The 72089-nt window shown below is 37.6% G+C and overlaps 1 protein-coding gene and 1 pseudogene across 1 annotated transcript; one reads left to right on the top strand and one right to left on the bottom strand.

Moving 5' to 3' along the window:
* Positions 1-2707: 2707 nt before the first annotated feature.
* On the bottom strand, positions 2708-3169 carry LOC107528532 (ubiquitin-conjugating enzyme E2 N pseudogene; annotated as a pseudogene).
* Positions 3170-12101: 8932 nt separating this feature from the next.
* On the top strand, positions 12102-55767 carry TES (testin LIM domain protein). Its single transcript, XM_016201634.2, has 7 exons — positions 12102-12281; positions 33987-34072; positions 45391-45643; positions 46480-46815; positions 47785-48000; positions 48394-48552; positions 54508-55767. The coding sequence occupies exons 1-7, from the start codon at positions 12255-12257 to the stop codon at positions 54694-54696; spliced, it is 1266 nt and encodes a 421-aa protein (XP_016057120.1). The 5' UTR covers positions 12102-12254; the 3' UTR covers positions 54697-55767.
* The last annotated feature ends 16322 nt before the right edge of the window (positions 55768-72089 follow it).

Below are 72089 nucleotides of genomic sequence, written 5' to 3'. Positions count from 1 at the left end.
ATATTCTAGGACTCTCCCACTATATGTCAAATGTGTGTGAGGGACAGGTAGTATGTTTCTTTATCTCAGAATTTTTCAACTCAAAGAGCTGTAATCAATTAACTACACCTAAGCAGCATTATCCACACCTGGACTTGATTTAGATGACAGATACTAGACTGTGAACTGAGGAGGCTTAAAGATCTTATAAGGTGAAATAATTATATTTGACATGTAGAAGGGATGTAAAATTTTGGTACAATAGTGAATATAGTAGAATATCATATTTTCTAAAGAAGATTGCAACAATGTCTCCCATCCTATATACCTACTCTTCTTAAATTCTGATTTTTAACACTCCTCTCCTCAAGATGGGGTCTGTCTTCTCCCCTTAAACTTGAGCAGATCCTTGTGATTATCTAAAACAATAGAGCATTATGCTATGCATTTTAATGATCACTGTCTCAGAACACTTGCTTTTGCAACCCAGTCAGTATGCTGTAAAGAAGCCCAAGCAGCTCAGAGAGGCCATGCTAGAGAGCAACTGAGGCCTCCCACCTGCAAACGTCATTGAGGTCCCATCCAGCAGTCAGCACCAACATGACTGTCATGTGAAGCCATCTTGCATTATTCCAGTTCAGCCATCTCAACTCATGTTGTATGCAGCAGGGACAAAGGATATTTGCCTTTTGTGCTCAAACTGCAGATTTGTGAGTAAATGGTTTTTTTATTGTTGTTTAAAGTCACTAAGTTTTGAGGTGGTTTGTTACACAACAATAAATAATGGATTTCTGGAATCACTTAAAGTAAAGGTTCTCAACTGGGGACAATTTTGCTCTATGGAAGACAAACTGCAGATACTCTTGGTTGTCACAACTGGGACAGGGTGCTACTGGCATTTAGCAAGTCAAGACTAGGAATGCTGTTGAACATCCTACAATATGCAGAACAGCCCCTAAAACGAATTATCTGGCTCAATATGTCATTGATACCGTGGTTGAGAAATACTGATTTAAAGTTTCCCTGAAAAAAAATGACAAGCGTATGGTCACCTTAAGTCTCAAACCTAACAAGTGGCCTACAGTTCATTTCCTTATGTTATCTCAAATATTCCAGTCCTTCAAAAGGTGCTTTTATGATAGCACAACTCTCCAGAAGAAAAATCTCAAACAATGCCTTTTTTGGCATTCACCTCAGGGACGATGAATAAGGAAGAGCCTCTCAAAAGGAACAATCCAGTGCATCTAAAATGGAAGATGAAGGAACTAGTGTTTGCTGTGGAACAATGGGCACTGACTGTTCTGTCTTTCAAAGTAGGAGTTTTATTGTGTTATGTTGCTTTTGTTCCTCCACTGTAGTGGGTTGACTAGTGTTCCTCCCAAATTCACATTTACTAAAACCTCAGAATATGACCTTATTTGGAAATAGGGATTTTGCAGATATAACCAGTTAAGATGAAGTCATATTGGATTATGGGTGGTCTCTAAACCCAATGAGTGGTGTCTTCATGAGTGAAAGGAAAGAAAAATTCAGACACACACATGTGAAGAAGAGTCCACAGGAAGGGCATATGAGAACTGTATTTCCTGAGTCCTACCTTGATAAAACTTTGCCTGTGCCCTTTATTCTTGAAAGTCACTTCATACAAAATCCTTGGCTCACATTAGCTTTCTTGAATATCTTTAATATGTTACTTTTCTTTATTCTGATCTAAAGGATTACTGTAGAAAAAGTCTGATGATAATGTATATTTCTTCCCCTTTCAAGTCATATCCCTCCCTGAAGTTGGAGGGATACACAAAGGATGTTTTTCAAAGTCCAGTAATTTTACTAGAATATGTCCTGTGTTGGTTATTTTGAGTCAATATTCTCAGGTATACAGTGTGTCCTTTCAATATGTAGTTTCATATAATTTACTTTTAATTCAAGAACGTTTTCTTGAATCATAGTTTTTAGTATTTATTTGTACCTTTGGATTGTTTTTTGTCTTTGGGGACTCATATGTTTGCTCTTTTTATCGTATTTTCTTTTTCTTTTTTTAAAATAACAAAAAATATTTTACTAAAACATAAGGTTTATAGAAGTTTTCAGACAAGCTATACAAAATGGCTACAAGCTTTTTCTTGAAGGGAGGATTTTACATTTGACAGTAAAGTCACAATGCTATTAGTAAGGGCTGTGATGTTTGTTTAATGTTCCCATTTTGGTTCAATCAAGCTTGTCCATCTACAGCATCTACATAAAGTTAGACTTGGCTAGAGAGCATATTCTAAAGGACCGGTTAGCTCCTTTTATCCAATGCAATTGTATCATCATAAAAAGAGGGAAATGAGCCAATAAAGTTAAAATAAAACTACCTTCTCCCCCCAAAAAATAATAAAATAAAGAAAAGCACCCACAGCCCTGCAGCTAACTCTGACAACTATCTTCATTCACAGTGCTTTATATTTAAACCATGATGGGGGGAAATGAATAAAAGTAGAGAGGGCCAATTGCTTTTAAACATTTCACAACAATCCCGATGATATTTCTAGCCTCTGCTCATGCTTTATAACAGTGAATCAGGACAAGACATAGATTTGCTAACATGCATTTAATCACCAAAGGACTGGAGATGTGTGGCCCTTTATTCCTGTAATGCTTCTAAAACTGTGTTCATTAAGAGCAAACAACAAAGAAAGAAGTCTCAGCAGAAGAGAAGTGAAGCATACTTGATGATCATATCAATTTAAATATTATTCATGGCGTATAGCCTAGTCCATGTCTACTTGTTTTTATGGCTTGGGCTTTGTTGGTCTTCTACTGCTCTGCTACATCATTTGCTAATTGATTGCCTGGATTGGGAACACTTAGCACAGCGTGGATCAAGAGCAGAACTGTCCAAATCTGCAGTGCTGGGGACCACTTATCTTTCAGAATATCTGAACATATTCTTCCCAACTTGTCTACATTAAGATAATAAATTTTGGTCATGAAATGTACTTTAGGTGCTGCCATCAGGTATTTTTTTTTTTTGAAGGAATAGTTCAAGTTTAAAAGTCCCTCCCTCAAAAGGGGAATCCTGGGGGCCAGCAATGACCACATGAAAATAACAGGCATTGCTCTCCTCTGGTTGTACTTTAATGCTGGGAATAAGTTCTGCCAGCAAACGCTGGGTTTCCTTGATAATTCTGCTGGGCAGACTGGCCATCTTGTCAGATCCCAAGTACAGCCTCTGGTCTAGTCTCTGACTCTGCTAGCCTCATGCATAAATCTTATGCTATTTTCAATGTTAGTTTCTTTGTCTATAATACTTTATACTTCTTTCTTCATTTCTTTTTGATTTTATAGAAAAATTTTCTGCCCTAGCCATTTTTGCTCAGAGGTTAGAGTGTTAGCCCACAGACTGGAGGGTCCTGGATTTGATGCCAGCTAAGGGCATGTACCTTGGTTGCAGGCTCATCTCCAGCCCAGGTCAGGGCTCGAGTGGGAGGAAACCAACTGTGTCTCTCTCACATCGATGTTTCTCTTTCCCCCCATCCCTGCCCCCTCTCTCTCCTTTCTCTTTCCCTTCCACTCTCTCTGAAAAGAAATGGAAAAAATATCCTTGGGTGAGGATTAAAAAAAATTTTTTTCTTCCTTTTTACCTTACATTGTTCTTAAGGATTATTGATTTTTACCTTTGTACCCCTTTTAGTTTAGCCTCTATTTATGTGATACTGTTTTCTTCATTTCTAATTCTTTCCTGGGGTCTATCACCTCACTTCTGAGTTTTTATCTGTTTTGTATGGTTCTTTCCTGACATGTATTAACTTTTTAATGTCTTTTAGCACGTTTTAAAATAATAGTTTATAGTTTTGTTCTGTTTTGTGGGCACATCTTTCTGATGTTCCTTCAGTATTTGTAACAGAGTTATTCTGCTCTATTTTCTCTTTTTTCTTATGATAATTTTGTATTGAATTTTACCTTGATAATTTACTGTTGCCCATTTTTATGTGATATTAATTTCCTGAACTTTTACAATGATGCAGGGTTCAGAAAATCATGTCCAAATTCAGAGAGTTCCATCTTCCCTTGTTTTTATGAAGTGTTAAAAAATATAGTGTATTTGGGGATTTCCTGACTCTCTTCCCTCTCTGGCTGTTAAGCACTTGAAATATGGTTACTGTGACTGAGAAGCTAAATTTTAAATTTTAATTAATATTATTTATTTAATTAATTAACATTTAAATAACCACATGTGATGACTGGCTACCATATTAGAGAATGTTCTTCTACCCTTTTACTTTCCATCCCCTTTTCTGCCCCATCCTACTCAACTTTTTATTTCCCTCCACACACTTTCTTATTGTGGGACCCTCTCCTAGAAGGGAGTCCAGGAGCATCAGTTTTGAGATATTACAATGATGAGATTGCTTTAGCCTCTTCAATTTTAACTACTGTTTCAGTTTCTTTCAGAAGATTGGCCTGCAGTGTTTTATTTTACTTATTTACTCTTTTATTGATTTGAGAGAGAGAGGAAGGAAAAGAGAGAGAGAGAGAGAGAAACACTGATTCATTGTTCCATCCATCCATGCATTCATTGGTTGCTTCTTATATTTGCCCAGACTACAGGTTAAACTCACAACCTTGGGATATCAGGATGATGCTCTAACCAATTGAGCTACCCAGCCAGGGCAGGACTGCAGTGTTTTAAAATGAATAACTGGAGAACATCTTGAGTTCTCCTGCCCATCAGATACTGCCCCACTGCTTTCCTTCCTTCCCCCAAATTATTGTTTATACATGTCTTGCTGTCATTACCCCATCTTCCTAAAATGCTTTGAATAATATATTTTTAAATGTTTTTTTCCATTAAGAAATATGCCATGCTCATCATAGCACATGTTTTTAAAGAAAGGAAAGAATTTTTATGGATTCACCAATCAAAGGCAAACCACTGCTGACATTTTAGTGTATTTTCTTTTTAATTTACCTTTATTGTTGAAAATATTATAGATGTCCCTTTTTTCCCCCCATTGATCCCCTCCACCCTCCATCCACCCCACTCCCAAGCCTCCCCCATAACAATGTCTGTGTCCATGGGTTATGCTTATAGACATACAAGTTTTTGATTAATCTCTACCCCCCCACTCCCCCCCCCCTTCCCTCTGAGATCCCTCAGTCTCTTCCATGCTTCTATGCCTCTGGATCTATTTTTTGCATCAGTTTATTTTGTTTATTATATTCCACATATGAGTGAGATCATGTGGTATTTGTCTTTCTCTGACTGGATTATTTCATTAAGCGTAATACTCTCCAGTTCCCTCCATGCTATCCCAAAGGATAAAAGATCCTTATTTTTTACAGCTGCATAGTATTGTAGCGGAAAAGACTCAGGCCGTACACCGGAGGAGGCGAAAGGAGACCTTTATTAACACATGCGGTCCCAGAGGAGGCAGTCTCCAAATTCTGGGCCCCGAACAAAGGGCTTGGGTCAGCTTTATAGGGTCAGAGGTCGGGCCTGCTTGTGGCATGAAAATAGTGGGCGGGGTTCCAGAGGTTAGATAAGGTTACATATACATTCAGGCAGGTAATCTGATAACTGAAATGGGGAATCTTCCTAAAATGGTGGCGGTTCCTGCCTCAGTATGCCATGGTGCAAATGTACCACAGCTTTTTTATCCACTCATCTACTGATGTGCACTTGAGAAGAATGTATATTCTGCAGTCTTGGGGTGGAATGTTCTGTAAATGTCAATTAAATCCTGATTTAGTGTGACATTTAGGTTCATTGTTTCCTTGCTGATTTTTTGTCTGGAAGACCTATTCAATGAAATCAGTGGGGTGTTAAAAGTACCCTAGTATGAATATCTTGCTGTTGATTTCTCTCTTAAATTCCTCTAGAAGGTTTTTTATAAATTTTGGTGCTTCTGTATTGCATGCATATATGTTTATCAGGGTTACATTCTTTTGTTGGATCGATCCCTTTAGTATTATGTAGTGACCTTTCTTGTCTCTTGTTATGGTCTTCAATTTGAAGTCTATTTTGTCCAATATGAGTATTGCTATCCCAGCTTTTTTTCTTTTTTTTTCATTTGCATAAAAATTTTTTTTTCCATCCCTTCACTCTCATCCTGTGTCTTTTGTTCTGAGGTGGGTCTCTTGTAGACAGCATATATTTGGATCATGTTTTCTTATCCATTCAGCCACCCTACTTCTTTTTATTGGAGCTTTTAATCCATTTATATTTAAGGTTATTAATGATAGATACTTATACTATTGCCATTTTAATCCTTTATGCCTATGTTTCTCTTTCTCTGTTTCTACTTCTAATTACAGCAGTTTCTTTAACATTTCCTACAACGCTGGTTTGGGGTGATAAACTCCTTTAGCCTTGCTGGATAGAGTATTCTTGGTCTCAAATCCTTGTTTTCCATTACCTTGAATACTTCATGCCATTCCCTTTTGGCCTGTAGAGTTTCTGTTGAGAAGTCAGCTGACATCTTTATGGGAGCTCCTTTGTAGGTAACAGACTGCTTTTCTCTAGCTGCCTTTAATATTCTCTCTTTGTCTTGGAGTCTTGGCATTTTAATTATGATGTGTCTGGGTGTAGGCCTCTTTGGATTCTTCTTGCTTGAGACTCTCTGTGCCTCCTGAACTTGTGTGACTTTTTCCTTGACCAGGTGAGGGAAGTTTTTTGCCATTATTTCTTCAAGCAGGTTCTCTAACCCTTGCTTACTTTTGACCTCCTCTGGCACTCCTATAATACGAATATCGTTACATTTCATGCTGTCCCACGGCTCCCTTTGAATGTCCTGTTTTTTAATTGTTTTTTTGTTTTTGGGTCTCTGATTGAGTGATTTTTTTTCTACTCTGTCTTCTAATTCACTGATCTGATTCTCAGCTTCCTCTAATCTGCTGTTTATTCCTTCCAATGTATTCTTTATTTCTGCTATGTCATTCTTCATTTCTGACTGGTCATTTTTCATAGTTCCCATATATTGTTTCATGCTGTTGAGCATCCTTACAATCAGTATTCTAAACTCTATATCTGAGAGATTGCTTATTTCCATTTCACTTAACTCTTTCTCTGAAGACTTCTCTCAGTCTTCCATATGGGGCTTATTTTTTGGTCTCCCCATTGTGGCTGCCTATTTGGATTTATTTCTATGTATTAGGTAGATCTGCTAGGACTCTCAGTCTTTTTAGAGGGTCTCTGGTGGAGGTCATTGTCATATACAGTTTGTGACTGGCCATGAGTGCCCTGTTTAGAACTATCAACCACCCTCTGCTTGAGGTCTCTGCTGGATCTGGGTGCAGTTGGATAGCACCAAGGTGCACATCAAAGTCTGCTTTTCCAAGACCTGGGTCCAGAAGCCGACCAGGCAAAGACTCAAAGCACTCTAAGGTATTGCTCTGCAAGCAGGCTGAATAATCTGATTCTCTTAATGAGCCTCAGGCTGTAGAAACTACTCTGGGTAGGGTGAGTGATTTTCTAGCAGGGTGGGGCAAATGCTTCCCCCTCAGGCAAAAGCTGCTTGGAAGGTAAATGTCTGCCTATGCAGTATGGGAGAATGACTCAGCACTGAAATCCAGATGGGTGACCTCTGATCTCGATCTCCAGAGCCCAATACCCTAGGTTCTCCTCAAACAGCTCCAGTTCACTCTCCCCTCCCTCTGTTGGAGCCTAAGGTGAGTGGCTGCACATGAAACTTTGTGCATTGTGTCTTTAATAGGGTGCCAGCATTTCCAGCCACCTCTCCCTCAAAGATAGAAACCAGGCTGCTTTTCACAGCCAGATGTTATATGGGCAGCTTCCTCAGTTCTGGTGCTCTTGGCTGGGAAGCCCAGCCTGGGGATTATACCCCAGAGTCCTCAGTGGGAACCCCTCATGGCTGAGATATCCCTCTGGTCCTTCAGCTGTTGCCTTTGGGAGCCCAGCCAGCCCTCTTGTGCCTTTGCACTTCCTACCAGTTCTCTATACCATCTCCAGTTTTCCTCCTTGGTTATGAGGGTGCTTTCCAGCTTAGTTGGTTGTAGTTGATTAGTCAGGATGGTTTTCCTGTATTTTAGTTGTAATTCCAGTTTGGTCCTGCGAGAGTGTCAGTGTAGCTTCCACTGAGTCTGCCGCCATCCTAGCCTATTTTTCTCATGTTCTTTTTCTGTGCATAGTATTTTGCAATGGTGAGCATTATGTGTGTACATTCTATATTCTATTTTCTTCCCATAACATTAAAATTGTTTACTATTACAAACATTTTCAAGTATTATTGTTCAGAACCTATCATAAATCTATCATATGCATTATTTACTTAGCCAATCCCTAATGTTTGGTCCATTAAAAAATATTTTAAAGATTATAGTTTGCTCTGAGATATATTGGTGTATCCTTATAGAACAATGTGTAATCCTATACAAGTTGCTAATGAACAATAATAGCTATATTAGTACCATAGGAGTGCCACAAACAGGTAGGTATTAATAAATGATTAACATCTTTAAAGAGGACTCCTGGGACCACATTAATAATTGAGACAGGTGTAGTCATTTTTATCTTGCAAATTTACTTCATCTAGTGTAGAAAACTTTCCCATTGGTGTTTCCTTTTCCCAGTGCTTTTAGTATGTATTAATAAATGATTAACATCTTTAAAGAGGACTCCTGGGACCACATTAATAATTGAGACAGGTGTAGTCATTTTTATCTTGCAAATTTACTTCATCTAGTGTAGAAAACTTTCCCATTGGTGTTTCCTTTTCCCAGTGCTTTTAGTATGTTTACTGGATCTGTGTTTATATGCACATATGTATTTGTGTATATGTATGTGCCTGTGTATTTGTAATCAATCATCTGCATCTCTAGCCCAGATCTTTCTTCTGACTACCAGGCTCAGATCCACTTGTTCTTACAAAATCAACATATACTACACTAAACCCATTAATCATTCTTAACCTTTCTTCTTTTCTGTTTCTTACCTTAAGGAGTGAGGTACATCCACCCTATCAGGCACCCAGAAGAGATGCCTGAAAGTTATTTTAGACTTCTTATCTTCTCTCCCTTCAAAATCAGTCAATCAATTCCAATATTTTCTATCTCTTTAATATCACTGGTTACTCCTCTTAACTTTCCATACCCATTGCTACTCCCTTATTTTGGCCATTATCCTATTTCAGGTGGGATATAACTAAGATTTCCCAAATTTACCAATGATTTCCTTTGTGTTAAATCCAATGGGCATTTGATCTTTCTCTACAATATGACATTGTTGACAAACTGCTTCTTGAATTTCCTGTCTTGGTCATTGGGACTCCACTCCAGTATTTTTTTTCTTACCCTCTGACTAGCCTCATCTCTTTTCTGTGCTTCTCTTGCTCAGTTTTGCTCAGTTGTAGTCACTGATATTCTGTTATTTTGCAGTCTCCCATGCTAATCTTATTCCACCCATGATTTTTAATTATTTAACTATGTGGGATGTTGACTCCTAAATCACAATTCCAGTCCAGGTCTTATCAATAAGACTTATATTAGATACTTCACTTCAGTATCCCAACCTAAAACCCCATATATTTAAAACTGTACTTTTTATCTCCACCATCCCCCAAAGAAAGCAAAACTAAACAAAATCCTGCCCCTTATCCTATATTTTCTCTTTTCCTGAACCTTCTACATAGGTGATCTAGCCAGAAACATGTGTGCCATCTATTCATTCCTCTGTCATCAACACATCTAGTCACCAAAGTAGTGCCGATTCTAACTAATTTATAGCTAGCTTAACATTTTAGTAGCTCAATAGGCACTTATAGTCCTAGCCTCCTAACTTAGCACTTATCCACCTCAATTTTATTTTCTATATAATTGGTACAATAATGAGTCCAGATAGAAATCACTGAATATAAACTTCCATCCTTGCCAGTGATACACATACAAAGTGATGCTGTAGAGTGGGCAGGGAGGAGAGAAAGGGGAGAATTTAATGGTCAAAATAAACTTTTAATGGTTAAAAATTTCTCAGCGTCATCTCTGAAATCCCAACTAAACCAAAAATTTATATTATGCTCTAGCTGGTGTGGATCAGTGGTTAAAGTGTTGGCCCACGGACTGAAGGGTCCTGAGTTCCATTCCAGCCAATGGCACATACTGTCATAGGCTTGATCCTGGCTGCATGCTGGAGGCAACCAATCAATATGTCTCTCTCATATCAGTGCTTCTCTCTCTCCCCCTTCCACTCTCTTTGAAAAAGCAATGGAAAAAATATCCTCGGGTAAGGATTAAAAAAAAATTATTTATGTTAGATTTGTTTGATGCCTTGTTTAAACAGCTTTACTGGACATTTTCCATCTGTTAATCTCCCCGAAAGAGACTGAATTGCCTTGTCATAAACCTCATGTCATTGGATCTTACACTAGGTAAATATTTTAGAGGACCAAAGTTTTAGGATGGTTTGGTAAATTGGAATGGGGAAGTTTTACTTCAACTGAGTGATTATCCATTTTGATCATTGCACTTTTAGTTTATTAATAGGATGAGGAAAACATGCACATTATAAATCAATGTTCTGTTGAATAATGTTGACAAATAGGTAAGTAAGCAAAGGGTTGAAAGTGTTGACTAAAATAAATTTTGAATGTTTTCAGTTTTCCAGAGGCAAAGGGGAAAGACATCTGGACCCAAACATTTACTTTATTTGGGACTTTTTAATTTAATTTAATTAATTACTTTATTTTTATTTTCATCTGAGGACATTTTCATTGATTTTAGAGAGAGAGGAAAGGAGAAAGAGAGAGAAGCATCTGTTGCCTCTTGTATGTTCCCTGACAGGGGATAGAACCCACAACCTTTTTGGTGCTCAACCAACTGAACCACCTGGCTGGGCACGACTTTTTCATTTTAAAAGTAGGTTCCAGATTAGGAAATAACCTGCTGTTGACCCATTACATTTTTTTTTTTTTTTTTTTTTTTGCCATAACACCAAACTGAAAAATAAGAAACACCTGGACTTTCCTCTTTTGCTTAGTAAAAATGGTGTGATTACATTCCCAAACATCCTGGATACTTTGCTTTAAGACTTATAACCACTAACTCTGCCCCAAGAGACTCAGAAATTGGGTAAGAGCTCTGCATCTCCGGTATCCTCAGTTTCCTGTAAAAAGAGAAAGCCAGACTCAATCTCTAGGATCCCTTCCAGATCCACCAATCTGATGGTATTTATTTCAATTGTTCCTGAATGAGGCCATGAAATGGATCCTGTGTTGGTGCCCCAGCACTGCTTGCCAACCTATGAAACTGCTTCATCAAAGCATGAGACCCACGAGCAGCCTCACGCCACTTACCGTAGCAGGGACAAAGCACAAGCCTCCACTTCCAAAGGAAAGATGCAGCCTGTCTGTGAAGTGATTCACACCACCTCACTTTGGAACAATGGAATGCTCAGAAAACACATAACAATCTTCATTGATGTTAAGACTATGAGATGATGTTCCTTTTTTTTTTAAACCATGCTCCCAGGGTTCCCACTTAGAACCCTAAGTCTCTCTCACTCCAACCTAGAATCAAATCCAAAGTCCTTATGTTTACTTACTTATTGAATTTATTGGGGTGACATTGGTTAATAAAATTATATAGGTTTCAGGTGTACAATTCTGTAATAGGTTCCTTTTCAGTGCTGGGGACTGAAGAAAAGCATTTGCGCAAAGGCTATCTTCACAACTGAATAATGAAATTAGAGTGCAATGCCCATCAAAGGGATCCCTAACAATCTCCGCAGTATCTTTTCTTTCTCCTAGCCCTGAAAATAAACCAGGAAGCTAGCAGTGGGATAAGTACTCCTCAGGATACAGGTCGAAGGCCAACACAAGTACAAGCTACCGGAACGGAAAGGGCTCTTCCTTCTCTTCAGCGGGAGGCAGGCTTTACGAGTGCGTGCGCAGACCATCGCTCCCGCACAGACCCGGTACCCGCCGGGCGACCCCGCTCCTGGGGCCCCGCCACGTACGCAGTCCCGCCCCTCACCTTGACGGCGGCGCACTCTGGCCCAGAAGGTGCCTGCGGCGCTCGGTGATTGGCGGCTGCCCTGCGCTGCCCTGCTACCATTGGCTGCCCGGGACTCTTTGTTCCAGGTCCCCGCCTCAGGATGGCTGCAGCTGACTGGGCGGCGGAAGTTTGACGGTGCCGGGCGAGTGGCTGCTGCACCGGCGCCCACGTCCCTGCAGATCACCTCCCGCCTCTCACCCCCAGTGCCCGCGGCGTAGCCGGAGGACTGGAGAACCTGTGCGTGAGAACCTGGACTGGAGAAGGGACGCCTCTGGTACCCAAACATGGATCTGGAAGCCAAAGTCAAAAAGGTAGGCGGCGGCGGGCTGCGGCCGCTTCACCTGGCCGTCGGCGGTAGGTGGGGCTCAAGGGCTTCCTGGCTCTAGCCAGCTCCCCGACCGGTGCCCCGGGCACTGGTGCCCGCCCCTGGGGGTAGACGGGATACCCGACGTCCCGGTTAACTCCTGAAACCCGGGACCGACGGAGTCGGGCACGCGAGAATGGGCCGGCGCGGGGCCTGTCTCTGGTCTAACTACGTCCGACGGTTGGAAGTATTTGAAACTTCCCTCAAGATGTTTCAGCTGCGCCTCGCCTCCCAAAAATAAATGGATGAGGTTAGGAACAGTTCGGGCGAGACTGTGACGCCAATTCTTCGGTCCCCGTAAGTTCAACACTATTAAGACTAAGACTCGTGGCTTAGGGTGCTGGTGTGGCTGACAGCTCAGGCCGCCGCCTCTCCCAGCCTGGCTGCCCTGGGGTCGCCTGAGTGAGTGCTGGTTTAATGCCCTTCATTCGCACCCGGGGCTGATGCTTAAGTGAAAAGTGATGGGTTTTTTTTCTCTCATACATTTCTTTATTGCCAAAGCACTGCCACCCTCTTAGGAAGTTATCTCTCAAAAGAAAACGTTCTTCCTCTTTGGCAGCTAACCCCAAGTGGCGACTGTCTCCAGTGCTTTTAGCGCCCGGTGACTTTTCCCGCCTGACTGCCCTGGGCGACGCGACCCAAGGCACTCCCTGAGCTGCTCCCTCTTTACGTGAGCCTCTCGGTTCCTGGAGAAAGGGGTGGGGACCAGACTGTGACTCAAAAGGAATGCTGATGTCACATTCCACTGATGTCACATCCCCGTGTAATGTTCTGTGTGTAAGGTCTGTTTCTAAGTAACTGCTCGTGTTTACTTTGCGGTAAATTTAAGCTAGCTGCCCCTTATCAAACAGAGAAGGAAGTTTTGCAGAAAGAGAATAGAATCTAATTTTCTTCTCTTGCTTACTATGCTTGCCAGTATTGCTGTTATTTTATCTTCTAAAGACAAAATTTCTGACTTGAGCATTAATTCTGTTCATGCCCAAATTTGGATTTTTGAAAATGCATGAAAATCCAAATATTAGGTTAGGAAGCTGTTGAAAAAACAAAAACTTGCAGTGAGAAAACAGTTCATCCTTTATCGGAACCAGCATTCAAAGGGAATCTAAGGACAGGAGAAGATAATGTAAATTTTAGGAGTAGCATGATTGCATCCTGGTCTTTTCCCACTTGGTTTCTTAATTCTTTTATTGAGACTAATATTTTTTTGTTCATCTTGCTTGCCACTAAGCAAGCATTTTGGTTGCTGCTTAGTTAGCCTTCTGTTGATGAACACTTTTTTAAATGGGTAATAGTTACTTAATTTAGTAGTTGTCTAAAATTTGGGGGGTCTTCCATGCTTATAAATATTGATTCAAAAACTGCTTTTAGACATCAACATTCTTTGGTGAGGGGGTGAGAGGGAGGGATGAATAGGTGAAGCAGAGAATTTTTATTAGGTCAGTGAAATTATTTTGTATGATACTATAATGATGGATACATGTCATTATATATTTGTCAAAATGCATAGAATAAATAACACCAAGAATGAACCCTAATAAAAACTATGGACTTTGGGGGATAATGATGTGTCAATGTAGATTCATCAGTTGTACCAAATATACCATTTTCATGTGGGGTATTGATACTGGGGAAAGCTGTGTATGGTACGGATATATGGGAACTTTGTGCTTTCTGCTCAGTTTTGCTATGAATCTAACACTACTCTGAAAAATTAAGTCTACTTAAAAAAAAGTTAACATCTAAAAGTGATTTTGAAAGTATTTGAATATGGTAATGGAAGATTTGACTTTGGGTGGTGGGCACACAGTGCATATACAGATGATGTATTATAGAATTGTACACTGAAACCAGTGTCACCCAATAATATTAATCTAAAAAAAGAAAAAAGTATTTGAGACAAAGAAGAAGTAATTCTGAGGGAGAAAGTCCAAAGTTAAAAATTAACTTTGTGCTTGCAAGGGAAAATGCAGACATTATTTATAAACAATTTCCTTAGTTTTAAAATATGGATTATGATAAATAGTACCCTTGATATATGGTGTAATTATTCTCCTTCATCTCTTCTTTACTTTAAAAGGTTATCTTTTCAGCCAAGAATATTATCCTTCTCTCTAATTTTCCTCCTTTCCTCCTCCAAGAAAAAGGATATCATAAATTTAAAACTTTTACAGATAATCCCATGAAAATAACAAATCCCAGTTTCACTACCTTGTCCTCAACCAGTCAATTGGAAACTGCTAAGATACCCCAAAGATTTCCAGTTTGACTGCTAACCATGCCTTCTCTGTGGCTTTGTAGGACCCTTGAAATAATTGATGTTCTATGAATGCCACAAAGTTTTCCAGTCCAGAGAGTCAGGATCCCAGGAATACATGTTATAGTCTTCGCCATAATCTAAAAACAAGCAAACAAAAGCCCCTTTCATTCCCTTTAGAAATTGTCTTCTAACACACCAGAAGAAGGAATCATTACAAGATTATCTGATCTACTGGCAAAGCCTTCTCACCCTATTTTGGTACCTAGATAGTGTTCAGGTCTGCTTCTTTTTGATTTGAGTGTACAAGAGCAATAATAGTTTGAATGCAGCTTTTAAAAAACCAGGTCAGAAGCTGGAGCAAAGACACAAGCAACTACTTAAATAAAACTAAATTTGACTTCTATTTTAAGATATGTGGCATTTTCCCTTCTAAAACCCTTATACTGTTGATTTCATAAGGAATTTTCCCCAGGCAGATGAAAGATATTATTTCTTTTTTCTTTTATTGTTATTATTTTTTTATTTTTAGTTTACCTTTATTGTTGAAAGTATTATAGGTATCCCTTTTTTTTCCCCCCCATTGACCCTCTCCACCTTGCTCCCACCCCTCCCCACGCCTTCACCCCATAATTGTCTGTGTCCATGGGTTGTGCATATCTGCATATAAGTTCTTTGATTAATCTCTTCCCACCCTCCACCCCCTCCCCTCTTCCCTCTGAGATATGACCGTCTCTTGCATGCTTCAGTGTTATGAGTCTATTTAGTTTGTCAGATCTTTTTGTTCATTAGCTTCTTCTTAAAGAAGATCCTTCAGCATTTCATGTAATACTGGTTTGGTGGTGATGAACTCCTTTAGCTTTTTCTTATCTATGAAGCTCTTTATCTGATCTGCAGTTCTAAATGATAGTTTTGCTGGGTAGAGTAATCTTGGTAATAGATTCTTGCTTTTCATTACTTTGAATATTTCTTGCCACTCCCTTCTGGCCTGCAAAGTGCGTTTTGAGAAATCAGCTGACAGTCCTATGGGTGCTCCCTTGTAGGTAACTAACTGCTTTTCTCTTGCTGCTTTTAAGATTCTCTCTTTGTCTTTAACATTTGGCATTTTAATTGTGATGTGTCTTGGTGTGGACCTCTTTAGGTTCCTCTTGTTTGGGACTCTCTGTGCTTCCTGGACTTGTAAGTCTATTTCTTTCACCAGGTAGAGGAAGTTTTCTGTCATTTTTTCAAGTAGATTTTCAATTTCTTGCTCTCTTTCTTCTCCTTCTGGTACCCCCATAATACGAATGTTGGGCTACTTGAAATTGTCCCAGAGACTCCTTACACTATCTTCATATTTCTGGATTTTTTTTCTTTTTGCTCTTCTGGTTGGGTATTTTTTTTCTTCCTCATATTCCAAATTGCTGATTTGATTCTCAGAATCCTCTACTCTACTGTTGATTCCCTGTAAATTATTCCTTTCAGTTAGTGTTTTCTTCCTTTCTGACTGGTCCTTTATTATGTCATTGATGATCTCACTAGTTTCCTTAATAGTCTTATTAATATCCTTGAGCATCCTTATAACCTTTATTTTGAACTCTGTATCTAGTAGCTTGTTTGACTCCATTTCATTTAGTTCTTTTTCTGGAGATTTCTTCTGTTCTTTGTTTTGTGACATATTTCTTTGCCTCCACATTTTGGCTGCTTCCAGGTGTTTGTTTCTATGTATCAGATAGAGCTGCTATATATCTTGGAATTAGTGGAGTGACTTTGTGTAGTAGGTGTCCTGTAAGGTCCAGTGGCTCAGCCTCCCCAGTCACCCGAGCTGGGCCTTCTAGATGCTCCCCTGTGTGGGCGGTGTGCACTGTCCTGTTGCAGTTGAGCCTTGGTTGCTGTTGGCATCACTGGGAAGAATTTTCCCCCATGCCAATTGGCTGTGAGGACCAGCTGCAACTACAGCCAAAGAGTTGCTGAGCTGGAGACACCCCTATGGAGCAGGATTTATTTCAGTGGAGCTTTGGTGTTCACCAAGTGCGCCCCTTGAGTGTGTCACTTGTGGATGTGGTAGGGTTGTAATCCAGTGTAGTCGAGTCTGACCACCAGGTGCACTGTCTCTGGGGCCTCCTGGGAGGTGCAAAGTCAGCCTGTGCCAGTGCCTTGCCCAGGGCCACCCAGCATGAGCTACACAGCAAACCGTAGTTGGCTGCTACTTGGAGGTGACTAGGAGAGGCCAAGCTGTGAACCAATTGCAGGCTTTTGGTAGTGCTAGTCCTGGGGCCCCTTATCAAGATCTATGGGACATGCTGCTGCTTGTTTGAGAGATTTTAGGGAAGTCCTAAGCATGAGGCTAGAGAGGCCACTTGCATAGAAAAGCCACTGGAAATGGCTTGGATGAGCCTGCAAGTAGGGAGGGGCAAGGTCTTCAGGAATCACCAGGGTGGGGGAAAGGTGTGAGTTAGGTGCTGGATATTCAAATATGGTGCCTGCCTGCCAGCTCTGTTGGGGGAGGGCTCATCAAAGGAGCAATGGCCTCTGCCAACTCTTCTGTCTAGGAGAAAGTTGCCCCTTCAGCTCTGATTCCAGGCAAGTTAGTTCCTCTGTGAATGTCCCTGGTTCCTTTCAAGCTGCTGCCCAGCGCTGGAGCTCATAGGGAGTTTATCTGAGTAAGTCCATGTGTTGGCCCTTTAAGAGGAGCTGCCTGGGACTCCTGCAGCCTCCTAGTCCCTCAGCCACAGTCTCCGCTGGTTTTTATAGCACAAAACGGTGAGGACTTCTCTCGGCACTGGAAGCTGGGTTGGTGGGCCTGTTGCGGGCTTGCTACCCTTCACTCCTCTGGGAAACCTCTACTGCTGAGATATCCCTCCTGGTTTTAAACTGTAGCACTGGGTGTGGGACTCTGGCCATGTCTCTGTGATTCAGCCCTGATCCGCCCCCTGTCTCTGCCCCTCCTACTGGTCTCAATGCTTCTTCAGTTCCCTCATTGTAGGACTTCTGTGCAGCTAGATTTCAGGAGGTTCTGAATGATGGTTTTCTGTATTTTAGTTGTAATTTTGATGTGGTTGTGGGAGGGTACCGCTTTTACTTACCTGCCATCTTCTTGTCTCATCTGTTATTTCTTTTCTCCATTAACATTTTGTATAAGCAGAATTAAAGAGGGTTGTCTGTATTCCACAACAACCTAGGTGGATGATCAACTTATAGGATCCTTGGTTTCCACATCATTTGCTCAATTTGGATTAATTATCATCACAAAAACAAGGGTTTTTTTATAATTAGATTTTACTATGTTTTGTTTTGGTTGAAATAAGTGAGCTGTTGCTAGGATGTGGGAGCTAGTTTGGTTATACAGAGTTTTTGTTTTAATAATATTTTAGAATAGAATTTGACTTTTACATCTTTGCACTGTCTTATGAATTATGCATCTAGATCTCTTCCTTATGTCTCAGTCTCTTCATTATAATTGACTTTGTGTAAGCAGAGCCTATGTCTACTTGGCAAAATACAGTGGCCTTTGAAAAGCAGAAACAGTCTCATTTTGGGGTGAATGGTAAATCATGGCCCACAGACAACTGTTTTCCTCTTTCATTTCTGTGTTACTCTCCCATGAGAATCACTTTTTTTCTTTTAAAACCATACCAGAGAGAAAGAGAACCATACCAGGGGGAAACAGAACTCCAGTAATTTCCATACACTGCCTGGAATTGCTGGTTGAAAATCGCTGCTCTAGGTTATATTTTTCTTTTTATCTAGATTGCAAGCTTATTGAGAAATGGATTCATGTACTATTTATACTTGCAGTTATTTTTGCTGTTCAAAGCAATCTTATGAAGTAGACTTTAGCCTCATTTTAAGGATAAAGAAATTGAGGCTTAGATAGGTTAATCTGAAACTGGCAGAACCTAACTATGATCTTGAACCATAGTCTTGAGAATCCATGCTCCTTCCATCATGCCACCTAGCCCATAAGTCTTCTTATATTCCTGCCTTTCTCACTAAATATATGGTGAATGAATTATCCTAATATAAAATGAGAAATAACATAAGTACATTTTAACATCTTTATTTGTTTAAAGGAATTATATTGGAGGAAGTGGTTTCTGTCCCAATAAAATTACCACCTGCTGGTGGTTGTTTTTTTTTAATATTTCATTTATACTTTATTCATGTTGTATGTGTGCCCTTTTGTGTAAGTTGCCATTAACCTTCTTTGGACACTAGAGGGCATTGCATCAAGGTTGATTATCAGCTTTAGAATCCTGGGTTCACTCCTTAGACCTGGCACTTACTAGTAGTGTGAATTTGGCAAAGCTACTTAAACACTCTAAACTGCAGGATCCTTCTCTGAAAATGGGTTACAGCTATCTATCTTACCAGGGGTATAAGGATAATGGAGATGAATGTTTTAAAGCACGAAGAATAGTTTCTGCACATAGATCATTATCAAGAAATCAAGTAGAGGGAGGAAAATCCTTCATAGGTCTTCAAACTATTTAATAGGCATCTGAATATATTATCAAGCATTTTATGACAATGTTTTCAGGAAACTATTGATACTTGGTGCTTTGTTGGGCACAAAGAAATGATCATTTAAACTTTAGTTGGATATATTATCTTAATGTTGGATATATTAAATTATTGGATTTAATTTTTTTCCTTTTTATAATCTGCAAGTTTTTTTATTTTAATATTTTATGATAAAAGTAAACATTTATAAGTAATCATTTTCTGTACTTATTTGAGTACATACCAAAACTATATTAATTAGGTTCTCTAGAGAGGGGGCATTTGATTTAATATTACCAGGTATTCTGGTCTAGTATAGGGAACAGGTATGTTTTCCTGAACAGAATCTTCCTCAAAGTTTTTGTGGTAAATTGCAAAAATGGCCACAATTTTTTACAGCACTTCCCTTTCAGAAATGAAGTCTATTTTCCAACCCTTTAAATCTGGGCTGTCAGTAGACTGTGATGGAAGTAATGTTATGTGTACTCCAGGTTTGGACCTCAGGGGACCTTTTTGCTTCTAACTACTTTCTTGGAACCGTGCTGCTATTATGTGAAGTAGCCTAGCCCAGCCTGCTGGGGAATGACAGACCACATGGAACAGAGGAAACATCTCAGCTGAGGCTCCTCTAGACTAGCTGTCCCAAGGCGACTACAGATACAGTGAGTCCAGCTGAACCCAGAAGCATGAGTGGAATATCATGGTCAGAAACTACATGGTCAGAATAAACAGTTGTAACAAGCCGCTATGTTTAAGGGTGATTTTTTTTTTTTTTTTTAAGGCAACAGATCATAACTTACACCCCCTCTACTACTACTAGGGTGCAAGTCTTCTTAGCCTCCCACAGTGAGCTATGGAAAGGATTTTCCCACTCTGAATTACTCTCATAGCCCTCTGTACATATGAAAGAATGGGCACTGTAGTTTCCTTGATATCATTGGTTATTTGAGAATGCCCCCTCTTTCTAACCTAGTCAAAACTAATTTTGATTTGCTTGTTTTTCCATCATGATAAATGAAAATTAAATTAATATACAACTGAAATTTGATCCTAATTGTAAAAAGTGGTATAGGCATGTTTTGAAAGTTGTCTATTTCCCCTAAATCATTAGACAAATCTAAAATTATGTCTTATGTACCTTTTATACTGGAAAGTCTTTAGGCTATCGTCTAAATGTAGAACATAAGCATGTGAAATCAAACCACTTCTCTAATAGAAAAATCAAAAGATTGGTCAAAAATTAGTTAAGGTTGTTATGTTTACACACCACAACATGTAAACAATTCATTTTTTGCAGAGTAAGGGATGGTGTGAAAAGGCTAGGCAGGAGAGTTGCATCTCTTCCTTCCTAGTCTCCATTTACTCAAGAACCCTATTTGTGCTATACAATTTTGTTTTTGTTGTAAATGCTCCTGGTTGCCAATCCTGGGCAAAAGTGGAAAATGAGATTTTCTTTTGTCATGCCCCCCTCCCCTGATCCTTGTTTTCTCTGCCTTCTCTTCACTGAGCTTTACTCTCTAAGTCTCTGGGACCCTCCTATACCCCCTGGGTAGCCTCCTTGAACGGATCTCTCAACCAGTGCCCCAAGCCTTTCCCTTCATTCTCTGCTCTGTGAAGAACACACCTCTACAGTAAAACCTCGATATAAAGGACTGATATGGGCGAGAGGGTGTCCATTAAAGCTGAAAGTCCATTATATAGTAAAGTAGGTGTTTATAAATGCGTATGTTAAAAAGTTAACAAATTAGCTTACCTGTCTTATGTAGACATGTTTGTGTAATTAAGCATGTGTGAAAAGTTTAATTTCACAGAAAAGTTTTCTATATGTATTACTGTAACTTTAAATTTATACTGAATAGGTCTAGTAAATGTGCGCATTCACCAGTCACTCGAGGGAAAAAATGCACATGCATTTCTGCAGAAAGTCACTACACGAGACAACAGAACCAATTACTGCATGTGATGCGGTATGATCACGTGCTAATCATTTGTGGAGCATTGTTTACAAGCGGTGACTCTTGGATTTAAGTACATAGACTATAGTTGTAGATATGTAACATTTATGTCAGCAAATTACTACAGTATTTTTTCCAACATGTGGCCTATTTGCTAAAATTTGTTAAAGATAACAGTGAATTAATAACAAAAAAAATGACCAGTTAATCTCATTATAAGCAAATCTTGGTTTAAAAGCATTTTAAAATTAACATTAATTTTCACATATGACATATGGACCAGAAGTTTTGTCCGTTTAATCCGAGGTCCACAAAATTGAGGGTATACTGTACTGTGTTCTTTTCTGGCATGTGCTCTGATTTGATAGGGAATTAGTGCAATAAGTCAAATAATTGTACAGTCATGCTCCCTTTGCCCTCACCCATCTGTTACAACAGGTTACTCCTAAAGAAATAACACTACAGCCCTTAGGTCTGGCAAAAATGATGGCAATATTCAAGTTTTGGGATACACAGAATCTTAATACAGGCCTCTTAATATTCAGCTATGAGATTTTCTCTTTAGAGCCAGTTAGAGGTAGTGACACAAGACCAAATTAGGATTGTTTTTCATGATTTAAATTCTTTTAAAGGATTCCTACAGATGCCTTTTGGTATCAGGTTTTTAAAATCCCTTTTATAGCTAATAATTGAAGGCTTGTGTATGAAAGCATGTGCCATTACAGAGTCCTTCTTTGGAATCAGATCGTATCCAGTCCTAATTAAGAAGCAATTTCAGCAGCAGTCATAGCCTGTTAATTCTGACGTGTTTTTTTTTTTTTCATAGCCTGCACTGTCTTTCTCAAAGTCACAGATTCAGGAGGAGGCCTTTTTTGAGTAGAGTCCACAGGAAGGGTAGTCTGTTCAACATTTCAGGCAACTTCCTTTGCAGTAGTATAAAAATAATTGGGTAGTGAAAACGGACATTGGGTCCTTGCTGCCTGTCACCACTTGAGCCAATTAAGCAGAGACAGGGTTGAATTATATATAAGTGTTTATTCCAATATTGCTGGCAATCTAAGAGAACAGTAATGGTCATCCACGAAAATCTGCTCTGCTGCCCCTGCATAAGCCAGCTGCTTATATTGGGTAGAAGGACAAAGATTACATGGGAAAGTAGGAATTATAGGTTTGGGGAAGTAGGCAAGGAGGGCTGGGGGTCGCAAAGGGCAGGCGCCTCAGGGCCTCTAGGGTGGGTGCCTCCAGGACCAGATTACAAGCAGTGCGGGCTGGGGATTGCAAAGGGTGGGTGCCTCCAGGATTCCATTGCTTCAGGAACAAGGTGTTAATCTTTCCTTGATGACAGGCATTTCTCAGAAAAGGAGAGTAGATCCATTCCAAGGGTAATTCCCATGTCCTGGGGCATACAACTAGCCAGGTTAGAAAGTGCTTTTTCTAATTAGAACAGAACAATCACAGTTAACTGAACATGATTAATATTTCTTTTAACTATAGCTGACAATCACAGTCAACAGAGCATGATCAACATCTCTGTCCCTAACAATAGAAGTCAGTTTGGAACATGTTTATAAGGAACCAGCATAAACTGAACAGAGAGAATATATTTCTGTTTATCATTTGCTTACCCAAAGTGCAGATCTTTAAAAAAATCTAAACTATTTTGCCTGTATCAATACTGTAAGGATACATTAGATTTTGAATAAGTAAGCAGTAGTGGAAAAGTAGTTACAAACCACTGACTATAATACTATCTAATTTGAATCAAGTAATTTTCATCGTGATATCACAAAGTAGTGCTATATTTGTTTTATTTTACTTAATTCCATCACCAGCTAAATTTATGTAATAGCATAAAGTTTATATAAATCCTTCCTTATGATACTTTTATCCTGTGTTCGTTAAGGAGGACTAGGGCATATTCTGAAAATGGTGATTTTTTTTCTCTTAAATATATTTCTGGAAATTTTTTGCTAGTTGAACCTAATATTTTGTACTCTGGTTTGTGATTCAGTTCTATAGTACAAGTATGTTTGTATATAAATGTACACACAAGTGTATATATATGTTGAGATGGATAGAGCATAAGGCTTAGAGACTAAAAATCATATTCTATCCTGTCTTCTGGAACACTGTTCCCTGGTCCTGATTGAATATCTAACAAATTGAAGGAATAAGAATATTTATAAAAAAGGAGCAAAGTTCTATTTTACTATGCCCATTTGGATGAAGAAATATTTAAATATTTGAAATGGAAAAATAATGGCAAAGGTGGTAGAAAATCATCCACTTGTATTCCCTCCTCCCTTTGTAATAAGTCTGTGTCATCACAAATTGATTAGTCTTTGGATTTAAAGTCATACAGAAAAGAAGTTACGGTAGGCAGCCTCTAAGATGGCCCCACTGATTCCCACCTTCTAGAATTCATACCCTGTGTATCTCCCTGCCCTTGAGTGCTGGCTGGACCTGGGCAATTGCTACCAAAGAGTATAACATGACAGGAGTGATGGTATGTCACTCCTGACATTAAAGACTTCAGTTTCCCTCTTAGGTGATCTCACTCCCTGAGATCACTTGCCCTGAGGAAACCAGCTGCATTATGAGACTCCAGCGTGAGAGAACTTAAAAGTGGGTCTCCCTGGCAGTTGAGCCTTACGATGATTACAGCCCTAGCTGACCCCTTATTGCAGCCTTGCAAGTGACCCTGTGCCAGCCCACCTAGTTAAGCCACTCCCAACTGCCTGACCCACAGAAACTGTGAGATGATAAATGTTTGTTATTTTCAGCCACCAAGTTTTGGGATAATTTGTAACTAATACAGAGGTTTTACATTGTAAATCTAGAAATTTAGTGATTTAAAAAAAGTGAAAAGAATATTTCCATTTTTGCCTCATTGTATTATCCCTGGCCACTACAATAATAATGTACAGAATCATCTATATAATATAGCAAATTATTTTAGTACTAATGATAAGTCTATACATTTTGAATAAAGATTTTTCAACTCTGAGATTTAATTTATTCATTTATACTTGGTTGTTTCTTTTAAATCATTTTTTTCCTCTTGCTATAACATTGGAAGAGACTTATTTTGCATCAGGACCCAAGATTTTCCTCACTCCTCACCACTTCCCATTCTTTTGAAGGCCTTTGTGTGTGTGTGCGTGTGCGTGCATGTGTGTGAATTAATCACCTCAGGGCCTTCTTTGTTAGTACAGCTGGTATGCAGACATTCCATTTCCTTAAAATCAGTCTCAGATTTTTCTAGGAAAGAGGAGCTCCTGCCTAGCTAGGTACAAATAGACAGTCATTCAGATCAAAACCTATTGTTCTAGAGAAGTTACAGATGAGGAATATTACTCATTTAAGTTATTATTTATTTTTAAAATCTTATTTTGGATAAAAAAAACTTTGTAACTTTGTAGTTAAGAGCTCAGGATTTGGAGTTAGAAATCCTGAGATTCAAATCTCAACACTCACTTGCTAGTTGGGCAATTTTGCACAAATTACTTAATCTCTCTAAGCCTCAGTTTCCTTTTTTGTGAATAGGGATGATAACACTTTCCCATAGGTCAGGGGTGGGGAACCTTTTTTCTGCGAAGGGCCTTTTGGATATTTATCACACCATTCACAGGCCATACAAAATTATCAACTTAAAAATGAGCTATGAAAAAAACTAGATTTTTCGAGTCCCGTCTTCATTTGCCTTGGCAGGGACAGACCAAAGGATTTTGCAGGCTGTACAGCCCATGGGCCGGACGTTCCTCACCCTAGCCATAGGTTGTTTTGAGAAATAAGATGATGTATGTACTGTGCCTGGCAGGTAGTAAGATCTTAACAAATGGTGGTCGAGGTATTTGTGGTCGAGGTATTTTTACTATCACTTGTACCATCACAACCAGCAGTACTCACTAAGAAAAAGTACATTCAGAAGTATTTCAAGGCATCCCACCAAACTAAAATTAATTATTGTTTCCTATAAAAAACACACCAGGATCTATTTCTGATCTTTGTCAAATATGTTACCATATTTTTTGAGCTTATATAGATGTCTTAGGTAATCTGCTGCAACTTGATTATACCTCAGACTGAAGGATAGACAAATTGCCTTTGTGATGGTTCCTGTATCACTATACTGCCTTAAATGCAGGGGCAGATTGGTGGGCAGAAAGACTGACCCAATATCTCCAGAATAGAATTTATTGTAAACTATTGAGGCTGAAAGATCACTGTTTTATTTTTTTTCATAACAGAATAGTCTATGATTGTTTAATAGTGTGTGAACAAAAAGGTATTAGCCTATTTGGCTTGCAGTGAATTTGATTATATAGATTCATATAGGGCCCTGGCTTTGTACTTTATACACTGACAAGCTGGAAGACTGTGGAAATGAATCCTAGAATCTGCAGTGAGAGTTTTGTACCCATTTGCTTCTAGATAAGTGGTATTGACAACTGAAGACCCTTAGTTGATTATTTATGAGCTGTAATCTTTTGGTCTTACGTTAAAATTCTATTTCTTTCTATTTTTAAAAGAACTGATTTACTAAATATTTATCTTAACCCAGGGTCTTTTCATGTTCATGACTGGTGTTTAGGCACTAGTGGTTAAGAATAGGCATTTGCAATGTAATCACCTGCGGCAAGCTAAAAAGGTTCTGCTGTAATTTCTTCATCTGGAAGAAAATGCAGATAATAATTAATAGTACTCAGACTGTCATAGTGAAACCAGACATAAGGGGTCCAAGGCCACCTGTCACTACTTGTACCAAATTAAGCAGAGACAGAGTTGAATCATATACGAGCGTTTATTCTATTATTGCCGCAAAATGGGAGAGCAGTCACCCTGGAAATTCTGCTCTGACGCCCCTCGCCAGTTGGCTGATTATATATCAGTGAGGGAGAAGATTAACTACATACAGCCGAGAGCTACAAGAGTAACAGAGAAACGGGAGGGGAGGGTCTGCAGTCCGGCCTTCAGGAGCTCAAAGTCCTATAACCAGGTGGCTAATCTATGATGTTACAAACAACTCAGACTGTGGGACCAAAGAATGGTCAGCGTTCCTGAGGCACACTCCCGGAGCTGGTCAGGGTCAGGGCACAGCAACCACATCAAAGCATATCCTTTCCTTGGTCTGTTCTCAAAATGTATTTCTTTTCTGAGTAATGGACCCACTGAGGCATCTTATCTTTTTACAGCCTCATTTCATCCTCCAGTTTCCCAGGGTCTGTAAGAAAACTTCTTATCTATAGTTAATAAGGTGAATGATTATTAAACATCTGTGGCTCTATTCTTACTATGTGCCTTTCCCCACTATCAATAGGACAGTTATGAGGGTAAAATTTGATGATCCATGTAAAAAACTTAGAATCATGCCTGGTAATATAAGCACTAAATAAATAATACTATTTTGCATATTTGAAAGTTGTTTAAGAGAGTAGATCTTAAAAGTTCTCATCACAAGAAAATTATTTTGTATCTATTTAAGGCGACATATGTTAACTTGACTTATTGTTGTGGTTATTTTTCAATGTACATAAATTTCAAATCATTATGTTCTATATCTTAAACTAATCTTTTATGTCAATTATACCTCAACTCAAAAAAAGAAAAATAAATATTTGCTGCTGCTGTTATTATCATCACCACCCCTGCCAGAGCCTTTTTGTGTATGTGGACAGTGGGAGAGTGGAGAGGGGAATTCCTTAGGGTAAAGTTGTGCTATGTTAAAAATCATTTGTAATTAAAACAAGTAATAAAATTTAGGCATCAGGAATTCAAATAGGAACAAGAAACAGTCTAATAGTATAAACCAATGTGTAAACAGTCATAATAAAAAATAATTAAATAATAGAGTTTGTATCAAGACCAAATAAGAATTCAGAAGAACATTTCAGAAAATAAAGTTATCACAGAATAACTGACTTATAATTGGCTTTATGGAGAGTAGGATTTTGCCTGATGGAGGACAGGGGAATGAGATCCAGATCCTCTAGAAGCCAGAGCACAGCTGGAGGAGAGGTGAGTATGGAGGGGTTTGGTAGGAGTGAGGGTGGTGCCAGGTTAAAAAGGCCCTTTACTGCCATCCTAAGATGTGAAACTCACTGAACTTATTAAAATATCTAACAGTGGTACTGTTATGATCATCTTTAGGTTTTATTAAAATATTTTGGGAGCAACAATACAACTTCATACAACAGGAGCAGTCAGTTAGGAGAGAGTAGTCTCAGGTTGATATCACAGAAGTTTGAACATGAACAGTGGAGTGGAGATGAAACAAATTTGTCAATTTTAGAGAAAAGATCAGCAACATGGGAATATAATCATGGCTACACAAGGATAAAGAGACCTCCCAGCCCCAGACTTGTTCTTTCTCTCATGTATTTCAGACTTGAGTAAGGGAGAGATGGAGAATTTTGTTCTTATAAGCAAAGAAAAAGATATAGCAGTTTTATTAGGAATGATTAATAGGAGCTCAATCACAATAGTTTTTATTCTCACCTAAGAGAGTTGGCAAATTATATTTAAGTCTGGTTTTCTATGTAATCTCTCCTTTTTTGGCACTATAAATCTCAGTAGAGATTGGAAAACAGGCAATGAACTAAAAATCTAAAACAGTTTGAAATCTTGAATCAGAGATTAATCAAAATAAATTGATTCATGGGATGGGATTTCACAGATTCCACTAGGTTTCTAAGAGACTCATGTGCTGAGAGGAATTATTTATTTAGAAATGTAGTTCTGAAGTACAGCACCCCATTTCTACCCTTACAACAGCTACTTTAAGATAAACAAGAGCAACATAATTTATTATGTAGAAGTAATGACCTCTTCTCCTTTCCTGGCGCTGTGTAAAGAATTGCAGCCCACAAAATTCCAGAGGATAGATAACTGTAGAAAGTTGATTAACCCTTATTTTAGCTTCTGTATACTGCTTCACTAGTTCCACCACCTGCATCCCCTTGACCAAACTGCTCTCCCTTAACCAAATAGAATGTAGGTAGTTTGTTTTTTCTGCCTTTATATTCTCCCTGCAAAAACTGTTTGGGGCTGCGAGTTTGTTTAGGGCAAGAGCCCATTCGCAGCTGCTGGCTAATAATAATAAAAAACTCTAAATAAACGATTTGGTCTCTGTATGAATTAGTCTCGCATAACTTGGGTGTAACAGTTTCATAGTCCTGAATAGTCGTTTCTGTGAACAAGATCTAAAATGCTCTTTAAGAGAATAATAATATGAATATATGTGTGTATATACATTTATGTGTGTGTATATATACACATGTGATAGGTAGATAGACATTTACATGTATACACATACAGAGAGGGGGGCCTGTATATGTATATTTCATATACTTTGGTCAGCTTCATTCCAAGATTATTAAAGAAGCCCTAGTAATGCTAGGTTGTTTAGTAGTGACATGATTCCTTGCTCCAGAAGAAAATTTGGTTATGAGAACAGCATGATCAGATGATCTCTCCCTGAATACTGCATAATATCTTCCAGATCTAGACACTGTTTGAAATACCATATGTTCCCTACCCATCTTTTTTCTTTTTATTTAAAGTATCTGATATGCAATACCCTTTCTGGGTCAGAAGGGTCACCTGAAATGTTGCCAACCTATCTGGCTGCCTGAAATTATGAATATGAAGAAATTAATTCCATTCCCATTTCTTATTCAAAATAAGCAAGGGATAAGAGTGTGTTTGGAGGCACAGATCATGGGGATATAAGTTAGATATCTGGAGCCTATAGATAAGGATATTTAAAAACTTATTTTTCTATGACTTGTGTTTCAGAATAAATATTATGGTCATTTTTATTTTTTCAAATGAACTTGATAGGTATTCCCAAAGCCTGACTATAGTTTTTTCAAATATAATCAATCTAAAAGACTTGTTTTCTTGGATACTGAAGAAGAAATCTTAATCTTTTATGTCCTTTTATTGATGCTGTCCCAAACGTGTTACTAAAGTTAAATGAAGTAGACAGCTTTGGGACTTGCGTGTTTATGAAAAACGTGCTTTTAGGCACCAAATGTTGATTCTGCAGGGAATATCATAGCATATTTGTTGTTTAAATAATTACATGCAACAGAACTGAGTCTTATTCTTTAGAACTTAAATTTTTTGTTCCCTATGTGTACGTTATGAACTCTTCTTCCAAACTAAGTCCAGACGATTTTGACTTATAAAAGCCAATAACATATTCACTTTCTCGAATAATTATTTTCTATTTAGTGTTTAAAACATTGAACAGATGACCATGTTGAATAACTTAGGTGAAGTTAATTTAAAACATAATTTGCAGTCATAATTATAGAATTAAGAGGCGTCTTCAAGTTCATCTACTTGATTCATCATTATCTAGATCAGGGGTGGGGAACCTTTTTCCTTCCAACGGCCATTTGGATATTTATGACATCGTTTGAGGGCCATACAAAATTATCAACTTAAAAATTAGCCTGCTATATTTGGTCAAGCTTTTAATTGAATTTATTGACTTTCAAGTTCCTCCTGCTGTTGCCTTGGCAGGGCCAGACAAAATGATTTTGAGGGCTATATATGGTCCAAGGGCAGGACATTCCCCACCCCTGATCTAGATGACGCCCGGGGGGGGAGGGGGGGGAAGACTTCTAAAATCACTGAACTTGGCAGTGACACCTTGTGACCAGATCCCAGTTTTTCTGACTCTCCGCCAGTGATCCTTCTACATTTCTATAGCTTTCTGTTTTTTTTTCTTTAGTCCTCTAGTATCTAAAACCATGTAATTTTAAAAATTGAGACATAATTGACATATTGCCATATAATTCTTGATTACAGTCAGGGTGCCTTAGCTGAGGAGCTTTCTGGGCTCCCCTTCCTCTCCACCATCCCCTCACACATACCTTTCCTGTTCTTACCCCTCACCAAGAATCCTTGAGCCCAGACACCTGGGCAGAAATTAACCTACATGACCTAGATGTCCAAGAGGAACAGTCATGGCTCTTGACTGTTCAAGAGAAGGACCTGGAAAGGAGAGGGACCCTGACCAGAGGGTATGGTTTGTGTTGAAGGTAAAGAGAAGGGAGGAGATATAGTGAGAAGAATTCTGGGTCTTGGATTTGAGGGAATACTGAACACAACATGAAGGAGGGAGAGAAATTAGCTGAGCTCTTGGGGCAGATGAGGTTTCAGATCTTGAACTGAGACTAGGAAGAGTTAGGGAATCCCAGTTCCTGTGAACCTCTGCCCCAAAAGATATAGGAATCAGCCTTGAGAATATAATCAGCCTCTAGATTATAATTTAGTCTAGAACACGCAATCTCCTAAACAGAGAAAGCACTTGCTGGTGAACTACATATCTTTGCTGTTGAGTGGCATTGTGGTTTTTTATGCTTACAGGTGACACAGAGGGTCAGTATAAGGAAGAAATTCCCACCCAGAGATGTGGCCTCAGTTAGAGATCCTCAGTGTTGAGTGTCAGTTGGGTTTAAGTGTATTTTTATACTTATAAGATAATTTCTCAAAATGAAACTCCCAAAGGAAAATAAGTTAATTGCCAGTCTGAAGTGCACTCTAGTTGCTTTAGCTGCTTACAGTGGTTTTGAAAACTAGGTGTCTTTTTTGTTTGGGTGTTTATTTTTAATTAGAACTGTTTCCGTTGGGTTATCTCAGGAGAGAGCATATCATATTGCCATGACCTCATTCCACTCTCTTTCATTTATTTGTTCTCTCTCTGGGGTACTTTAAGAGTCCCCTCACTCCTTATGTTCGAGCATTTGAAGAAGATGAAATATAGGGAGGTAATACTTTTTTTAGGTGGTCACAACTGAGCTGGAAAGGAGCCTATATGGAGATTAATTTGGCCTTCCAGGCAAGCCAGCGGGGGTTGGAAGAACACTGGAGCAATGATTTCTGAGCTTTCCAGGGCAGGTTGTAGAGCCATTTTCTCAAATTACTGCTTTTCTCAGTCAGGTCTCCTAGTTTCCCTAGGATCCCCCATCTGAGGTTTTAGTAGCAGAGATGAGAGGGGCTCTTGTCTTCCCACACTCAACCCCATTGCCTGGCTATTTTCTAACACTTCCTCCTTACCAGTCTCATCCTGTCTATGGGAATATCTTTTCCACTGTTAAACCTGGTGGCCCAAGACATGGTGCCAAATATTTGAGAAGATTTATTTTTTCCTTGGGAAAAGGGAAAGAAAGGGAAGGGAAAACCCACTCTGTGTACTACAAGGCTAGCCCTGTCACCTTTCAAGTGTTCTAAGATGTCTGCGGCTTCTGCCATGCCTTCTTCTGCCACAGGCCTTCCCATATGGTGTCCCCCCTGCCTCCTCTTTGCTGACTTAGATGTTGCCCATCTTTTTAAAAAAATCACAATTCAAGCATCACTTGTTTAAAAGACCTTTCCCAACCTCCTGACAGATTCAAATTTTCCCTTTATAAAGCTCTTTGAAAGTCTTCTGCATTTAGAGGTGTTGCAGGAGGCTTTGGAGGCTTGTAGTCCCTTTGCCTTGAAACAGAAGTGAGCCAGGGAATCCCTTTGGAAGACTGAAGGGGGCTCCCATTGGACACTCTATAGAGGTCTTCCCCTGCAGCTCAGGAGAGCATGAGTCAGACATCGAGTTTTAGGTTAATTTGCTGTTGCCTGACTGTGTGACCAGGAACAGGTCACCTTTAGATTTTGGCTTCCTAATCTCTTAAACCAGGGCAGTGCCTAGGCCTGTCCAGCACTAAAAATATGTGGGACACTTTAAAAGAGCAGATGTTCATGGAATACTACCAGTTTTAATAATTCTAATAAATATCTTGATAACTATTTTAAGAAGATAAAAAGCAGGTAGGAAAGAAACAACTTATTGAATTCCAAGGCTGACTTTGTAAATCAACAGTGAGATACTTAGTGTAAAATGCTGACTATTTGAGGTTCTAGTGATATTAGCTGAGCTTCCAAGTTTCATTCAGAAATAAAAAACATGATGGTATTTTTTCAGTATGTTTGTTTTATTTTGTTAAGCCCAATATTGCTCAGATCAGGAGATTAAGATTTAAAAGCAGGCAAGAATTTGTTCAAGCTTCCCTTTACCTTAGAGGCAGAAGCACACTTAGTCTCAGTTATTATCTAAGCCAGTAAATCTTTGTTTTAGGACTTACACATACTTTACACACATAGTTTGTATGTGTGTGTGTATGTTCTGTGTCATGAGATAAAATATATTCTTACTGTGAATTACATATAAGAGAGTTTAAAAGTAGTTGATCTAAGCTGAATTATGTGGTTAAGCTTTAATAATATAATCTTAATTTTCATTTGGGATCAGAGTTTAGCAGGAGATGTATGGAACACAGTACGAAGCAATTCCATACACCAGGTAAATTCAGGATTGTTGACTCTCCTTAATGGAAAACTAGAAAGGGCTTGAAAAATATATCTCTTTAGATTAGCTGTTCATTTTACTATGGGTATTGTAATGGAGAAAACTATTTAATTATGTGCCTTACAAAAGGCCAGAAAACTTGAATAGCCATCTCTCTCTGGCTTTTACTTAGCCCATTTTTTATTTCTATACTGCAAACTGTGAAACTATTTGATTCCTCAAAAGAAAAAAAAAAGCATATTCTAGTGTTAAAGTTAAATATACAATTTGGAGAATTATTCTTTTGAAAATTGGTAATGTAGACATGGCAAAGGTGATGAAATTTAGTTAATGTTGGGTAGATTTTTTTCACTATTAGAAAGCATGCTTGAGATAGTCTGACTTAAAATAGCATGGGTTCTGCTAAGCAGCTGAGTAGACCAGTTGGTTTTGAATATTTCCTTAGTAAGAGGATGTGGTGATTTTCTTCAGAAAAAAAGGAAGTGTTTTCTTTATTTAAAAAAAAAAAAAGAGGGCTTCCTGTTTATTAATTTAATTATTAAACTTAAGAGTGTGGCCAGGCTGATCTTTCAAGGAACAAGGTATAATGTGGTTTTGAATGCTTAGTGGCAAACAAAACTTGGTAACGTTACAAAAAGGTGCCATTGAAAAAATCTGTTACTTGTCTGTCTTGAAGTATTACTCTAGGAACCAGATAATGAATTTTTCAGTAGTCACTGATGTGATATTTAAAACACAAAATAAGCTGCTTTTTTTACCAGTGTACTGATGCAAAGCCAGTTGATTTTTTTTACTATAATATCAATAGTTGGATAAAAGAGCTTACATTTCCTTCTTGTTTCCTTCCCTCATGTCCTCCTCCCCCATTCAGGTCATGTATCAGCAAGTTCTTAGAATATTTATTTAATATGGTAAAGAAAACATTGTTTTGCTATAAAAGGGCAATAGTAATTTCTCCACCCCTACCCTGGCATAAAAGCACATGCCTCAGAATTAGACAGACCTAGACTTCTTTACACTTTGATCTTAAGGAAGTTCCATAACTTCTCTGAATTTCAGCTGTGATCTCTAAAATGGAGAATAATGTCGTCTACTTTATAAGCACTTTATGAGGTTGTGAGATAAGTGCTTATCTCAGTTCCTTGGCATTCAATATACTTTTGTTGTTGCTGTTGTTATATTTATCATAATATAAAATAATATTTGTATTGTACTGTCTAAAATCTTTCACACATAATATGTCATTTGGAGCCAGGCTTACTTTCTAAGCTTCCTTTACCTATTGTATATAGGACATGATAGTGGCCAAAGATATCAGTTCATGGCTTTTTGCAAATTGTAATATTTGTAGTCTTCTATATAGTTTTATTCTGATGCTTTTCATGAAAAAAGCAATAAGAATACAAAATATGTTATGTATGTTCTTGGAGTTACTGTATACATACCTGAGTGTCATCATTGACTAAACAATGTAACACTCATAAAAGATTTGTTTGGAAGTTTTATAAACAGGAATGGTAAGTGGAATTAAAAGTTCAATTTATTGAACATTTTAGATCTTTTTAAAGATGTAATAATAAATCTACATTGTTTTCTTTTTAACAGATGGGCTTAGGCCATGAGCAAGGATTTGGAGCCCCCTGTTTAAAATGCAAAGAAAAATGTGAAGGATTTGAACTGCACTTCTGGAGGTAATATTTTGAAAACTACAACCACATTAGGAATTTCTACTCTTTGGCAATGCTTCTTCAAACAGTGGAACTCTCTTACAAGTTTTCTAGCCTGGTTGCTAAGTTGCAGATCTGTTACTCTTTTGTAAGAAATAAATAAAAAATAAAGCTAGTCTGTCTTCCTGTCATTAAGTTTGAGCTAATTGGGCCATAGTAACTATATTTAGAATTGTTTGAGTTGTTTGTCCTTCAAACTTCTTATGAGTCTAGAATGCTGAGTATGTCTCTTTTCTAAATGACAAGTTTGTGGTAATCTCTCAGGACTGTTTATTAATTTAATTATTAGTCTTTTTATAATTATTGGTAACTTTGCACATCTTTGTCTGTATATTTGCAATAAACAATAAATATGAATGATGAATTGAGCATTCCGGTCCAGATTGTCAGGAAACTTGAATCTGAGCCTCTTCAAAATTTTCAGCTATAAATTTACTGCTGAAAAACTTTGAAGCACTTGAATTTATAAGAATAACAGAATGATAACTCATTGCCAGTGTCTTGATTTGAATCAAGTGCCTATATATGGAGGACAAATATTAGTAGGTCAAAAATGTGAATTTTGGCCCTAGCCAGTTTTCTCAGTGGTTAGAGCATCAGCCCATAGACTGGAGAGTCCTGGGTTCCATTCTGGCCAAGGGCACATACTTCTGTTGCAGGCTCAATCCCTGGTGTGTGCAGGAGGCAACCAATCAATGTATCTCTATCACATCAATGTTTCTCTCCCTCTCCCCTCTCCCCTCCCCCTCCCTCTCTGAAATAAAATTAAAAGAGAAAAAAGCTAGCTTTTATGTTGTAGGAAACAAAAGCAATTGTTTTAAATAGTGAAGGCAATAGAAACCTCAGCCCTCCCAGAAATGATGATACAGTTCTTTATTTGTAGGGTGCTAACATTTTCCAAAGTTTTTCAATTACTACAAGACTTAATATCCCATCCTTGTGCTACCTTTTCAGGGGTAACAGTTAGGCAATATGTCTGACATGTTTTAGAAAAACTAAAGACACTAAACACAAAATAGTTTTAATAGATTAGAATATTTCAGCTCCTCATATGTGCACCATTCTCTGTTGTGCTCATAGGGCCTTTGTGGAGAACTGCACTGCCCTCTGCTGGGCATAGTTCTTACTTTGCAATCTTAAAATACTCTTTAGCTCTGCTATACAGTTGCCAAAAACAGATATTTTTATTTTTTTGTTGTTAATATTTGCATCATAGCATGAGTAATACTTTATTCACTGGTACTTTCATGAACATTTACATCTAATACATTGAAGTGTTTAAGAAAAAAAGTGTTGCGTTTGAAGATTTAGATGTTTTTGAAATATCTAAGTATTTTTAAAACTTCTTTTGAAAGTTATAAATTTGATGGTATTTAATAAAATACAAATTCTTTCAAACTGTTGCTGAAGTAGAAGTTTTTTTATAGTATGTATTTTTACAATCAATAGGAAATAAACTTCAGTGCCTTCATATGGTTCCTTTATATTTTTCATATTAAAAGACTGGGATAAATAATGGACTATGTATTTTTTATTTAAAAAATGTACATACAGATATGCAAAAACCTCAGGTAGGTTTTTAAAGCTCATTTCTAAGTGATAACATCCATCTTTTCTCTAAACCAGAAGGTTAGTTTATAGTAATTTTTGTTTATATTATTTTTCTATTGCAGGCCACGATAATCTGATATTTTGAGATTAAAAATATGTCAGACAAGAGTAGATCTCTATGGCATGAAAATCACTTAAAAATTTTTTTTTCACGCATAATCATTTACTTGTCTAGGTGTAGTCTGAGGCTGTTAAGAGCCATGAAAGACGAGGGCTTTGGAATGACCTCCAATCTAGCTTGGGCCCATCCACATGGTACTAATTCTGTCTTCTTCCTGGCAGGAGTTCAGACACATTTTTCTGAGTATTATTGATAATTCCCTGACTTTTCCTCCACAACTGGAAGGCTTTGAGGGTAGTGCCTTTGACCTCCAGATCAGCCATTTTTCAGTAGTCTTTGAAGTAAAATATTATAAGCTGGTTGTCCTGAGTGTAACAAAGATTCCAGGTCTAGTCTAGGGCCACAGAACTGCTGTGATTAAAGTGGACATGGTTTCCCAGGACCCTACCCACTTAGCCTCCTTCTCCATTTTTATGGTGACCCTTGACTTCTAGGACCCATGGGGCTTCATGAGGCACAATGTGAAAGTCAGAGCTAAATTATTCTCCACTTTACACTAGTCTCTCCTTCCACACAGCCACAAGAATGGTTTTTTAAAGTGGATACTATTTTATACTTCCCAGTAGCTTAAGAACCTTTGGTGCTATCCCACTGAACTTGATCCTTTAGGCGAAGTCTTTGGCCTTTGATGTTAAACCTCAACATCTGGCCTCAGCTTGCTTTTCCAGCCTCCTCTCCCACTTCCCTTCCAAGCACCTTGTGCTCCAACAGCTTGGATGGATGCTGCTATCTGAAATTTCTGTGCCTTGTTGCATGTTTCCTTTGCCTGGAAAGACCATACATCTCACCACCAGGAAGCAAAAAGCCCTTCCTATTCTTCACACTTCAACTCAAGCACTACCTCTGAGAAGTCCTCCTTGCCCCCAGTATTAGTCTGCTTAGTCTTCTATAACAAAGTCCAATAGACTGTCTGGCTTAAATAGCAGTAATTTATTTTCTTATAATTCTGGAGGCTAGTAGTCCAAGATCAGGATGCCAGCATAGTTGGGTTTGGTGAGGAACCTCTCCTTGGTTTGCAGACGGCCGTGTCCTCAAATGGCCTTTCCTCAGGGTATGCACATGGGAAGAGAGACATCTCACTCTCTCTTCCTCTTCTTATATGGCCACCAGTCCTATTAGATTAAGACCCCACCCTTAGACCTCATATAACTTGAATTATTTCCCTCGCATTTGGAGTTAGGGCTTCAACATAAGATTTTTTGGTAGGGATCACACTTTAATCCATAGCACACTTTTTCCCTGTTTTAACCCCCCTCCCCGCAAAGTAAGGGATCATTTTTCCCCTTAGAACTTTGTACACTTGTAGGAAGCCAGGAAATCAATACTCAGACCTGACTATTCATCACTTGGGTATCCTGCTGCTCTCAGCTTTTAGAAGCCATTCACATTCCTTTGCACAGAGCCACCTCCGTCTTCAAAGCTAACAACAGTGCTTAGAATCCTTTCTGCACCTCACATCTCTCTGCCTTCCTCTTCTCTTCTCAGCCAGAGAAAACTCATTGCTTTTTAAGGGCTCATGTGATTAGATTAGGCAAACCTAGATAATGTCCTTTTTGCCATGTAAAGTAACATAATTATGAAAGTAACACCAGGGAGTAAAGGTGATAGGGTTCATCTTAAAATTCTGCTTACCACAGGATTTTATGTACCTGGTTAGTACATTTTATGTACTACCACTTGAAATAAGTGGTAGTTTTCCCATCTTATATATGAGAAATGAAAGACTTAAGAAAGTCAAATAACCTACCAATGAAATGGTTTAAAAATGGCAGAGCTGGAGTTTTTATCCAAAGCTTGCCAAAACCTTATCACCACCACTTTTCTACATGCAGACCAGAAACTAGAGCCCAGGCTTACACACTAATGACCAGTGAATGTTAGATTGCACCAGGCTCTCTTCTCAAAAGTATGGCACTTTTATGATATACACATCTTTGTGGACAGTGGAGTCCTTTAACTGTGAGCTTCCCCCTTCTTTAGTGTTCTTCAGTACACCAATGATTACAAGACTAGAGGAGAATTAAAGAGTAAGGATGCCTGACACTTACTGAATAAAAAGTACTACCTTCTGGGCACACTTTCAAGTAATATTTAGAGATAACAAATATTTATGCAATGTAAGTCATAAACCCAAGATTTTAAGAAGTTTATAGTCAATTATTTTATATTGAAAGCATAGTAATATCATTGGAACCATAGATCATTTATCATATACATAATAGAATTGTTCTCTTCTATCTCTGATAAATCCTTCCAATAAAACTGTTGCATTTTTATGAGAAAAGTATTTTTTGAATATAGCATACATCTGTTCAGACAATTTCTGATTGATGTAGAGCTGGCTGAAACTAAAAATTCCCCACCATAAATGGATTTATACCTATGTTGAATTCTATAACAGAGGCCCACACTTAACTCCATATATGTGTATCTCTGTTGTAAAAGGGTAGCTTCCAACCCTTATGGTTTGTAGCAGTGCCTTGACCATGCCCTTAAATCACTATGAGTGCCAGCAGCATGTTAGAGCACTCCAGTTGCTACTACTTGCCTTGCAAAAATAATTTTTACAAATAGGGATACAAAAAACACTTCTTTTTGGGGAGGCTGAGGGATAGTTTGACTGACTTCAGCTTGAAACTGTAAATATATGTGTGGGGTTTTTTGAGGCAGTGCTTTTGGTAAATTTTGGTACTGTCTTGGATTTAATGCAATAACTCTGAAGTTGTAAAATTGTGGGTATAAAGTTTTGATTTGTCATGCATGTTCATCTTTGTATGTGTATGCATTTAATGTGCTAAACTTTTTTGTATGATGAGCTTTTTAGTACAAATAATCCTCCTCCTCCGACACCTTAGAGCTTCCCAGTCTACCAATCTTCCTTTGCATCTTTTAAAGTCATAAAAAAGGCTGATTTAAACTAAATTCTGAATCCGCCTTCTTTTCCCCCCCACATAACTTTTATTAATATCCTATGGAGAATTTTTCAAATATCTTCCAGATGACTTTAAAAGTTCTTAAAAAACATTTCTAAAAGTAAAATTTTCCAATTTAAATATGGAAGATTCAAATATAAAACACTGTTGTAAAGGATTTAAAACAATCTTTAAAACTAGATTAGTAGTAAATACCACAGATTTCCATAATGGATAGCTCTTAGCCCCTGGCCCACATTTTATAGGTTTCTTTCTTGCATAGTGGTTTGTAGCTGTACCTTTTATTGCATACATGAAGTTTCAGTATAAGGGATTTGGAAGGTATGTAGTCATTCCAACTGCTTCAGTGATCACAACTTCAGCTGAAAGAAGCATTCCACCTTTCTTGAGTCACATTCCTGCCAAGTGCTCTGTTACTGTAGGTCATCTGTCCGAGTGAGGATGCAGATGAGCCTTATCATATATCTGTGACTTTAAAAACTGTAATTAATCAATCATAGGTTTTTCCCTACTCAGAAAACTGATAATTGAGCACATTATAACTTTTTAAGCTACTTCTTTTTCCTCATCACTGCTGCTATTGGTGTACTGTTTTAACCTGAATTTTACTTGCTTAGGAAAACAGATTTATCAGAATATGACTCTTCCAATAATAGCCAGGACAAATAATAAGAAAAAGTATACAGGTGGCTCTTATGTCATTGGTTAATAGGCCTTTTTATATATAACTCTTTCATAGTATATATGAAATAGTCTTAAATATAATTTATTTAACCATGCTACAGTTTGTTATCGTTCATGCTTTAGAAATCAACAGGCTTTATTTTACTTACTTGTTTACTATTTATCTTGTAATTTCAAAAATCAAACTCCCCTTATTTTGTGGTATACATGTTATACAGCTCTAGAAGCCCAGTATTCATCACATATCCTTGTAACATTATTACTTCTTTAGTCAATCACTTTGCTGATTAGGACCTCTTTATTTATATTAAGAACTAATTTCCCACCCCACCTCTTTCCCCTCAGGAAGGTATGATTTTAAACTTGATCCAAAGGCAGTGTGATAGTTTTATGGTTAATTATATTGTTTTTGTTAACCAAAGAACAAGACAACATCCTGTAATAGAATAGTATGCTCCTTTCCACTAGATGGGAGTATGAGATAACCAGATATAAAAGTCTTTAATCAGAATATACAAACTCTTCAGCAAATTCTTGCCAAATAAACATTTCTGACTAGTATGCGTTCAAGGAAAGTAGTTTGCCTCCCTACCCTTTATATTTCTGCATCTCTTTCTCTGTCTTTCTCTGTTTCAGTCTCTCACTTTCTAGAACTGTACAGTAAGATCTAATATCTTCAGTTTGTAGACCTTACCTCAAGAAATCTCAGAACATAAAAATCTGTAATTATGTAATAATTTGTTATTTGGCGAAGAGATTAAGAGTTTTTGTTTGTTTCCTCTAACTTTCTGATGTAGAAAAATCCAATTATTTATATTAAATCCAGGAAACTTATTAAATTCTTATTGATGCTAATACATTGCATTTTATATGATTACTCATAGCATCTATGAATAACAGTAGTTTAGTTTCTGATGATACCTTATAACTTAGATTTCTTCAATTTTTCTTTTGTGCTCTGATTAATACCCACAGGACAATATGAATGAAGTAGTGATAGCAAAGTTGTTTTCTTGCTTCAGATCCTAAAATGAATGTACTAACTGTGATGTATGCCCAGTGTAGGTTTTTCCCACCCAGAAACCCTTTCTAAAATTATTTCAAGTTCTCTACTATATCTAAAATTAATAAACAAAATGTAATCAGAAAAGATGTTGAAATATTTTATTGAATGCTTTTTTTGCATTTAATGAGAAGCAAACATTTACTTTATTAGTTTCTGCTATTATCCTTGTTTTCTTTCCTTCTATTTTAGGCTTTTTTTGCATTTTCCTAAATTCTTAAATTGAACACTTAGCTTATTAAATCTTTTTTTCTTTCTAATTTGAGCATTTAAGCTATAAATTTCCTCCTAAGCATCCCTTTATATGTGTTCTACAAGTTTGAAGAAGTAAATTTTGTTTTCTTTTCTCTGAAAACATTTTTGTTTTAATTTCTATTGTGATGTTTCAACATTGAGTTTTACTAAGAAATTTCTAGTTGCCTTTTTTGTTGACTTTTAAGATAATTGCATTCTGTTCAGACACTGTGGTTGATGATCAGTCCTTGGGCATTTCTTGAGACTTGCTCTATGGCATAGTTGTGTTCAGTTTTGCCCAGTGTTGCAAATTCCCAGATAAAGAATGTGTATTCTCTAGTCACTGGATACGGTATTTTTTATGCTTCTTTTAGATAAAGCTTATTGTCTTATTCAAATCTTTATTTCTAATTTTTTTAGTTTCCCTATAATGATGGGTTTATCCATTTGTTTTTTTATGGTTCTGTTATTTTCACTTATATATTTTGTAGTTAGGTTATTAGGCTATATTAAGTTTAGAACTGTTACATCATAGAGGTGTTTTTATTTTTATTTATTTATTTATTTATTTATTTATTTATTTATTTATTTATTTAAAAATATATCTTTATTGATTTCAGAGAGAGGAAAGGAGAGAGAGAGAGAGAGACAGAAACATCAATGATAAGAGAGTCATTGATCAAGCCCGTAACCGGGCATGTGCCCTGACCAGGAATCGAACCCCGATCGCCGGGGTGGCCTGGATCCTAGGTCGATGCTCAACTGCTGAGCCACGCCCAGCCGGGCCATAGAGATGTTTTTAAACTTTTGTCACTATGTAATGAATTAATACTCATTAAAGGAAAAATTAGCCCTGGCCAGTGTGGCTCAGTTGGCTAAGTTGTCCCATCCACTGAAAGGTTGCCAGTTTGATTCCCAGTCAGGGAAGGTGCCTGGGTTGTCAGTTCCACCGCTGTAGGGGCATGCAGGAGGCAAGCAATCGGTGTTTCTCTCTTAGCTCTTACATGAATGTCTCTCTCTTCCTTCCTGTCTCTCTAAAAATCTATTTTTTAAAAAAATATTAAAAAGGAAAAAGCATTGTATAAATGCACCACAGCTTTTTCATACACTCATCTACTTGATGGGCACTTGGGCTGTTTCCAGATCTTAGCTATTATAATTAGTGCTGCTATGAACATAGGGGTACATATATATTCTTTCTGATTGGTGTTTCAGGATTTTTAAGATATATTCCTAGAAGTGGGATCACTGGGTCAAATGGCATTTCCTTTTTAATTTTTTGAAGAACCTCATACTGTTTTCCATAGTGCCTACACCAGTCTGCATTCCACCAGCAGTTTACAGAATAGAACACTATGCAGCTGTAAAAATGAAGGATCTCTTACCCTTTGAGACAGCATAGATGGACCTGGAGAATATCATGCTGAGCGAAATAAGCCAGTTGGAAAAAGACAAATATCACATGATCTTACTTACATGTGGAATATAAAGAACAAAATAAATTGACAAACAAGACAGGACCAGAGATGGAAGCGTGAAATGAACTGACAGATCTCAGTGGGAAGGTGGGAAGGAGGGTAGGAAGAGATTAACCAAAGAACTTATATGCATATATGCATAGCCCATGGACACAGACAATAGACAGGTGAAGGCCTGTGGGGTGGTGTGGGAGATAGATGGATGGGGACAGAGGGGGGAAATGGGGGACATCTGTAATACTCTCAACAAAATAAATTTAAAAATAAGTAAATAAAATAAAAATGAAAAAGCATTAAAGTCAATTTGTATGATATTAATATAGGTATCTAACTTAATTTTTGCTGGTATTTGCCTGTATTATTTTTTTGCATCTTTATACTTTCATTCTTTCTGTGTCCTTAAATTTTAACTGTCTTTTACAATAACATATAGTTGGATTTTGTTCTATTATCCAGTGAATGCCGTTGGCTTTTAACTGGAGAATCAAGTCCATTTATTGTGACTATTGACATATTTGGATTATATATCAACGATCTTAATTATTGCTTTCTACATGTCCTAATCTCCTGTTTCTTTTTTCTCTTTCTTATTTGCCTTCTGTTTGACTAATTGCATTTTATATATTCATTCCATTTTCTCTGTTAGTTTAGAAACTATAAACAATATTTCTCTCTTTAGTTATCTAGATATTTTTAATATGCATACTTAACATCTAATGTTAATTTATTTCTTTAATATTTTCCTGACAATGTGAGAATATTAGAATATTTCTTAAAACTCTCAGATTTCCCCCTGATTTATATGCTATTGTTGCCTTGGATTTTTGTTTTTTTTAACACCATAGCCTCTCTACTTCCAGTTTCCTCTGTCACAATTTCCAGATTCTGCCCTTCTGCCAGACTCCTTACTGAGTCCTCACCTTTTTCCTCGCTCTTCCCCCTGGAAGTAAAGGTGACCTGTTCAACTCATAATGCATATGTATTATTTCCTGGCTCTTGAGTTTATATTTTTTACCAGGCTACAATTTTTAACACTAGATCTATATATCCTACAATCTACTTGAGATCTTTACCCAGTCTCATAGACATTTCAAAATTAACAATAATTCAGTTTTGTGAGTCCTTTCATCAACCTTTCCCCCCATACCTCAGATTTGTTCTTTTGCATTTATTATCTTAATAAATTACATTTGTTCTTCCAACATACTCATTCCAGAAACCTGTATTCATTTTATGATCTCATCATTTTTTGACAAACTGGGTCTTCCTTCACCATCAGCATATCTAAATTAACATCAAAGTTTAGTCATTTTTACATTCAAGGAGATCTTAAATTTGTTCTTTGATATACATCTCCACTAAAATAGTCTAAGCTATAACACATCTTACCTGGGCCACAATAAATTCAATACACTTGTGAAGTAGCAGTAGAATCCCTGTTACTTTGAATCATGCGACTGCAAATGATGCCCCATTGACATGTTAATTGTTCTCCCTACTTCCAATTATGTGTATCCCTCATCTCTCCATAGGGTGGACATTACAATTTTTGAAAATGATAGATCTAATCATGTAACTTCATTACCTAAAAGCCTATAATGCCTCCTGACTGCTCTTATAATGAAGGCCAGATTCATTAAGGTGTCCTATAGGTCCCTGCATAATCTCATGGCTGCTTCCCATTCTTGTCACTGCCCATTTCTTACTTCACTGTCAGCCTTCTCTGATTATAGAACCTAAAGGAACAATCTCTTCCTAATTTAGGACCACCACAAATACTCTTTCTACCAGAATGTTTGGAGGCTATTCTTCTCCTTTTTCTCCCTTCCCAAATATACACACACATACCCAATTCACAACTATATTTCCCACATCCTTCAGATCTCAACTTGTCACTTTTTTATTGAGTAATGTTCTTAAGGTCTTTCCTCATCATTTCCAAGTCAAAACCCTCTCAAGGCGTCCTGTACTTTTCTTTCCTATCACAATTGCAATTATTGCGGGGGGCGGGGAGGGGTATTTGTTTATGTCTATCTCCCCATTAGGTGGGAAGTTCTAGAATGTCAGAGGCTGGCCCTGTTTTTGTCACCATTATGTCCCAGTGACACATACATTGCCTAGTACATGGACACTCATGTATGTTGCGTGAATGAATGAGTGATTATGTACTAGACCAGATTGGGGGAGCTGGTGGCGTACTTAACTATAAGAAGAGCAGAAACTTTCATTTATTTCTTTTTATACATAATGGAGCACATGGTATGTGATCACTTAGTGTTTGAAGAAATAAAAGAAGGGGGCAGAAAAAGGAGGAAATAAATGGAAAATTTGAAAGGAGAGGAAAGGGGACAAAAAAGATATACCTAAATCTAGAATTATAGTCCTTGATGAAAAAAGTTACATCAATCTCCCTATCTCTCACTTTAAAGAAAAACTTGAGTAATGGTTATGAAATGTAATTATACAAAAAGAAGAAAGAAAGAAGAAAGAAAGAAGGAAGAAAGGAAGGAAGGAAGGAAGGAAGGAAGGAAGGAAGGAAGGAAGGAAGGAAGGAAGGAAGGAAGGAAGGAAGGGGAGGGAGGGAGGGAGGGAGGGAGGAAGGAAGGAAGGAAGGAAGGAAGGAAGGAAGGAAGGAAGGAAGGAAGGAAGGAAGGAAGGAAGGGGAAGGAGGGAGGGAGGGAAGGAAGGGAGGGAGGGAGGGAGGAAGGAAGGAAGAAAGGAAGGAAGGAAGGAAGGAAGGAAGGAAGGAAGGAAGGAAGGAAGGAAGGAAGGAAGGAAGGAAGGAAGGAAGGAAGGAAGGAAGGAAGGACCCTTTTGCTTTGATAGCTTACTGCTGGATTGATGATTGATTGATTGATTGATTGATTGATGAGAACAAAAAATACCAGATGGTGTTATTCTCAGAATGGTCCCTTGAGCATGTGTTTTTAAATTGAAACCTAACTTTTTAAAAGTCTTTTAAAGTGAAGGTACACTTTTATGTTTCCTTACTTAAATTTATGGATAGTTACTTAGTACTCCCCCAACAAAAAAGATTTTCCTTTGAATACTATTAAATGGAATATGTGTAAGAGTATTTTATGAATTATAAATGTATGCAAAAAACTATTATTGATTATGTGTAATTAATCATTGACTACTTTTCTCCAAAATTATAGAAAAATATGCCGTAACTGCAAGTGTGGTGAAGAAGAACATGATGTCCTGTTGAGCAATGAAGAGGATCGAAAAGTGGGGAAACTTTTTGAAGACACCAAGTATACCACCCTGATTGCAAAGCTAAAATCAGATGGAATTCCCATGTATAAACGTAATGTTATGATATTGACCAATCCAGTTGCTGCCAAGAAGAATGTCTGCATCAATACGGTTACCTATGAATGGGCTCCTCCTGTTCAGAATCAGGCATTGGTAAATACTAAGTGGGAGGGGAATTCTCTTTATTAAAGTTCCTGAACTACTGATTCAGGGCAGTTCCTTTAGTGACCTAATCAGCTTTAGGAATTATTTTTCTGGGGTCCCATTACTTTGATTTTCAACTCTTATTACAGTCTTTAGAAAGTAAGATTAGATGCCTTATAGAATTTTTCTATCAAATATGTTAATCTCTTTGAGGGAATGGTCTGAAATTCTTAACAATTAGGTGAAAAACATTTTTGTACAAATCTAGTGACTCTTCTAGCTTACTCTTGAGAATATTTCTGTTAAAATGGTAAATAATATCTATAGAATAAAATTTCTGTCATTATTTAGAACTCCAAACATGTTCAATACTATACTTTACTATGTAAGGCAAAAAAAAATGTATTTTGTGTGATGCTCCTGTTATAACTAGATGAGCATGTGGAAGTCTTTTAAGAATGTTAATTAAATAATTAGAGTGAATCTTATGATGATATTTTTTATAATGAAAATGCAGCTGATCTATAGGCCATTCTAAACATGCTGCCTAAAAATTTGTGTTCTCTTATAATTGTACATTTGTATATTTAGCATAAGTAAACATTAGTAACCCAAATCTTTTTATAAACTGAAAATTCTTTAATTTTTTTGGAGAAAAATGTGTTTATTTTTATTGAACTAAATCTATTTGGTGTACCATTTTTGAGTATGTTAGTATTTCAATATATGTGATGAAGATAATTTGTTGGTAATAGATAAAACCAACGTCTGCATTAAGTAAAATAATATTGCCTGCCTAATGGCCAAGGCATCTCCCAGTTAACACTGGTCTCCTTGTGGTTCAGGCCAGGCAGTACATGCAGATGCTGCCCAAGGAAAAGCAGCCAGTGGCAGGTTCAGAGGGGGCGCAGTACCGGAAGAAGCAGCTGGCAAAGCAGCTCCCTGCACATGACCAGGACCCTTCAAAGTGCCATGAGTTGTCTCCCAAAGAGGTGAAGGAGATGGAGCAGTTTGTGAAGAAATACAAGAGTGAGGCTCTGGGAGTAGGAGATGTCAAACTTCCCCGTGAGATGGACGCTCAAGACTCCAACAGAATGTACATCCCTGGCGGAGGCAGAAGCACCATGGCAGTGGTGGGGACCATGGAGGATAAATCGCCTGAACACAAAAGAACGCAGTATGTGAGTAGAGTGGTCATGCCATTGGCCCATTTGGTGTGTATATGCTGATTTTAGAGAATCGTCATGTTTGAAACCTAAGGCCAAGTTTTCTGACTACTTGTTGCCAGGGATAATTGTGAGTTTTAGGTAAACACAGTAGCTCGCATTGGTGCCATGCTGGAATACAGCAAACCAATCTAGAATCTGTTTCTAAACATAATTTTGGTGTTAATTGTTTATCTCTTCCCATAAATAAGAATAATATATGATTAGCTTAATTCAGTTTTGCTTGTGACATCACACCTAAAATTCAAACTTAATTTTATGCAGATATATGTTCAATCATACTTTTTAAAATCTCTCTTAAAGAGGGACATTGAAGTCTTTTTTATGACTTGAAGAAAATTATGACACAGATTTAAAAAATGAGAAGTAAACTTAATGTAATATATTTCTCATAGATTCTATTAGCACATCAGCCAATAAGGCTTAGTCTTGCAGAAAAAATTTTTAGAAAGTACTAATAAAGTAATTACTTTAGAGTAAAATGATTACTCTAAAGTAATCATTTTTTAGAGACTCACTTAAAATTTAGGTGAAATTTTCTTTTTTGCTCATTCCCTCCACCCCCCCAACATCCCCCTGGTTGGGGGGGGGAGGGGCAGAATGGAGGTGGAAGGGGAAGTAGAGGGGATAAATGGTGATGGAAAAATAAAATAAAATTTAGGTGAAAATTACTATTAGCCTCTTTCCATAAGTGACTTTAATTCAGGACACAATACTCTGTTACACACAGGGTGCAATAATTAGGTTTGAACAGCCTGGAGAAAGCCAAGGATTCTGTTTCACCTTATTGTCTACATGGACAAATTACAACTTCAGTAGAAATTATTTCTCTTGAAAGTTGTTTTTCTGAATTTTTACTAAAGCTGATGATGAGAAATGCCAGTCTTATGATGATCAGATTTTTTTGGATGGATTCCCTTTTAGTCCTGCTACTGCTGCAAACTGAGTATGAAGGAAGGTGACCCAGCCATCTATGCTGAAAGGGCTGGCTACGATAAACTGTGGCACCCAGCTTGTTTTGTCTGCAGTACCTGCCATGAACTCCTGGTTGACATGATTTATTTCTGGAAGAATGGGAAGCTATACTGTGGGAGACATTATTGTGACAGTGAGAAACCTCGATGTGCTGGCTGTGATGAGGTATGTTCTCTAAGGCCACCTGCATGCAGGCTCATTTTTGTACCCCCATATGGTCTCCTTACCATCCTTAGGCTACCCTTAGTGAGAAGGCAACATAAATTAGCCAAGCATCAGTTGCTTTATTTACATCCAAAGAAGTTGGATGAAAAAAACTTAGTTTTAGTCATTCTGCGTGCTGTGTTAATTGTGTTGACTAAGAAAAGATTGTCCAGAAACATAAAAAATTGATTTGGACTAAAGTAAACAATAACCTAAAATCAAGCTTTCAGTTATTTTTAGACAAGAAAGTAGGTTGATACACTTATGGATCTAAATCCCTTATTGTCTAAAGAGCCTAGCTTTGTTATTTGTAGCAAAACTACATGATTCATCTTATTTTTATACTCTTCCCAGTTGATATTTAGCAATGAGTATACCCAGGCAGAAAACCAAAATTGGCATCTGAAACACTTCTGCTGCTTTGACTGTGACAACATCCTAGCTGGGGAAATATATGTGATGGTCAATGACAAGCCCGTGTGCAAGCCTTGCTATGTGAAGAATCATGCTGTGGTAAGACACATTCTAGGGATACAGTTGCTTCAACCTGCTTTATCACTTGACTTTATGCCTTTATTTAAGCCTCTTAGAATTGAGAAATAGAAAGTACTACTTTAAAATAGGAAATTTAATTCCTACTATAAGGTGTTAAAATCCAGATAATTCAAAGCAATGCATGGGTTGGCTGTGGGCCACCTCAAGACTTCTACCTATGCAGTTTAAACTGTAGATTATAAATGCTACTCGAGACAAATATAATCTCACTTACATGTGGAATCTAAAGAACATAATAAGCTGATGAACAAAATAGATTCAGTGACATGGAAGCATGGAACAGACTGACGAATCTCAGAGGGAAGGTGGGGGTGGGAGGGTGGGGAGAGATTAACCAAAGAATTTATATGCATATATGCATAACCCATGGACACAGACAACAGTGTGGTGAAGGCCTGGGGCAGGGAGTGGGTACAGGGTGGAAGGGGTTAATGAGGAAAAAAGGGGACATCTGTAATATTTTCAACAATAAAGAAAAATTTAAAAAATAAATAAATAAATGCTACTTGATAATCAAATCCCCATTTTAAAACAAGTTTCTTAATGAGAATGAGATTAATTGATTCTGATCATACAGATCAGATTCCATTTAAATTAAGATGTCTAGGGGCCGTTCATATTCTTTAGCTCTTTTTTAGTGTTTATGATTTCTATTTATGTTACTAGACCATCCACTAGGGCTTGTTTTTTCTGCTTGGAGGCTGTACAGTACCTATTTTTTTACATGCTCATGGAATTGATTTAATATAACAAAATTTGACCTGCAATTTTTGTTTGGATTTGGTAAATCTAAATGATTTACTATTTACCATCGGATTGGACTAAATAAATCTAAATTATTTATTTGCACAGACCAAACACTCAAATATCTAATGTGAGAGTATATTTTTTTCCTTGGATATACCCTACTTACACAGAGCTGCTATTGCATGATGACTAAGAGATAATTTAGATAATTTAGTAAATTTAAAAGGTTGACCACATGTGGTAAATCTTATAAGCCAGGGGATATTATAAGAATAGACATTTACTTCTTTCTATGCAGAAAAATATGTACTAAAGATCCTCCTGAGGTATCAAATAGAAGAAACTCCTGGCTAAGAAATAAAATGACATATTTATATAGTTCTAGGAGTATGATACTATGAAAATATGTAACAAGTTCGATGTCAATGCCAATTTTCAGTCCTTGCCCATTGTCCCCAGATATAATTAGTTATTTCTATCAACTCTGCCTCATCAGTATATCTCAGATCCTCACGTTTACACCTACTCTACTTCAGACCTTTATTTTTTGTTATTTGGATTATTGCAGTGGCCTCAAATTTGGTTTCCCCATGTTCACTCCTGATCTTATTCAAAACCACCTTCCATAATGATGGAAGGTAGTCTTTCAAAATGCAAATCTGTTCCTTAAGCATTTGCTTAATAGATGCACCAGTCTCTCCTTGCCTATCTAGCTGCTTCTACTAGTTATCCAGCCCAAATCATATATTTCCACAAGTTACCTGTATTTTTTTATATACTGTTCTTTGTCTTCTGCTCATACTTATTCCTTTGTCTGATATACCCTCCTATTCATGTTTTACCTGACTATGCTGACACTTACCTCCAGAATCAGTTTAGGCTTAACATTTTTCAGAACACTTTTCCTGATTCATTACTCCAAGTTCCATCCCTTTCTCTCTGACTAGGCTGGATGCCTCTCTGTTCCCAAGGGTTCCTGCATGTGTGCTTGCCCACATGTAATTGTTAATATCACTCACTTCTCTCCTCCACTAGACTGTAAGCAGCTGGAAGATAGAGCTGGCCTTTTTATTTCTATATCCTCAATGTCTGTACCTAGGAAACATTTGAGTGAGTAGCTTGTGCTCTGAGATTTATCATTTGTTTTGAGGTCAACATGGACCCTCCTTATATCTAGGGAAAAGATGCTGAATCACCATGAGGCCTAATACATAATTTAGCCAAAAAAATGCTTCTCTGAATATTGTTGCAACAATTTCTCTACAGAAGAGGGATATCTTAATGTGTATTTTATTGCAGGGTGTGTGACTTTGGTCTCAAGGACTAGAATGCAAACTCCATGAGGGCAGGGGTTTTTGTCTGCTTTGTTTTCTATTTCCAACACTAGAACACAGTAGATACTCAATAAATACTTCTTGAATAAATCTTTAAATAGATGAAGCTGCTTTATATTTAACTGTTACAGTGTCTCTCCATTACATTGTATCAATTCAATGGGAAGGATTATAATCACCGATATGATTTTTTAAAGAGATGATCTCTAAATTATTTCATTTTATAATATGGTATGATTTCTTTTAAAGGTTTACTTTTCCGTAAGATATACATATTTTCCTTTCCCTAATATCAAAATGAACATATCATCCCCTAAACAAATTCCAGCTGGTGGCAAAGAAAGCATGCAACATGCTAAATGATATAAAATCTTGAAGAAGGTTATCTAGTTTAGGGGATTGACCTACTTAGATCTTTTAATTTTTTTATAAAAAGGAGAGAGATACAAATTATGTTTAACCTGAAGACAAGAACTCAGCTCAAAACAGGGCATTTCTGAGGGAAAAAACCTAACCTAGAAGGAAGATAATGGGAAATGTGCTGAGTTTATCTCTGCATGGTCTCTGGAATTCCAGTATCAAATGGCCATCCCCAGAATTCACACCTACAAGATTTCACAGGGCCCTGCTGCCAGAGCACTTATTACAAGTGTCATTAGCTATTTCACATTGTGTACACAAATAAGACAGGAACTAGGAGGGCTTGACGGAAGTAAGAGCTCTGAAATATTTGAGGTTTAAGAACACAGGAAGCACATTATCTCCCTGCAGGGTTCTGGAGTCCCCAAACCCTCAGTGAGGGCTGGGCTACTTCCAGGTTTATGAAGAATTAGGGATCAGTACGTTTTACCTAGGATTATGTGTCAGACCTTGGGATGAATAGCAATCAAATTATTAATAAAACTAAATTTTATGAAACCATAAACCCTAAGTTTATTGCATTCATTAGTTATGTTTTAACCTAAATAATTTCTTTCATTTTATGTATAGTTGAACAGTAATTATCTCTTATAAATTACAGATTAAAGTATGTGTTTTAAAAGATTATAAAAGATCCACAGATATTACAGGCTGAGATAAAGAAGGTAGTTCATGGTCTAAAAGCAACAGAATAAAAAATTGAGTGTGAAGTGCTTCTATTTTACATAAACAAGTTTAAAAATATTGAAAAATTAATATAAAATATAGAAAACTACAAAGGAACATTCTAAATGAATTATAAAGCTATAAAAATGAATATATAAAAAAGCAATTGCTTGCATGGTGCACCTATAAAATAGGAACATATTTGTAATTAAAGCACTCATTTTTGTTACATTCAGGAATTCTCTATTGATTATGCAAAGAGATTCTCCCCCTTCTAAGGGAAGACTTGGGTAGAAATAATGTGTGATTTAAGCAGCTACGATCTCTGTAATTAAAAGTCATGGACCTCTAAAGAATATGGAAAGTATATTACAGGCCTGAAATGGGTATTTCTAACAAGATCTCACTTCATGACCTAAACCAGTTTGCCCAGTAAGGAGCAGCCACATTTTGAGGTCTTTTCAAGCAAGGAGGCTCAGGCTGAATAACCCTCCTCAATCCACTCACCCCTCATCTCTCAGTTATTTCTGATAATCACGTTAAGAGACCAAGAGTGCTGAAGTTAGTACTTTTGTGTAATACTGGACAATCATGTTGGCTTTGTCACTTATTATAAAATATTTAAAGCAAAAACTTTATATAGCCACACTCATTCAGAACATGTATAAACAAGGCATATGAATTAACTAGTGTTTTGGAGGTCTCAACTGTGCATTTGCTTTCTGGTATAAAGAAGGTTACTCATATATTTTCCTTATATACATATTCAGTTAAAGAAGAATATTATTCTTATGTTATTTTTGTTTATGGGTGTAGATGTGTGGATGTCATATATATATGTATATTTGTATATAACATATACACTGAATGGTATAGGGGATTTAAGTATTAACATTCTACAATATTAGATTATACACAAATTATGATTTATGACAGAATAGAAGCCAATTAACTATGTTATATTTTTAGTGCAAACTAATTATTCTGAACCACTGTCAGTATTATTATTTAAGTCCTTAATTACTTTGAACATGATTTTCATTTACTACTGTCTAGAAATTAGTGGTGTTAATAATCTTGTGTCATAGGTAAGAGAGATAAAATTACCACTCCAAAGCTTAAGTGAGTGAGGAAAAGTCTTTTTGGAGCAGTTTTAGGTTTACAATAAAATTGAAAGGAAGATAAGAGATTTCCCATATTCCCATTATCCTCACATATGTATAGCCTTGCCCATTATCAATATCTCTCACCAGGCCTGGTGGGCGTGGCTCAGCAGTTGAGCATCAACCTAGGATCCAGGAGGTCACGGTTCAATTCCTGGGAAGTCAGGGCACATGTCCAGGTTGTGTGTTTGATCTGCAGTCAGGGGTGTGCAGGAGGCATCCGATCAATGACTCTCTCTCAACATTGATGTTTCTATCTCTCTCTCCCCCTCTCCTCTCCTCTCACCAGAATAGTACATTTTTTACCAAGGATGAGTCTATATTGACACATCATAATCACCCAAAGCCCATAGTTTACCTTAGGGTTCATTCTTGGTATATATCCTTTGGGTTTGGACAATGTATAGAATGGACAAATTATTTATACATAAATATATGTAATATGTATATACACATACACACATCATTATGCTGTCATATAGAGTATTTTCACTGCCGTAGAAGTCTTCTGTGCTCTTCCTATTTATCTCTTTATCTCTCCCACCTCCCCAACACATACCCCACCCCTGTCAACCACTGATCTTTTTATTGTATCCGTAGTTTTGCCTTTGCTAGAATATCATAGTTGGAATCATACAGTATGTAGCCTTTTCATATGGGCTTCTTTCACTTAGTAATTTGCATTTAAATTTCCTCCATGTCTTTTTATGCCTTGATAGCTCATTTCTTTCTAGCACTGAATAATATTTTATTGTCTGGATATACCACCATTTTTTTATCCATTCACCTAATGAAGGAAATCTTGATTGCTTCTAAGTTTTGGCAATTATGAATAAGGCAACATCCAGGTGCTGGATTTTTAGTGGACATAAGTTATCAACTTCTTTGGATAAATACCAAAGAACATGATTATTGGATTGTGTGATAAAAGTATTTTTAATTTTGTAACAACAGTCTTATTTTGCACTTCCACCAGCAATCGACAGAGTTTCTATTGCTCCACATCCTCCCTAGAGTTTGGTGTTGTAGGAAAAATCATCAACTTTTTTGTAATTACTAATGTGCAGTCTAATAGAATATGCTGGAACCACATACACTGCTTTGGAACTCCCTATCAAGCGGGGTGGAGGGTATCAATGAGGGAAAAAGGGGGACAACTGTAATACTTTCAACAATAAAGATAAATTAAAAAAAAAAAAAAAACTCGCCTGGCCGGGCATGGCTCAGCAGTTGAGCATCAACCTAGGATCCAGGTGATCAGGGTTCGATTCCCGGTCAGGGCACATGCCCGGGTTGCGGGCTCGATCAATGACTCTCTCATCATTGATGTTTCCATCTCTCTCTCCCTCTCCTTTCCTCTTTCTGAAATCAATAAAGATATATTTAAAAAAACAAAAAACAAAAAACTTTCTGCCTTGTATAAAACAATAGGGATATTTTAGAAGCATCAAATCACCTATTTGGCCTTTACTTGTTATTTCTCACAGTACTCAGCATATAGACCCCATTAACAGTTGTTGGCTAAAAAAATTGCTTGAAAGGTCAATCTCATTCTCTTCTTATTTGTATCATTAACTTAACAGGTATGTCAAGGATGCCACAATGCCATTGATCCCGAAGTGCAGCGGGTGACCTATAACAACTTCAGCTGGCATGCCTCCACAGAGTGCTTTCTGTGCTCCTGCTGCAGCAAGTGTCTCATTGGGCAGAAGTTCATGCCAGTAGAAGGAATGGTTTTCTGTTCAGTGGAATGTAAGAAGATGATGTATTAAGAGGAGAGCACCAAGCAGTATTGAGCCATAGCTATCCAAAGTGGTCTGCATTTCTACTGTAAAATGCAATTTGGAAAAATAAATGGAAAAAAAGAAACTATAAAGGAAACCAGAAGATGTTAAGTATCTTTCTTTGCTGTTTTTCCCCTCACCATTTTTATCATCTCAACATTTAAAACTTGCTTTGAGCTTTTGATTTTAAAATGGAAAAGAATGTTATTTTTCTTTAGCTTTCCAGATGTAAAATCTTTGAGTTGGAAGCTTGGGTTTAATTAATCTTTATATCTCTATCCCCCTTGTGCCAAATAGTATATCTGAAACACTTAAAAGTTAGTGTGCTGAATGGAGACATGAGCATTTCTAGTTCTATATTCTTGTTTTCCTTTAGTATAAACTGAAAAAGAAATTAAACTTACCCTAATGCCAAAGCTCTGCATTTATTACCTCATTATATTCACTGAACTTTCTAGCAATGCACAGTGAATTCTTTTGACAGACTAAATAGAAATGCAACATAGTATGGAGAGCTGTTATCACTTTAATGCTGATGCATTCACTATTTCCTAATTTAGGTAGAGGTGGCTTCATTGCATTTCACTTTAAAAAAAAAAAAAAAATTCCCTACCTCTCAGTATTCTCTTTTTAAGCTGGTGACCTCCATATGTGGCCTTGAATATTTTATTGTCACATGTGGCATCCACACTTTTACTTTAGATGCTTTTTGGCTTGGATTTAAAATCCATGCCACTCATTTATATTATGTTTTCAATCCAAAGAATATGTATACTTTTTGTATCTGAGAAACTATAATTTGTACTGATTGCACTTGCCTGCCATGATTTGGATATATTTTTGTATGGTTTTTATTCTTTTCTAATGGATGCTGTCCTGTGATGCTTCTAAGCTTGTTCATGGGGATATCGAATGTCTTCTTGACCCATATGCTTCCTTCCTTAGGTATTCCTAATGTTTATTTTTCCTTGTATACTTACATACACTATGCATTATGAAAATTTAATAAAATTAATGATATGTATATTATTCAAAATAAAATTTCTTTCACTTTAATAATTGTACCTTTATTTTTCATATCCTTTTTTTATCTTTGTTTTTGAAAATATTACAGATATCCCCTTTTTTTCCCCTATTGACCCCCTCCACCCCAGTCCCACTCCCAACCCAGGCCTTCCCCCGACTGTCCATGGGCTATGCATATATATATAGAAGTTCTTTGGTTAATCTCTTCCCAACCTTCTCCCTCCTGCTCCCTCTGAAATACATCAGTCTTGCATGCTTCAGTGTCTCTGGATCCGTTTTGTTCATCAGTTTATTTTGTTTATTAGATTTCACATATAAGTGAGATCATGTGGTACTTCTCTTTCTCTGACTGGCTTATTTTGCTTAGCATAATACTCTCCAGGTCCCTCCATGCTGTCTCAAATGGTAATAGATCCTTCTTTTTGTTTGCTTGTTTTTACAGTCACATAGTATTCCATTGTGTAAATGTACCACTGCCCACTCATCTACTGATGGGCACTTGGGCTATTTCCAGACTTTAGATATTGTAAATAATGCTGCTATGACCGTAGGGGTGCATATATTCTTTCTGATTGGAGTTTTAGGCTTCTTAGGATATATTCCTAGAAGTGGGATCACTGGGTCACATGGCAGTTCCAGTTTTAATTTTTTGAGGAAACTCCACACTGTTTTCCATAGTGGTTGTACCAGTCTGCATTCCCACCAGCAGTGTACCAGGGTTCCCTTTTCTGCACATCCTTGACAGCACTTATTTGTTGATTTACTGATGGTAGCCATTTGGGCAGGTGTGAGGAGGTACCTCATTGTCGTTCTAATTTGCATCTCTGATGATTAGTGACATTGAGCATTTTTTTCTTATGTCTCTTGGCCATTCGTATGTCCTTTTTAGAGACGTGTCTATTCAGGTCCCCTGCCCAGTTTTTAATTGGGTTGTTGGTCTTCCATTTGTACAGTTGTATGAGTACTTTATATATTTTGGAAATTAACCCCTTATCATATGTATCATCGGTAAACCCCGTTGTATGGGGTTCCCTTTTCAATTTGCTGCTGGTTTCTTAGGCTGTGCAGCAGCTTTTTAGTTTGATATAGTCCCATTGTTTATTTTTTCCTTTGTTTCTCTCGTCCTAGGCAATGTATCTGTGAAAGTTCTGCTACATAAGATGTCTGATATTTTGCTGCTTACATTTTCTTCTAGGATTTTTATGGTTTCACAACTTACATTTAAGTCTTTTATCCATTTCGAGTTTATTCTTGTGTATGGTGTAAGTTGGTGGTCTAATTTCATTTTTTTGCATGTACCTGTCCAATTTTCACAACACCATTTATTGAAGAGACTGTCATTACTCCATTGTATGCTTTGCCTCCATTGTCAAATATTAATTGAGCATAATGGCTTGAGTTGATTTCTGGGTACTCTGTTCTGTTTCATTGATCTATATGCCCATTCCTTTGTCAGTACCAGGCTGTTTTGATTACAGTGGCTTTGTAGTATAACTTTATATCCTGTATTGTGATCCCTTCAACTTTCTTCTTCTTTCTTAAGATTGCTGCAGCAGGGTCTTTTCTGGTTCTATATGAATTTTTGGAGTATCTGTTATGGATCTGTGAAATATGCCGTTAGTATTTTAATAGGGATTGCATTGAATCTCTAGATTGCTTTGGGTAGTATGGCCATTTTAATGATGTCAATTCTATCAATCCATGAACACATATATTCTTCCACTAGTTTATGTCTTCTCCTGTCACTTTTTTAACATCCTGTAGTTTTCTGAATATAGGTCTTTTTCCTCCTTGGTTAACTTTATTTCTAAGTGTCTTAATTTTTTTGTTGCAATGGTAAATTGGATTTTTAAAAAAATTTTTTTTTTAGTTTCTCTTTCTGAAAGGTTATTATTAGTATATCAAAATGCCATTTATTTCTGAGTATTTATTATGTATCCTGCTACATTGCCAAATTCATTTATTAAATCTAGTAGTTTTTTGGTGGCATCCTTAGGGTTTTCTATGTACAATATCATGTCATCTGCAAATAATGACTTTTACTTCCTTCTTTCCAACTTGGATACCTTTTATTTTTTTCTACATGTTGTCTGATTGCTGTGGCTAAGACTTCTAGTACTATGTTGAATAAGAGTGGTGAAAGTGGACATCCCTGTCTTGTTCCTGTTAGTAGGGGGAATGCTTTTAATTTTGGCCAACTGGGTATGTTGGCTGTAGATTTGTCATATACGGCATTTATTATGTTGAGGCATGATTCCTATATTCCCACATTGCTGAGAGTTTTTTTCAAAAATGGGTGCTGGATTTTGTTGAATGCTTTTTCTGCATCTATTGATATGATCATGTGATTTTTGTCTTTTGATTTGTTATGTGATGTATCACATGTATTGATTTGTGAATATTGTACCAGCCTTGCATCCCTGGAATGAGTCCCACTTAATCATGTTGTATGATCTTTTAATATATTGCTAGATCCAATTTGCTAATATTTTCTTGAGGATTTTAGCATCTATGTTCATTAGGGATATTGGCCTGCAATTCTTTTTATTTGTTGTGTCTTTATCTGGTTTTGGGAGTAGGATAATGCTGGCCTTGCAAAAACAGCTTGGAAGTGTTCCTTCCTCTTGTATTTTTTGGAATAGTTTGAGGAGGATAGGTGTTAGTTCTTTGAATATTTGGTAAAACTTCCCTGTGAAGCCCTGTGAACTGGGGCTTTTGTTTGCTGGGAGTTTTTATATTACTGCTTCAACTTCATCAGCTGTTATTGGCCCATTCAGTTGCCCTGATTCTTCCTCACTCAGCTTTGGAAGGTTGTACTTTTCTAGGAATTTTCCCATTTAATCCAGGTTGTCCAATTTGTTGATTATAATTGTTTGTAATACTTCCTTACAATCCCTTGTATTTCTGTTGTCAGTTGTTACTTCATTGGCGTTTGTTTCTGATTTTATTTATTTGGATCCTCTCTTTTTGTTTCTTGATGAGTCTGGCTAATGGTTCATCAAGCTTGTTTATCTTTTCAAAGAATCAGCTCTTGGATTTATTGACCTTTTGTATTGTTTTTTTAGTCATCATGTCATTTATTTCCTCTCTGATATTTATTAGTTCCTTTCTTCTACTTACTCTGTGCTGTTCTTGTTGTTCTTTTTCTAATTCTTTTAGTTGTAGTGTTAGATGGTTTATGAGAGTTTTTTCTTGTTTCTTGAGGTAGGCCTGTAATGCTATGAAATTCCTTCTCAGGACTGCTTTTGCTGTGTCCCATAGATTTTTGGTTGTTGTGTGTTCATTTTCATTTGTTTCCAGGAAGTTTTGATTTTATTGGTAACCCACTCATTGTTTAATAACACACTATTTAGTCCCCATGTGTTTGAATGTTTTTGAGTTTTTATTGTGGTTAATATCTAGTTTTATGCCATTGTGTTCTGAGAAGATGCTTGATATGATTTTACTCTTTTTGAACTTGTAGAGGTATCTGAGGCTTCAGAGAGCTGATCCAGCCCCTTTCCTGTTGGGGGAGGTGCTCCTAGCCTGCAGGAGAGGTAGATGTACTCCACCCCTCCTTTCCCAGTACTGGCTTTCTGAATTCAGTGTGCTCAAGTCAGCCTCTCCAGAATGCAGACACAAAGCCCAGCTTTTGCTAGTCTGTCTCCCCAATATAAGCCTTCCCAGCGGGTGGTGTGGGGTGCCATCCAGGCATCCAAAAATTCAAAACATAATAAAACAAGCAGAAAACCTGTCAAAGTCAGCCCCAGGCAAGTCTCTCACACTGCTGATTTCAGTAAAGCTGGGGCCAAGATTCCCCGCTTCCCTCAAGGTCCCAGCTCTCTTCAGTGCAGGTCAAAAATGCTCTGCAAGCAGCTCCAGTCTCTCTCTGGTGGCAGGAGGGCCCTCTTCCCCTTCCCCATGCCACACAGTTTAGTTGCTTTCTGTGGCTCTGTTCCATGCCTTCAGGGAAAGAAGAGGGTCCTTTTAGGTCAGCATCCTAGGCCCCTTTCTATTCTGGAGCCACACACCAGGCACAGCCTTTCAAGCAGTCAGAGCTAGGGGTGAATCTCTCTTGCCAGGGCTGCAGACATTAGGTGCATTCTTTCATTGGGAAGGTATGGACCCCGCCTCCCAGGCAGACTGTTCCCCTGGATCCCTCTGCCTGGTGCTGCAAGGGCTCTCCTTTACATCTTTACCACTCAGAGTTTGAGGTCCCTGGGTTTGGATGTCAGTTCACATTCCCAAGGGGACAGAGCTTTGTAGCCACTGTCTCTCTGGTCTCTCAGCCGAGCACCGGCTCCAGGGGGAGCTCCCCCGCTTTTCACAACTCCCCCTCTCTGACCAGTCTCTACATTGTTTCTTCAGCCCTTCTTACACAAAATATGTCCAATCAGTTATACTTTTGTTTTTTCAAGCTGACTGCTCAGTATTTTAGCTATAAATCTGGTCAGTGGCTGGGAGCAAGGGCACTCAGCCTCTTATCAGAGTGAAGCCATCTTTGCTCCTTTTCATATCCTTTATTGGAGAACAAAAATATCCTTCTGCAATTAAGCATTTGTTACAGCAGGGGGCGCTGTCTCCAATGATTAAAAATTACCCAAACAAAGGCTGCTTCTGACAAGACAGAACAGAAACTAATCTTTTCATTGTAATAAATGGATAAGTTTTATGAAACTTTAAAGTAAATCAAAGCATTTAAGTTGTTAGTTTTCAAGTCATGTGGGAGATTTCTTTTAGAAAAAAGGGAAAATATCTTCTCTTGAGGTGAAGGTTGGGAAAACTATCTTCTCTTGAAACTCTAACAAGGATTACTCATATTCAAATTGCAACTCTTTTTGATTTTCTAAGAATTTTTTTCATGGCAACCTATTGTGAAAAGGAAGCAAATGTGGAATAGTAGTAGATTCATTCTTCTTCATATTAGCAAATCATGAGATTTTTTCCCCCCTCAGTGTTTTCTGTCATAATGGGAGTAGCAACTTCCTCTGACAAATACCCAGAATAATTCAATTTTGATTTCTTTTTCAGTTTCTGTTTGTTTGATTGTGCTTAAATTCACGCCCCGCCCCCAAAGACATGGCTAAATGGGAATAAATTGAAACAATTCCCCTATATACTAGCATGGCCACTCTTCATATGTCTGCCTGCCTAGCCTCCACTCTTCTGGGTCTGAGGCAGAATCAGAGTGGTTGGGGAATGTAAAGGGCCAAGAAATTTGACCAAAGCCATAATTCACTACCAAAGATGCTAATTGCATGTATATTAGAAATTTCCTAGAACAATAAACTACTTTGCCTGAGAGATACAGAACCACTAGGTTTGAATCTTTATCCTGATTTTTGTTTAGTTTGGCCTTATAAGAGAATGAACTCTCTATATGAAAGTTTTCAAAGATTTCTGCCATTTTAAATTGTTAATCACGTAAAAAATTCTTTCAAATACATTGTCCTGTGAACACTAGACAAGAGAATGAGATAATTAATAGATTAGTGAAATCCTTCTCTTGCAGTGAGGAAAAGAGAGGGATGTAATAAAAGTTTTTATCTAGATTCAGGCATTTTTTTCAAAGAAAGATAGTGAAGAATAACCTATTGTTCTACTTATTTCCTATTGGTCAATAAATGAAAGTCTCTATCATCCAAATCCCATTTAGTTCTATTTTTCAGAGATATAACTTATCATTTTTGCACTCAATATATAGCAGGCATTTAACAACTATATTTGTGCAGTTAGCAGTATAGAGACCCTCACTTCGAAAGGGACTAGATTGGAAGGGAGAGAATACCAGAATATGAACCATGATAAAGGCACCATAGAGAGTAAGAAAAGAGATGTGCTTTTCTCTTCTGCAGAAGCCACCATCTTGGATATTGGAGAAAGTATAATGATGAATCCTGGTTCTCTTATCCCCTAAATCAGCAGTGGGTGCTTGAGAACAGAGGGGTTGGTTACATGAGAAAAAAGAGGAGAGGTATTTCTTTCCTTAGACCCAGGAAGTTAAAAAAATTTTTTGACACATCATCAGTTGCTGAAGTGTATTGAGGTAATACATTTACTATCTTATTGGAAAAGACCATATTAGAATGATTGATCATGAACTCATTCGCAGAATGTACACATATCCTATTCATCTCTCAGCAGAAGAATTTTGCTTATAACCCTTAGGTTACAGTTATAGTTTTGAGAAATCAGTGGATTGGGGTTATTTAATCCCATTAAGAAATACCAGTTGCTCAAGAGACTCACTGGCCTTCATATTTGTTCTATGGTATCCTTTTTATTTTTATTTTTTGGAAATGAGGAGCTAAGGCTTGTTTTTTCTTTAGTAAATGTTAGGTGAAACTTCTATGACTCTGAAGTCTTCAACCATAGATTTCCAAATCTGATTTTGAAGTATTTCAGCCCAACTTTACCATAGGCAAAAGATTTATTATTGACTCATTCTTAAGGCATTTCCAGCATGCAGTGATTAAGCTTACCCAACTTCACCATGGTTACCAAGTAGACACCACCACCCAAGACAGTCTTAAGCCTTTGTCTCAAGATGCCCTGGCATATCTGAACTTGTCTTCTATGTGTTCACTTACTTCCTCAGAAAACTAATGACTCCAGTAATGTCTCCATTAAAGAGCACTTTACCATAAATTATTACTAGATTCTCTTTGCCTCTTCTCTTACCTCTCCTGATTAAGTATTCAATGACAACTTTGATGATTATACTGAATATTCACATATATGAAAAGGAATCATTGTGTTGGGGTACATTGGTGCATTTTGGATATTCGATAAACACATATTTTCATATATTTACCAGGTGCTTAAACAGCTTTAGATAATTATTTTTTCTGTTCATGGGAAGCAGCGTGCCATTGTAGCTTCTATTTAGTATGATAATGTTTTTTGAAAGACTCAAAACAAGATATCATTAATCTATATGTTTTGAAAAGCATTTCATGCTCACATTTATGAAGGCTGCTATTGATTTTTATTCAATGATAATTTTCCCCAGGATATCTTGACCTTTAGACAATAACACACACACACACACACACACACACACAAAACCCTTATACCCAGTTATCTTCACTAGAGTCAGCTATTATCAAATGCAGAGACATTTGAGTTGATATCACCAGAAATACTGATTGTGAAGGCATTATGGTATAGTTTAAAAAAGGAGGGCTGTGTTTAGGAGTCTAGAGACCTGGCTAGGTCCCACTGATTCTCCCTCTCCTCAGAGTTATAGCTGAGTAGGATGGAAAACAAGATTGCTAGATTTGAGGAATCTGGAAAATAGTAGGCCCAAGCGTGAGGATGGATATTTATGAATATGTTGAAATCACCAAGAATAACAACAGGGAAAATTGTAGAAAGAAGAGTGATTTAGAGGCTAAAGTTATCAAAAACATGGGGAGTCCTGGAATTTGATAGCTGTCAACTAAGGGTAGAAATGAGTGGTAAAATCTGAGTCCATGTACTAAATTTCAAAGAGCTTAGATTGTTAGGGAGCAACAAGGAATTAGTGGGAATAGCAATGGGGAATGAGTAGGACACCTACCCCACAAGCACTGGGAAATAACCATATTGGAGGAAAAACAACTGGTCTCTACTTGAAGTACTACAGAAGAAACAGAGATCTTATGGGATAACTGAGCATCAGCTGGAGCAAGGAGATGAAGAGGTTGAGAGTACAAGCGAGTTTGCAGTTCACAGAAGGTGGACTTCAGAGGGCACAGAGGTAAAGTTAGGGAGTGTAAAAAGGGATGGGGCCAGATTGGGGGATTTACAAAGCAGAATGGATATCAGGTTTATAAATGAGGCCAAAAAATATAGATGCCTAGCTTAAATAAAGGTGAGAGGCATACCAAGGTTAGTCCTGATAGTTTGCTAGAGAAGGATGAGTAATCAGTTAGGAATGCTTTTGGCTATAAGTAAGTAAAAACACAGCTAAGTGTGCCTTAAAGAGAAGACACGGGCTAGCATAAATTTGGCTTAGAAGAAGTTTTCTTTTAACCTCTCTGCTATGCCATCATGTGTTTGGTGCCTTCCATTCTCAGGTTTGTCCTTTTATTCAAGCACCACTCCCTCACATAACAGCACCCAAAGTATAAAGCAGAGAGAGGGAAAAGGGTATTTTACTCTCTTAACAAGGAGAAAAGTCTTCCTCAGGAGCCCCTAACAGACTTTTCTAGTATCCCATTTCAAAGACTAGAACTAGGTCACATGCTCAGAGGAAAAGGAAAATAGTAGTTATGGTTGATTTATCCAATCATAACTCATGCTCTCAGGGCTGGGCGCATGGATACTCAGAAAAATAACTTTCTGATCTAAGAAGAAGGGAAATGGCTGTTGAATTGGCAAATGATTGAGACCACTATGGTGTATAATTATTTAGAGTTCAGTCTTTAGCTGGAAGATATGGGATTGCCAGGCAACTGTTTAGTTCTGAAGCTTGGGTTTCTTTTGGCTTGTAAGATGAAATGGGCATCATTTGGGGACATCTTTCTTGGGCAGGGTGACACTTACATAGCCAGGGATGATGTAGAGTCAATGCAAGAGACATGAGGAAGTCCTTGGGGTGACTGGTTCTGGAGTTTGATTGGCTTGCTCTTCCCACCATCTCATTCTTATCTGATCCATTTTCAAATCACAGGTAATTATTGTTATACCTCTCTCCCCTCCCCGCCCCCCACTGCCCCTAAAAACCTTTAACTATTCCTTGATGCCACTACCATGCTGACTTATCTGGCTATCTGAAGCACTTATTTGAATCTGTTCCTGCCTGACTCTCCAATACCATAACCAACACTTTAGTTGACAACCTTATTGTTTCTCACCAGGGATATTTAAGTTCCTATCAGGACTTCCTGTCTATAATCTTATCCTCTCACCCTCATTCTAACTCAGTGGTTCTCAAACTTTAGTCTGCAAAAAAATCACTTGGAGGATTTGTTAAATATGCACTGCTAGACCCCACTCCTCAGAGCTTATGATTTAGTAGGTCTTGGATAGGGCCTCATTATTTACTTTCCTAACAGGTCCCCAGGTAATGCTGATGCTGATGTCTGGGTCCACACTTTGAGGAACATTGTTCTGATCCATTCTCTATTTTTCTAAAAATCCAATAATGACTCAGCCTCTTTCCCAACCCTCCATACTTGCACATTGTTATCTAGACACACCCAAATGCTTGCAGTTTCTTGAAGTTAGTAGCTTCTTTCATACCTGCATGACTTTGCAAAGGTAACTACCTCAAAGAAGCGGATCCATGACACTATTGAGCCCCACCAAGTTTGTGACCCATCCCCTGTGCTCAAAAAGGTCTTGACTTATATTATTAGTTTACTTACATCATTGCCCTATTTGAGTACAGGAATGCAATTTTATTCATGTTTATTTCCTTGGAAACCAATAGAGTGCTTAATGCTTAGCACAGGAAATTCACTTATGGAGGAGCTAGGTTGAGAAGAAACAATGAGTTTGCTTTGGAATATGTTAAGCTTGAGGCAGGTGGAAGGTTACAGTTTGGAACTTGAAATATGAACTTAAAAAACAAAACAAAACAAAACTCTCTGGTTGGAGATGTAGATGAAGAAGTCAGTGGATAAAAGTTATGTTAGTTTCTTATATTAATTTACAAAAAAGGGTCCTATTCTTCTTATGAAATGTGACTATCTGCCAATGATAGTTTTGAAATGATTTTCATATTACTCTATTTTTCTCCAGGTAAAATTAAGACTATTTCCATATATTTTCATTTTTCTGAAGAAATAAAAAGTTTACTAGCAGTTTTAGTACTTCTACAGTAGACATTGAAAGTTCTGAACAACCACTAAACTTCTGTCTTAATTTCTCATTTATAAATGAGAATATCAATTCCTATGTGGTAAATTGCATTTTCAAAATAGCCATAATAATATTTCTGGTCCCACATGCTTTTCCAAAACCTCATCACTCACTATCTGGGGTCTATCTTCCCTCCCCTTGAACTTGAGAGGGACCTTGTGACTACCTGGATGAACAGAATGTGGCATGCATGCCTTCCTAGCCTACTTCATAACAAGTGGTATGTCCTCTAAGGCTCTCCATCTCAAGAGATGGTACCCAGTTATCACACTGTGAGGAAGCCCAAAGTAGCTCACTTGGAGGGTTCATGAGGAGAGGTCCACATGAAGAAGAACTGAGGTTCCAAGCCCAATACCAGCATCAACTTCCAGAAAGGTGAGTAAATAATGCTTCAAATGATTCCATTCCTCAGCCTTGCATCTTCCAGTTGAAGGCCCTGACATCAGCAGAGACAAGTTGAATCCACTGTGTTCTGTCCAAATTCCTGAAACATAGATTCTATAAACTCACATGAATGGTTGCTTTAATGTCACAAAATTTGGGGTAATTTGCTATGCAGACATGGTATCTGCAATACCTATTGAACAGAATTATTCACTGCATGTAGGAGAGTTCCTGCAAAACGTGTATTCACTCTGCATGCTACTGTTATTCTGTAGAGTTTATAAGCATCAGGAACATTTATAATAACCTAGACTCAGAAAACCTGGTGAGCACTATTTTCAACACTGCATTCCATGATCTGGGATGCTTGTATTCCCATGGGGAGTCTTCAGTTTTTTAATGGTTTTACTGGACAAATGGAATCTTCAGCACTCCATTTACCAAGGTGAGAAACACCTTTAGTGCTGCTAAATATTCAAGGGGAAAGAACTTAAAATACAGGGCCATATTTATTCTCCAAATTCTATGAAATAGAAGGAAAATTGAGGGAGGATTTATCCATCACCCACAAGCTCCTAAGTACTGTGGATATAAAACAGTATACATTATAGCCCTTGCCCTCAAGAAGTTCATAACCTCATATCTCGTAAAGGAGAAAGGTATTTAAACTAGAAATCTTTTGTGGTAAACCAAGTGGAAGAAATAAAATCTTGAGATTAGTCCAGAAGTTTGTCAATACATATAATTTACCAAAAAATAATGAATGGCTTGTGATACTATTCCTAACCAGTGATTTACCCTATTTCTTGAATTCTTTTTGGAAATTTAAAAATGAATTACTTCCTTTGAGTTGTAATTTATATAATAGGGATCATACTTTCAAAGTACTTAAGTGTATGTAAGAGTAAATAGCAAGGGAGCACGTGAGAGTTTTGGCAACCCTGCTTGACAAAGGCTTGTAGTAGATTATTTTTATCCACACACATTTTCTTTCCCCTGTTCCAAATGAAGTTATGCTAATGGGCTTGAAATGGGGCTGGAGAAGTAAGGAAGAGAGAAGCTGAAAGACAACATAGGATCACAGTGAAATATAGTACTTTCATTCTGAATTGATTGTCCACCAAATAGCACTGCACCCAGTATTTTCCAATATCAGGAAATACCCTGTAGAGTTTTGCAAAATCTACGAAGTAACTGTAAGGCACTATTGTGAAATCATCATCATCATGGAATATTTATTAAGGATTCCTCTCTGCCCACTCCTATGGCAGTGTAAGATAGAGCAAGCAGGCAGGCAAGGCCCCTGTGACAAGGGTGCATCCCAGCAGGAGGGTTCAATATTCCTGTCAAAGGCTGAAAATAATTCTTGCTTTTTTACTTATAAAGTGAACATGGGAATTTTCATTACTTATCTTCAGCCAAAACGTCTTTGGAGGATAGTCAGAGCATTTATCTGAATACGCAATATGGATTTTACAAAAGGAAGAGTTAATAGCTTCAGAATGACCTTTTTTTGTGTTAAAGCAAGCATTATCAAGTGAGAGAAAATTTTGGATGAAACTTTTTTTGAAACAAAGTTCATTCTTAGTCATTCTCTCCTTTTTAAAATTGCCTTAACATTCTTTTGAAGAGCTGAGCTGGTCAGTATTCTAAATGCTTTATACATATACACTCAATCCTCACAACAATACTGGAGGTAAGTACTTTTATTATATCATTTTATAGATAAGGGAACTGAGGATAGTGGGATTATGTAATTTGACCAAAGCCACTAAGTGAGGAAGCATAAGAATTGGAATTTGAACTCTGGTAATCCAGCCCGAATTCTGAATTCTTATTTATTTCAGTGTATTGTTATACTGTGTACATGTCTTTTCCCTTTCATATAAATTATGTCAGGACTACATAAAAATTGTTTTCTTTTGCTTATTTGGTCTTCCACAGAGATTCTTCATGCACCTGTGTATCTTCCAACAGCATTAGCTCATCCTTTAAAGAAAGGTCTTTCCTTGTTAAAGGAGTTAACACATTGAGTCTGGGCCATGCAACCAGCAGCAGCCCCATATTGGCCTGCTAAAGACAAAACCTTTTCTGTTGCTCAACCAAATCTCTCATATTTTGCTGAAAATAAGCACTGTCCTGCTTAGGTGCCAAAGGAAACATACTTACATTATGAAGTGTTTCTAACAAATGTTTTGGAGGTTTTAAAGGGGCAGCTTTCTAAATATCTGAGGCATTTATAAACAACCCAGACACAGAGGCCAGCTTTGCAGCCCAAGCACTGTTTCTGGGCTGTATAATCTTGAAAACCAGCAAAGCTGTTGCAATGCCCATTTATCAATTGCCCAGTGATACCAACAAATGTTTTCTAGGGTCAAAGTAAAAATTGTATTCCAGGTCTTTGATTTGAAATGGGCATTGCTAATATATTTTTGGCATTCTTTAACAGGTTTCAAAGTGGAATCAGAGGTTTATGTTTATAACTTTTATAATCATTCCACAAAGTTCAAGATGTTTGGCAATGCTTGAGAAACTTGAAAAGGGTAATAAAAAGCTAACATGAAGATTTCATAGCTGCCTTGTATGGTAATGCTGACTCAAACTAGCACATTCTTCAGCATTACAAGTTTAGAGATTTTAGGGATAGATCAGTGTGTAGCTACAAAAATAGCTAAGTATAACACTGAGGCTTGCCTGTTACATAAAGAATAAGAGACTCTGGAAAATTTACAATTAATGTCTCAGCTTTGAAAACACTTTAAAGAAAAGAGAGAGAAAGACAGAGAAACAGAAACAGAGAAAATTATGACATTATTTACTTTTTGGCCTCATTTACTAAGTATTTACAGCCTCTTTGATTCTTTTTCAGCATCAACAGCTCCACCTTGCCTTGCAGTTGTAAACTGTACACTTTTGTCAACCTGGAATGCATGCCATGTTCCAGCGCAGCCCAAGCCCACTCTGAATACATGCTCTCAAACCCTGCTATCCCAAGCTCTCGATTTGTTGGCAGCCAATGAAAGGGGTTTACTTATGAATCATAGTGCGTAGGGAGGCTGAGTGGTATAACCCACACTTGTGCCATAATCTATATGGAATGTATTTGAAATAGAAGACAGAAATCTAGAGTTTAGTTCAACATCTGACTTCATGCACATTCTCAAGAAACTGGAGTGCAATCACTCCCACAGGATTGTCTCCAAAGGGACAGGAACTAAGTTGCACATGTTCAGGCTTCTAGGTCTCTGATTGGGAAAGAGTCTGTTTCATGACCCTTTTAGATGACCCAGCTTTCCCATTTGGGTAATAAAAGTAATCCCTTCTTTGGTGAGCTGAAGTCAATATGTATGGTTGAAAATACACAGTTGTCATAGACAAAGGCTTTTTATAAATTCTGTTGAACAAATGTAAAATCTGCTGGATCACATCCTTAATAGCAAGAAGAAGGTTAAAGAATATAGCAAGATAGATGTGTTTATAAAAGTTAGAACAGCCCTGGCTGGGTGGCTCAGTTGGTTAGAGCATTGTTCTGTGCACTAAAAGGTGGCAGATTTGATTTTGGTCAGGACACATACCTAGGCTGTGTGTTCTGTTCCCCATCAAGGTGCACATGGGAGGCAACCAACTGATGCACCTATCACAGGGATGTTTTTCTCTCTCCCCCTTCCTCTCTCTCTAAAAATCAATAAAAAACATATCCTCAGTGATGATTTAAAAAAAAAAAAAAAGAACAGATGTGAAAATACAGTTTCCTATGATGTTTCTTCATTTGTGTACAATAAGTTGAAGAAAATATGTTTTCTTATCAGTAATAAGCACTTATCTGATTCTGGCAAAACAAATTAAGACACTTGCTAATTTTGATGAGTAGTCAAAGGAGCAAGTCAAGTTATCTTGTATACACTGTAAAATATATTTCCAAGTATAGATCAGTGATGTGAGAAAAGGGAAATTAAAAATCAATAATCTATTTGAATGCATACCACTTTGGCTTGATACAAAATTCCCTTCAGTATCTATAATCTGATATAGTCACTAGATGCAGCTGATGTCAGACCAGATAATAGTCTCATCCGCGTATAGAAAATATCAAGCCTGTATTCATTCACTTATTCAACAGTCACTTAGAGTTTACCCAAACTGTGATGTTTATGAGCTATACAAGGAGCCCAGGGGCTCAAGAAGCTCACCATGTGGGGAGAGAGGCAGACATGCAAACAGTAATTATCATACGCTGTGTTAAGCCTTCAACAGAAGGATGCAGGAAAGGAGTAGCGATAAGGAATACAGAGCAGACTTTAAGGAGGAAGGCAACATTTGAACTGGGTCATTAACAGGATTGTAAGTGACACACTATAGTGAATGTTTGTGGCACAGAGCTTCTAAAACCCTGGAATTTCCTAAGTGATGGGAGAGATAAAGAAGTCTTTAGTTATTTAGAACAAGGCCCTTTCAACCACACCTGAGTTTGCCAGAGGAACAAACCATGTGATTAGAGGGTTGGAACTTTCAGCACCATTCCCTGCTCTCTGGGGAGGGAGATCAGTGGCCAACCAATTATGCCTGAGTAATGAAGCCTCAATAAAACCCCAAAAGGACAGGGTTGGAGGGAGTTTAAGGACTGGAGGACATGTGGAGGTGTTGGAAAAGTGGCGTGCTTAGAGAAAGCATGGGAGTACCTCACTCTTCCTCCATACCTTGCCCTAGGCATCTCTCACCTGGGTGTTCTTGAGTTATATCCTTTTATAATAAACTGGTACACTAGTAAAGAAACTGTTTTCCTGAGTTTTGTGAGCCACTTTAGCAAATTAGTTGAGATTTTAAGATTCCTCAAGAATACCAGCCATTATATATTTTAACCTTCCTAAACTTCATGACCTACAGAGTTTGTTCCAGGGGCAACTGGATCACCAGTTTGTTTAAATTAAACAACATTACGGTGAAAACAACATTTGCTTTAATAAATACTTCTCTTTAATCTAAAATCCTAATTTCATTAGAAAATGGAGAAGACTAATGCTAGGCTAAGAAAATGTCAGCTTTTCCAAACCTCAGAGTTTAAAAATGAACAGTCTCAAAATATTTTGCTGAAATAAATGTTATCTCAATCTTGTGTACACAAGGCAGTTGCAAGATATTCTTGCATGACGCTTGCTTGTTGTAAAATGCAAGCGATACCCTATCATCATGCTGTGACACAAACTCACACTAACATGTAAATACCTCCTGCACAATTTCTTTCCATTTCTTGAAGCAATTATTTGAATAATAGCAGAATCTTCCTGCCACTCTCTTTATTGGATTGAGTATTAATGAGTGTCTAGTCAGGCTGCCTGGGTGTGATTCTGACTTCCTCTTGTTAACTGAACTTGGACAAGGTGTTGAATCTCTTTGCGCACTGTTTTCCTATCTACAAAATGGAATGATGACAGTATTTAGAATTTTGGTGCCATATCAGTTAGCCAAAATAAAACAAATCTTACCTGCCTAGATGAATAGAGGGTTCAGCTTCTTCTGGGGGCCCATCCTTAGTATTATCAAGAAGCTGCAAGTGTGCTTACTTTTATCCAAAAGGTGAGTCCTCTTCTCAACTATAATTTAGTCAGTATCTCCTGGGACCAGAGGACTCCACCATCCCTGTTCATAAGCTGGCAATTCCAGAAACAAATGCCCTCTGTGCTGCTGCGGTGACCACTGTCACTTCTATCACCACTCTAGGAAGCTTCTAGAAGTGACTGTGGCCTGCTCATGCTCTGCCTGTGTTTGTTTAACATTACTAGGTCCTGGCCTAGAAGAAGGGAATCCACCTTTCCTCTTTACCCCTCTGTCCCAAGAAATGTGATATCTATAAGCCCATGAGCACAGTTCAACAGCTCCAAAAGCTAACCACTCACTAGTTTCAAATTATCAAGCAGTCTATTTTGGTATTTTCTTTGTAAGTTTCTTCAGTAAACTGTACCCATAGGCCATCTTGAGAAAATATCTTTTTAAAAATTGATTTTAGAGAGAGAGGAAGGGAGAGAGAGAAAAACATCAATTGGTTGCCTCCCTTAGGCACCCTGACCTGGGATCGAAACTGCAACTTAGGTATGTGCCCTGACCAGGAATTTAACCCAAGACCTTTCAGTATATATGATGGTGCT

Source organism: Miniopterus natalensis, chromosome 10, assembly GCF_054644295.1.
Source record: "Miniopterus natalensis isolate mMinNat1 chromosome 10, mMinNat1.hap1, whole genome shotgun sequence".
NCBI lineage: Eukaryota > Metazoa > Chordata > Mammalia > Chiroptera > Miniopteridae > Miniopterus > Miniopterus natalensis.
The sequence above is the reverse complement of the archived record's forward strand: the minus strand, read 5'-3'. Positions and strand labels throughout refer to the sequence as shown.

Bases quoted from the DNA above. Each gene is read 5' to 3' on its own strand.
- TES (XM_016201634.2), top strand. From the start codon at position 12,255: ATGGATCTGGAAGCCAAAGTCAAAAAG. The intron at 45,644-46,479 runs GTAAATACTAAG...CTTGTGGTTCAG, and splicing joins CTGTTCAGAATCAGGCATTG to GCCAGGCAGTACATGCAGAT. The intron at 48,553-54,507 runs GTAAGACACATT...TTAACTTAACAG, and splicing joins ATGTGAAGAATCATGCTGTG to GTATGTCAAGGATGCCACAA.